General features: G+C 32.9%; 10 protein-coding genes across 17 annotated transcripts; 4 read left to right on the plus strand and 6 right to left on the minus strand.

The window, feature by feature from the left end:
• Positions 1–1,801: 1,801 nt before the first annotated feature.
• On the minus strand, positions 1,802–8,393 carry HisRS (histidine--tRNA ligase). 4 transcript variants are annotated; one of them, XM_088184746.1, is made up of 8 exons: positions 8,229–8,393; positions 4,844–5,149; positions 4,200–4,415; positions 3,679–3,900; positions 3,402–3,608; positions 3,030–3,333; positions 2,683–2,963; positions 1,802–2,611 (listed from the first exon to the last, which is right to left on the minus strand). In XM_088184746.1, the coding sequence occupies exons 1-8, from the start codon at positions 8,310–8,312 to the stop codon at positions 2,384–2,386; spliced, it is 1,848 nt and encodes a 615-aa protein (XP_088040872.1). In that variant the 5' UTR covers positions 8,313–8,393; the 3' UTR covers positions 1,802–2,383. The 4 variants fall into 4 exon arrangements, with proteins under 4 accessions (XP_088040872.1, XP_088040873.1, XP_088040874.1 ...); XM_088184747.1 differs by having other exon boundaries at positions 4,611–5,149; XM_088184748.1 differs by having other exon boundaries at positions 4,611–6,864; positions 7,483–8,393.
• A 1,887-nt stretch (positions 8,394–10,280) lies between these two features.
• On the plus strand, positions 10,281–11,253 carry LOC148235995 (vacuolar ATPase assembly integral membrane protein VMA21 homolog). The gene is made up of 2 exons (XM_088184052.1): positions 10,281–10,422; positions 10,573–11,253. The coding sequence occupies exons 1-2, from the start codon at positions 10,402–10,404 to the stop codon at positions 10,828–10,830; spliced, it is 279 nt and encodes a 92-aa protein (XP_088040178.1). The 5' UTR covers positions 10,281–10,401; the 3' UTR covers positions 10,831–11,253.
• Positions 11,254–15,915: 4,662 nt separating this feature from the next.
• Vps36 (vacuolar protein sorting 36) lies at positions 15,916–17,676 on the minus strand. Its single transcript, XM_088184081.1, has 7 exons — positions 17,501–17,676; positions 17,239–17,434; positions 16,839–17,173; positions 16,610–16,774; positions 16,444–16,544; positions 16,267–16,381; positions 15,916–16,205 (listed from the first exon to the last, which is right to left on the minus strand). Exons 1-7 carry the CDS (start codon positions 17,672–17,674, stop codon positions 16,032–16,034), a joined length of 1,260 nt encoding a protein of 419 aa, XP_088040207.1. The 5' UTR covers positions 17,675–17,676; the 3' UTR covers positions 15,916–16,031.
• A 1,458-nt stretch (positions 17,677–19,134) lies between these two features.
• Positions 19,135–20,451, minus strand: EMC10 (ER membrane protein complex subunit 10). The gene is made up of 5 exons (XM_088184082.1): positions 20,199–20,451; positions 19,945–20,115; positions 19,596–19,867; positions 19,429–19,525; positions 19,135–19,356 (listed from the first exon to the last, which is right to left on the minus strand). The coding sequence occupies exons 1-5, from the start codon at positions 20,247–20,249 to the stop codon at positions 19,279–19,281; spliced, it is 669 nt and encodes a 222-aa protein (XP_088040208.1). The 5' UTR covers positions 20,250–20,451; the 3' UTR covers positions 19,135–19,278.
• A 4,492-nt stretch (positions 20,452–24,943) lies between these two features.
• On the plus strand, positions 24,944–26,420 carry LOC148235998 (uncharacterized). The gene is made up of 2 exons (XM_088184080.1): positions 24,944–26,021; positions 26,088–26,420. Exons 1-2 carry the CDS (start codon positions 24,984–24,986, stop codon positions 26,358–26,360), a joined length of 1,311 nt encoding a protein of 436 aa, XP_088040206.1. The 5' UTR covers positions 24,944–24,983; the 3' UTR covers positions 26,361–26,420.
• A 2,525-nt stretch (positions 26,421–28,945) lies between these two features.
• On the minus strand, positions 28,946–31,490 carry LOC148235999 (coiled-coil domain-containing protein 22). The gene is made up of 7 exons (XM_088184091.1): positions 31,341–31,490; positions 31,099–31,264; positions 30,690–31,026; positions 30,206–30,621; positions 30,018–30,136; positions 29,787–29,952; positions 28,946–29,723 (listed from the first exon to the last, which is right to left on the minus strand). Exons 1-7 carry the CDS (start codon positions 31,397–31,399, stop codon positions 29,511–29,513), a joined length of 1,476 nt encoding a protein of 491 aa, XP_088040217.1. The 5' UTR covers positions 31,400–31,490; the 3' UTR covers positions 28,946–29,510.
• A 986-nt stretch (positions 31,491–32,476) lies between these two features.
• Dbp80 (putative ATP-dependent RNA helicase Dbp80) lies at positions 32,477–34,213 on the plus strand. The gene is made up of 2 exons (XM_088184270.1): positions 32,477–32,536; positions 32,734–34,213. The coding sequence occupies exon 2, from the start codon at positions 32,738–32,740 to the stop codon at positions 34,145–34,147; it is 1,410 nt and encodes a 469-aa protein (XP_088040396.1). The 5' UTR covers positions 32,477–32,536; positions 32,734–32,737; the 3' UTR covers positions 34,148–34,213.
• Positions 34,214–37,441: 3,228 nt separating this feature from the next.
• On the minus strand, positions 37,442–38,331 carry mRpL22 (mitochondrial ribosomal protein L22). The gene is made up of 3 exons (XM_088184271.1): positions 38,079–38,331; positions 37,798–38,011; positions 37,442–37,728 (listed from the first exon to the last, which is right to left on the minus strand). Exons 1-3 carry the CDS (start codon positions 38,253–38,255, stop codon positions 37,508–37,510), a joined length of 612 nt encoding a protein of 203 aa, XP_088040397.1. The 5' UTR covers positions 38,256–38,331; the 3' UTR covers positions 37,442–37,507.
• A 1,289-nt stretch (positions 38,332–39,620) lies between these two features.
• Positions 39,621–51,311, plus strand: Hsp110 (heat shock protein 70Cb). Of its 4 annotated transcripts, none has more exons than XM_088184095.1 (13): positions 39,621–39,883; positions 44,568–44,950; positions 45,018–45,309; positions 45,378–45,580; positions 45,688–45,806; positions 45,880–46,026; positions 46,370–46,487; positions 46,562–46,881; positions 48,051–48,173; positions 48,245–48,454; positions 48,526–48,668; positions 48,977–49,145; positions 49,652–51,311. In XM_088184095.1, the coding sequence occupies exons 1-13, from the start codon at positions 39,768–39,770 to the stop codon at positions 49,817–49,819; spliced, it is 2,511 nt and encodes an 836-aa protein (XP_088040221.1). In that variant the 5' UTR covers positions 39,621–39,767; the 3' UTR covers positions 49,820–51,311. The 4 variants fall into 4 exon arrangements, with proteins under 4 accessions (XP_088040221.1, XP_088040222.1, XP_088040223.1 ...); XM_088184096.1 differs by having other exon boundaries at positions 48,069–48,173; XM_088184097.1 differs by having other exon boundaries at positions 46,562–46,812.
• A 2,429-nt stretch (positions 51,312–53,740) lies between these two features.
• UQCR-Q (Ubiquinol-cytochrome c reductase ubiquinone-binding protein) lies at positions 53,741–54,411 on the minus strand. 2 transcript variants are annotated; one of them, XM_088184821.1, is made up of 3 exons: positions 54,366–54,411; positions 54,000–54,176; positions 53,741–53,930 (listed from the first exon to the last, which is right to left on the minus strand). In XM_088184821.1, exons 2-3 carry the CDS (start codon positions 54,151–54,153, stop codon positions 53,836–53,838), a joined length of 249 nt encoding a protein of 82 aa, XP_088040947.1. In that variant the 5' UTR covers positions 54,154–54,176; positions 54,366–54,411; the 3' UTR covers positions 53,741–53,835. The 2 variants fall into 2 exon arrangements, with proteins under 2 accessions (XP_088040947.1, XP_088040948.1); XM_088184822.1 differs by having other exon boundaries at positions 54,266–54,411.
• Positions 54,412–70,263: the final 15,852 nt, after the last annotated feature.

The raw sequence follows: 70,263 nt of genomic DNA on the forward strand, positions 1-70,263 counted from the left end.
ACACAATAAAAAGGATATGCCGGTGGATACGTCAACGGTTGAGTCTGTGAATCAACTGATGACTCATCTATGGCGGCACTATACGATGCGTATCAATTAAACGTAGTTGACACATGTTGTATTGTGTTTCAATAAGGAAAACCCCCACTGATCGTACTTATTTTTTCTTTTTCAATTTATTGAAAAATTAATATTGACCAATTAATTAAAATATGTATTTTTAAACCATACATTATAATTATTTGACAGAAATAAAAATAGGAATAGACAGTAGAATATACAACATATAACATATAGTAATATGAAAGGTTTTTTAATCTTCAATATGGAATCAATTAATTAGAATATGTATAGAGACGATCTAACCTTTTGAATATTTAGGGCCTATCCCCCAACAAATATTTTATCAATGGCAGCTTATAGAATTTAATATTTATTTATGCCTACAATGAACCCCATATTAGCAACAAAAAAATAACTTTGGCTTTTGGAAGTAACATTTTAATATGAATACATAGTTATAATTTTACTATTTGCTTAAAATGTGAACAAAATTGCTCATAAACATATTTTACTTTAGGCATATCCAACTTATAAAAGTCGAAAAAATACACTAAAATAAATATTTCTATTAAGTTACCTATCTGATTTAACATATTAAATAAAACTTATGAAGTTTTATTAAATACATATTTAAGTCCATAAAACATTTAAGCATTTTACCATGATGTAACATACCACCTAGCTGCAGTTCAAATTCGCAATGTCTCCACAGCTAGTTTTCAAAGTATTCAGAAACTCTTGAAAATTTGATCTTATGAAATGTATTGTATTAATGACAACGTCCATAATATTGCATAAGCCATTGCACACAACGTTCATAATAATACACAAATCATTACACACAATTTTTTGTTTGATTAGTAATATCAATATTTTTTTCATCGTAATCTACTAGTTGATAATTCATTTCTTCTTTCTGAACAACAGCCAGTCGTATCCTTCATTAGAACTAGGAAATCCAGTTATTCATTAATATAAACTCTTCAGTTACCGAAGCTTTTAAAATCACTATCTAAACACAGTGTATATTACATAATAATAAAAAAACACTTCTTCGAAAAAAATTATATATATATGGCCATACCATATGTCAAATACCATGCAGCCTATTAAAAATAATTTTCTTAATTGCTGATTCGAATTCAACAATTCTTGCCAAAGTAACAAAAGCCACTATATCAGATTTCGTCACCCAGAGGTTTAATTCGTTGTCAATATCTTGAATAACTATGGAAAATCGAGCCATATCCATAGAAAGTAGTTTTATCCATAGCTATGAAATAAAACTTAAAAGTATACTGAGATTCCAAAATTTTTCAATGAATAACAATTGTTTGATGTGTTAACTCATAAATATGCCTATTATGTTTACAATACATTCTCTAACTAGTTCACTCTCAGTACTCGGATTTGATTTTTAGTAATTAAATCGGCTAATGCATAACTCACCTTGATATTTTTTGCAAGTTTTTTTCAGATCTAATGTTTTTTGACTACAATTTGAACATATCTAAAATATAGACATTGATTATGAGTACCACTTTTTTACATATCAATCATAGTACTTAATTATTACCTTAACAAAATATGTAGTTGTTGGTTCGTTTTTCATGGAACATTTTCCTTTCGCCCAGTTTTTTTTTATTTTACCAATTTTATCTTGCTATGATAGAAGCCACGGAAACACTATTTATTTTATCATTTTAACAATAAAAAGGCAAGTAATAAAAAAAATTAATTCACTCAATATCATTTATTGCAAAATAAAAATTACAGAAACATACCATCCACCGTAAAAAAATAAAAAGCAATAAAATTTAAATAAATCATTTAATTCTAATAAATTAAGTATTAGGAATCGTGGATTTGAATAAGATCAATAGTAAATTCCAAACATAGTATTGCTAGAATGATATATCATATGTTAAGAATACAGAATGTATTTTACACAACGATGTTTCTCAACAAATTGATGCAAATCAAGTTTCTTTGATATAACTACTATAAATAAAGAATGAAACATAAATAATGACATCCATGAAACTATCTACTCTTACAAATGCATTTAAATACAAGACAATCTAAATTGTTTCATAAAGAAAAAACATATTAAAGAAATCACAACCTTTTTCATACTAAATGCATTGCAAAATTACTAATTTTGGTAGATACAATGAAATGACAGTTCAGACAATGATAATTTTAATAACTGTACAATTAATTATCTAATTGTGTATAAAAATGTAAGGCATTATACAAATACAAATGAATATAAATATAGGATTTTTAGATTCTTATGAAAGGAATAGTTTTCGTATATTTATTGTCCATTGGGCATTGTTGCTTTCTCCTTCATTCGTTGTTTAATTGTGTCGACCATATCAGCTACGAGCACTTCTGTTTCTTGTCTTGATGTAACATCCCGCAATTTAACCGAGTTTCTTTGAAGTTCAGACTCTCCCAAAATTATGGCAAAAGGTATACCATTGTCTTCACAGTGCTGCAATTGGTTTAACATTTTTGGATTTTTCTTATACGATATTTCCGCCTTATGAAAATAAAAACATGATTAAAATTTTATAAAATGCAACTAAAAATATATAACAATAAAAAACATACCTTTATACCAGCACTCCATAACATCTTACAAATTCGCATTCTGTGTTCAAGGAAATTCTTTTGAGCTGAAGCTACGAAAACTTCTACTTCAGCAGTTCTTACGACAGTTTCTTTAGCAGCTAACTTTGCTTCAAGAACCGAGAATATTCTTTCAACTCCAATACTAACTCCAACACATGGAACTTGTTTATTCTTTGAATCAAACATACCAACAAGATTATCATAACGACCACCTCCAGCTACTGAACCTACAGATAGTTCTTCATTTTTTATCGTTAAATCTAAAATAAATACAGTATTAATAAAAAATACATATCTTTAAATTATTGTTATTAACTGAGATTTACCTTTTAATATTCCTTCAAATATGACACCAGTATAATAATCTAATCCTCTCGCCAAGCTCAAATCGAATAGTATATTATCAAGCAAGCCATAAATTTCGCAATAATTCAATAATAACTTCAACGATTCTAAGCCTTCTAATGCAGATTTAGATTTTCGTAATTTTTCAAACTTCTCATCGGTCAGTAATTTTTCTACAAGATCTATTTTACCGTTTAGCCTTACAAATTCACCGATTGCATCGGTCGCTTCTTCAGATAAACCTTTTTCTTCAATCATTTCTTTTCGTACGTCTTCCCAAGGACTCTAAAATAGTACACAATTGATTAAGCATCTATAGATTATGAAGAAAAGCGTAACGAAATTTAATTTACCTTATCAAGTTTATCGATTGACGCACAAGCTGTTCTAAAATTACTTTGTGGCACACCACAAACTTCAAAAATACCATCTAATAACTTTCTATGGTTCAATTTTATAACAAATTGGCCGATATCCAGTGTTTCCAAGATTTCAAAAACAATGCAAACGCATTCAGCATCAGGTATCATCGGATCGTAAGCTCCAGCAATATCAAAATCCTAATTACAATTATAAATTAATATTATTAATGTGTTAATTTTTTAAACATAATTAAAATTAATGCCTTACACATTGATAAAACTCTCTATAACGTCCTCTGGCGATTGACGGATTATCCCTCCTATAAACCTTTCCAATATGGTATCTCTTAATTGTGCTAACTTTGTTCATGGCCAAGTATCTTGCTAACGGAACTGTCAAGTCGTAACGTAAAGATAAAATTTCGCCTCCTTGATCTTTTAGATCGTAGATGAGCTTCGAATCTTCACCATACTTTCCAGTCAATACTTCCTGAAGCATAAAAAATGAATCAATAGTTACTTAACATAATATTTATTTATTTAATTTGTTTATATTTAAACATATTGCGAATTGCGTCAATAATGACCTTCTAAAAACAGATGTACGATAGATCAAATGTAACATATACAAAAATGAAATGAATGATGAAATATCTATAAGAAATGTATCAATAAGTTTGGAAAGTTCTCGGAATCAAATGTAAATTGGCACAAATTTTATATAGTTTTAGATGTGAGACAATTGAAACCGGCAATTGCTATGAATTGCCATCAAATATTGTTTCATACCTTTAACTCAAAAATTGGCGTATCAATTGTTTCTGCGCCGTGTTTTTTGAAAACAGCTATAATTTTATCTAAAACATTCATCCGTAAGGCCATTTGTTGAGGTCCAAAATCTCTGGTGCCTTTTGGCGTTTTAAGAGTAAACTTTTGAGGTCCAGCATCTTCTGCACTTCCTAATGCTGCTTTCAACTCGAGCAGTTTAGCAACTTCAGTGTTAATCTGAAAAAAATAAACATATATTATATTTCAAATATTTTTTGAATTAATAATACAAAGACTATGTGTATTCAATCGATAAAATATGTGTATTAACATAATAGTCAATCAATGCAGTATTATTATTCCAAATTCACATCACATTACACTACTAAACTACATCTAAATATAATACAAATAAGTAAAAACATAATTAACCTGCTTGTAGACAGCCGCAGTGGATATTTTACATCTATATAAACTATTAACGCTACACCCCAACCTCACCAACGGTATGCGATTCAATATGTGAGTCATTTTTGCACAATACAATGCGAGTGCCGATTGCGTTACAAGCAGGAAAATCCCGTTTCACATCCAAGTATTACTAGTTACCGAGAAAGATACGAAAAAATACAGTTAAGCTAATCAAACTCTCTAGAGTGCCTCACCTGTTTATCGAGCTCAGCTACAGTTTGCGTAGAGGGAGCGAAACATTCAAGATCCGACAACTGTTTGTCACATTTGGGAAAGTTACGTCTTTCATTGCTCGGAAAACTATCAATGTGATTGAACCACCTACGAATGTTGATGTACTCTCTGATAAAACTTTTGTCGGAATCGTTTAAAATTAAGAATAATTCGTTGTCGAGCAATGTCGGGAAATGAGCAAACAAGTAACTCCTAGTCCCTACATACTCGTCCAGCTTTTCATATCGTTCTTTGGTTAATTCTATGTTTGTATCTGAATTCTTCACCTACAAATACAATTAAATGGGACCAGTTATTACAAATGTATATAAAATAAATAAATTTTCGTGCATTTCTCCAATTAATAACATCTTAAAAATGAGTGCAAAGTGAAAAGTGCAAAACATTTTTAATCGCAACCCACAAAGTAGTTACCTTAAAAGTAGTTTTAACGTAAGTGGTGTTTTTGTTATAATTTGAACAAAAATATATACACGAGTGCTAATACATGGATGATCCAATTCGAATTTCCCATGTTGGCAGTGCTGTAAATCAGACAGCTGGCAATAATCATGCGTGTTCAAAGTGTCAAATGTTAGTTTGCAACAACACATTTACGAAATGGGTCGCTTAACTACAGCTCACCGCGGTAAAATTGTTCAATTGTTCTACAGAAATAACAATTCTAAACGTACTGTGTATCAAAATTTACGGCAAGATTATGGTAAATTTCATCATCCTACTGAGCGAATAATTCTCAACGTAGTGAAAAAATTTGAAGAGTCTCAAGTGTTGGAGTTAGACCTGTGCATCTTTACTGCGCTTTTTCAACCGAGAATATTGCTCCTGTAAGTAAAAGTGTGACCGAAGGCCCGGAATTGGCATTTCGTTGGCGTTCGCAGCTTTTGGGATTTTCTTATGGCTAAATATTCTATGTTAACACTTTCGTGGCCGGTGATGCATATGTGGCATCATCATGGGTTGAACCATTGGCGGCCGCATGATGCGAATATGCATCATGTTTGTGCCGACCGTTCTTGGCCGGGGATCAGCATATACATCATGTTTTCGTTAAGTTAATGAATTAAATTCCACAAAAAAATTAAATATAAAAGTTTTTTGTTAAATGTTGCAAAATCTTGGATTTGCAGTGAATATCAAGCGTCTCAAATTCCCCAACTGGACCTTCTCGCACTACAACCGGATGCACTCCATAAATCTCAAAATTTATTTTTAAAAAAACATTTTTCATAAAAAAAAATCCTGAACATTCAAGGTTGAAAACATCTGTTCAATATATAAGTCATGTTTATTGGTTCATTTTAAGCACAATGCAAAAAAATCTTTATTATAGAACGATTACTTCAAAAGTTATAGCGATTTTTCAAAAAAATAAAATAAATACGATATTGTAAAAATTGCCAGCCATTAGCGTAAGTTTGTAGCGATTTTATCCAGCCTGCATAGTGTTAAGGCACATTTGCACCCTGGGTATGTTAATAAGCAAAATTTCCGTATATAGGTTGAGTAAAATTTTCATGTGATTTACGAAACCATTATATACCCAAAAAGTGACAGTTTGGTGCGCATTGTATTCAGACAGCGTCATTGGGCCTCACTTTTTTGAAAACGCTGAAAGTCGGACTGTATAGTAAAAGTCACGTAAAAGTGCCGTTTGCGTTAGTGCGAGTCACAGTGTGATTGGAGAAGGGTTTAACGAGGTCAACCTCCCCTAGGGCTACGCCCCCTAAAGTTATGATAATCTCCTGTGTGATTTGTAAATTAAAAGGGACTTCGGTACAAATCCTGCGTCACCACCGGCGTGTACTATTATGAATCTAGAGGCTTTTGATACAGGCTTCCGATTACCAGTACTCAACGAATCGCTCCAAGCCATGAATGAATTCATCCTCGTTTTTTTCAGAGAACCTAAAGCCACACGTGTTTTTGAATTCCCGAACGATTGATTGTATCTTTCATTTACAGTTAGGGCCCATACGCACTGTCGGCTAGCCGCCGGCGACTGTACTTTATATGGTTTTAAATGGGTGCATACGCACGCAGGCGCCGAGTCGCCGAAGCGTCAGGCGCGATCCTGCGCAGAGGTGATGCACAGGCGACTTGCCTGTCGCGGCAACCTATAAAAGCATGGGTTTAGATGAGTGCATTCGCACGAGGAGTGACTTTCGAGGCGACTTATACATCATTCACAAAAAATGGCTTCGACACAGAAACGCTCATCGTAGAAATTGAATCCCGAATCGTTTACAATAATTTTATATGAATATTGATAACGAAAAAAAAATATTGTGAAATAATATGCATAATTATTTTATATTATTTCTTGCTTCTCAATTTAAATTAATTTTATTAACATAATACAGGTACATTTATAATTGCATTTGGGAAACAAAAAGCGTTTCATACAGGGAAATTCAATATTATATTGAAAATAAAATAATATTTTTTTCTCTTTAAAATTAATATTGCAATTTCTTCGCGAATGTACTACCCGACCTCGAGTCGCTCGGCTTAGCCGCCTAGCCTAGCTACCTGCGTTTTTGAGCCGGCGGTACCTAGTCGCCGGCGGCTAGCCGACAGTGCGTATGGGCCCTTACACACCTTTTAAAATGACATAGACTAGATGAAAATCGACTAAAATTCAAAAGGCAATAAAATGGCAGACTCAACATGAAATGTTTGTTGTCCCATACTCACACAAACAATTATAATAACTTCCATTTAATAAATTGGTATACTATACTCAGAAAAAAAACTTGAAAATATAAATGTGTAAGACCATTGTACAATTCCCCCGATCTAACAGCCTATATATTTTTCTCTGGGGCTACCTGTAAGCTAATTAATGAATTGAAATCTACTACTCGCCAAAAAATAAATACCTAGTTACTATTTATATAAAATTTATTTATTTTGGGTTTACTCAACTAGTATTACAAGTATATGATATTGCTGATGCAATATTATTATAGCACACGTGTGAACGTTATAAAATGAAATAAATGTGCAATTATTGCACAACCTGCAAGGTCATGTGTCACACCCGATAACAAGATCGATACAAACTTCTACTTGTGTCTGAATAATTATTGATGAATTAAACATTAAAGCATACAACCGTTCAATGATGAAATCCGCTTCGGACAATAAGATTGCGAATTGAGAACAAAACTAGCGCAGATAATTACATGTACACCACAGAGCGAAAGTAAATTGCTCTAGTCGTGCGTCACTTTGCCTTGAGAGTTGGCGAAAAACATAGTGCAAATTAGACATCCGTAAGTAGAGCGGAATTTGAGATGAACGAAAGTGAACGCGTTTCATGGTCACGGGAATAGCTCTCACCAGTTGCTTGTTGGCCTTCTCGGCCTTGAGGCGGCGCACGAGATCGGCCTGGACCTGGAGCAGGACGCGAGCCTCTTCCGACATTGTTTCGCGCCTTCGAATTATCAACTGTCAGTCAAGTTTTACGCAGACACGTCAACACCACGCGGCTACTGTCACTTCTCTAACCAAAGCACGGCGGGGACCAATTGGCCTTAGCGCCGAGAAAGTCGAGTAGGTTTTTATTCATTCATTGAAAATAATTCGACCGTGATGTAATAATTACGATTAAAATTGTGCGCCCGCATTCCAGGAAAATTGCTTATATAACAGTTTTTGTATTTTCTGTATTATTAATACTAAAATATATGTTTTTAATCTATGTTAATATAAAGTAATACCTAGTATTATTTATCATTTAAAAGTATTTTCTATATCTATGCTAATATTATATTTATTTTTATTTCTATATCTATGCTAATATTATATATCTAAACTCTAAAACGCGTTAATTAAAAAAACTATAAAAGATAATAATGTACTAAGGGAGAGAACTATTCGTTGCTTAATATGTAAAACGTCTAATAATACCACTCCCCTCCCCTCCCCTCCTTCCTCACTAATAAAAGAAAAATTTTATTTCTTTTCGTTAAAACAATATTATGACTTACTTCGCAGTGAAAACGCTCGGTACCGAGCGTTTTCTCCTATTGAACAAGTTTCTTAGTTATAAGTCATAATATTGTTATAAAAAGACTTAATATGAACGTTAGATAACCGGGCGTTTTCACTCCGACAGTGACTATTTTATTGCTTTTGACTCTGATGGGGCCTATTTATATTTATATAAAAACTTTAAACAATTACCTATAATTAGCTACTATTGCGACTGCAAATTCACATAACGCTTCGGTTAGAGCGCCTTGGTGACGTCACGCGGAATGACGTCTCACGTTTCTTTTTAGCATTCACTCGTCTTTTTCTAACAAAATTTATATATGTATAAAAATGTATTAATAATTTTCTATTAATTGTACGGTATTTTAAAAAACAACAAAGTATTAAAACAAAATTAATAAGGTTCTTACTCACTCGAAAACGAGACATCGGTTAGTATAGCGGATTTAATCACAACGGTTTTAAAATTAAATTATGGAATTAAAAAACCTTAATTCAAATATAATTAGAATTGGGTGTAATTGTCACATACTACACAATACTGTTAAAAAAGCTACCCAAACTTTAACTTTTGATATAGAGTTAATCGTTGTAAAAAATTATGACGCAAATAATATTTTTGGGAGAACAATACAATACCTACAAAAATGGTTCGACTTCAAAAGTAACAAATTTCATGTGGTGCTATGCTTTAAACGTAAAAACATAGCGCCGCAAGGGTAAACGTAATTTTTATACTATAGATATTAACAAAAATCGCATTTTGTAAATATCTAAATTCACAACATTATTTTCATAATTTGCTACTTGCCAATTTTATCAGCGACACGCTCAAAAACCATATTATTATTAACATTTGTTCTGACTTTTATGCTTTCACCTCTAACGTCTACGAAAGTGGCCAACAACGTTTCGCTACATAAATACTGAGGGGGAGGGGCATTTATATATATTTATATTTTGCTTTTATTATGGCCAAGACTTGGCGACACTATGCTAACACTTACATGATGGACACATTCTTTTGGCGAATTTTGGCGGGTTCGTAACGCAGGTACGGTCCACTCATTATTATATAAACAACATGTAAACGTAACTATATTAAAAAAAATACTACTGCAGCGGCTCAATCTGTATATAATTACTACCCGTTGTCAAAATACGTTTTAAAAATTGAAACTTAGTTTTTTATCACCGTGCGCGTGTTTATTCCCAAGACTTCGGTTAAAAATGGTAAATAACCATTTATTAGTGTCGTCGTGTGTTATTCAGTATTATCGACAAGTTTTTCTACTTCTACTCATAAGTTTTTCTACTTCTTTCACCTCCACATCCTAAATTAACATTACTTAGAAACATTATTTTTGTAAAATGTGCAGATTAAAATCATTTTCAACTGGCAACATTTCAAGCTTACTCACGTGCCCGCTAGGTGTCCGATTGTCATCGCGGCACCGCTGATTGTGGATTGCTATTTTTGCATAATTTAATCGGTTTATTAAATAAAACTACAAAAATGATGCAAGGAAAAGCCAATGTAAGGCAATCATACAAATAACCGTTATTTTTCTAATAAATCATTAACGAAAAACAACTTATTATTTTTGACGTTTGAAGCACATCATTAATATATTCTATTTACATGATAATTTTGCATGCTTACATTATTGACTGATTCTTGTTTCAGGAACTCCCGGACATACAAGTTTTCAACACAGTATTTTTTTACTGTATTGTCATAATAGCTTTACCGGTTATTACATTCTTCGCGACCAAGTTGCTCATCTTTGACGCTCTTCTCCAGCTGGATACCATACCCAGTAATGTCTATTCAGCGATATGTTCCATCGTAGTTCTTCATATTGCATTGGGAGCTTACATCGTTCGAGCGTATTCAGAATCGGACAAAGAAAAAGTCAAACCCAAACCGAGCAAATTAGATTAGACGTATTATTTACACTTGAATCAAACAATAACAACGATGGGCTCATTTGTAACCATGGGTTTGGCTTCCAAACAGCCCTATTGTAATTGGAAATTTGGTGGTAAATTGTGTATTATATAGTTCATTGTTGAAGTTTATATTGATTATTTTATAGATCGGTCTATGTATGTATAAGGTCAACCAACAAATCTTATCACGTTTAAATAAATAACTTTTCCTTTAATGCATCAATATTGCAATTTTACTCGTATTTAATCTGAATATTCCATAATTAGATTTTGCATTCAATGAAAGATTTATATATAATACATTAAATAAGTTCTAATTGTAGTTTTTTATATCATTTACATGTGTATGTAAATGTGAATTTTTTTTGTATTTATCAAATATGTATGATTTTTAACAATAAAATAATTTAAATCATTTTTGCATTTTACATTTGAAGAAATTTAATCTTATGTTTTACCATTGTAAGTTCATATTATATTATAGTCTTTTAACAAGACATTCCCAACATATGAAAATTCAATATCAGTATTTGGAGTTTTACGGAAAATGGTGTTGAAAGCGGAAAACAAAAAAAAAATATATGTAAGCAACATAAAATATTAAAACTATCTAAAAAGTCGTTATTTTGCTAATAAAGATTCATAACAGTCTTATACTTGTACACATACTATGGGACTGCCCAATGATGGACGAGGAGAGAGCAGTCCTACACTCCAAGCTCGAAATTGAGGGCGATGGCCCTCCACAGCACAGACATCTCGTGGCCACGAAGGGAAATCTTCTGGCGTTCGAGAGATACTGCGCCGCATATGGCGCTCGCACAGACGTCCGTCCTCAATAGGACCACTTTATTAGCCCCTTAAGGGCCACCCGCGAGCTCTCTCCTCTCATCGGAGAGAGCTATGCCGCAGAAATAAATAAAAAAAAATAAAACAAGCATAAAGGATGAGTTGATGAAATAAATATTTTTCTTTCCAGGATGCATAAAATCATTTCTCTCCCGTAGAGACCCCAGGTACGCGGAGCGCAACTGCCCGCATACCATCCCTCCCCCCACTTCCCCTATCCAACCTCCGTCTCCAAAAAGGATAGTGATGCCGGAGACCATCAGTAGCTAAATCGCGACGGTCTACCCGTCTAGGTCGTTCTCGTGACGACCTAGGAAGGAGGCCTAGTCTAGCGCCTGTATGCGCAGTATGCAGGCGCGAAAGCCAGGCTAGGTACATCCGGTCGCTCATGGGCCGAAACTCCTGAGCCTGATGCGACCGTGGAAGGAGGGCGTGGGCCCAAGGACCTTCCAGTCTTATACTTGTTATGGTTCTAGGCTCGAGGGAAGAATAGTTTTTAATCATTTATACACTGCTTTTAAATTAGAAACACTGATCCTCTTTTCCTCAATAATAAATACCATAATTTTTGATATTTTTTAGAATATGTGGCATCCATAGTATTCGAAAACACAAATAATTCAATAACATTTAAAAATGATACACAAAAGACAAGAACGTATGTCATAAATAAGCAGTCAATCAGAATAGACCTTTGAATGCAAGGAATGTGCTTTTCTGAGAAGAGCAAATGAAATTTGAATTCAAAAAAAGATAACATCATTTTCCACAAGTATAGAGACCGTCTATAAAGAAATGCACTTAAAATAGTGGATTTTAGAAACACTTATGGCTTAAAAAAACTGCTCAAAAGTAAAAGTATTTTGTGTAGTATTTACTGTTCATGACATGCAGACAAACAATATTAAACCTGCCATTGATCGCGCGAGTATTTCTAAAGCCGTTGGTTGCGCCTGAGCGAATAGCCGCCTCTCAGTTCTATATGTTTTTAAGTTGAAATATCGAATATTTATTTATTTTTGGTTTATTTTAGTGTTGTATAAATAAAATAAATAAATTCTTCAAAACTTTTATTTACATAACGAAAGAAGAAAAATAAAATAATAAATATTTTAAAAGTAAAATATAATTTTTTACATATATGGTTAAAACTTTAAAAATAACATTAAAAAATATACGTTATTTTTGAATTTGATTACTTGAATACTTAGTTATGCAATCCGGACATAATGCCGATGAATGTTTTTTGCATATTGGCATTTGATGGTGATATTGCGATTTTTTTCCTAGGGCAAAAATTACATTTTGTACGATTCTATTCACTTGGTTCTGGATCATGAATTATCGCAGTATCAGGTTTCTCTCCTAAATACTCCTATATTTTTTTTGCAAAATTTGCGATAAATTTGTTTAAATTATCTAAGGCATGGTTTCCCAAACTATGTTCCGCGGAACACTGGTGTTCCGCGGATCCAAAATAGGTGTTCCGCGGAGCCTAAATAGATATTTCACAAAAATTTAGAGTAGATTAAAAAAATTGTTAGTCTTGCTAATACATAAAAATTGTTCATAAATCTGATAAAAAGGCTTGAAAATATGTGTTAAATATTCAACATTAATGTGTATAAAATCTGGAGGGAAAAGTTTCATAAGTCGGTGTTGTTTTTTTTAACTTTAAAATTTGATCGTATTTAAACAATATTTTTTTTGTTAATTAATCCCACGATATTAGTGCTTGTTATACGAATTTTATTTATGTGACTAGATATGCTACTAGCAGTCACTGTATTTTGCATAGGCATGCACTGTTAACAAAAAAATTCCACAAATTTAAAAAATGTTATGAAGTAGCCGTGAAAATGATAAACTATGTAAAATCTAGACCACTTCAATCCAGATTATTTAAAATTTTGTGCGATGAAATGGGTAGTGAACATGAAGCACTTTTATTACATACTGAAGTGAGATGGCTATCCAGAGGAAAAGTACTATTAAGACTTTATGAATTTCGAAATGAAATATTAGTCTTCTTGAAAGCACAAAATAATTTGCAACATCATTTTATAAAATTTTTAACAAATCCTTCCTGGTTGATACATCTGCATATCTGGCGGATATTTTTACAAAGTGAAATGATGTTAACTTATAATTACAAGAAAAAAGTATTACAATTTTTAATATGAGAGATAAAATTGAATCTTTTGATAAAAAATTACAATTTCAGATTTTATCGGTTGAATCTAATAATTCTGATTGTTTTCCTGTCTTGGATATGAATGTTTAAATGAATTGAATTTTCAAGTAGATAAAAAAGTTTCACAAGTATTTTTAGAACACCTATATCACTTGAAAATAACTCTTTCGGAATATTTTCCGAAAACTAATAAGGACGATTCCTGGGTTCGGAATCCATTTTCCGTGACAGTAAAACCAGTGGGCTTAAGGGATTATGAGAATTTAGTTAATGACTCTGATTTGAAACAAAAATATCAGCAATTAAATAATTTCTGGGCGAGTCTGACTAAAGAGTTCCCCAAGGTGTCAAAACAAGCTCTGGTTTGTTTACTTCCGTTTTCCACGACGTATTTATGCGAAGTGGGATTTTTTAAGTATATTGCAACAAAAACAAAATACAGAAATAGACTCCACGCCACGGCAGATATGAAAATACAACTAACCAAAATTGTGCCTGTTATAAAAAAATTGTTATTTAAGAACTCAAAATCATCAGTCATTAGGAGTTTTATTTATTTGTATTTTTATGTTTATTAAATAAATTTAATAACATTTCTTTAATTACATGTTTTATTTTAATATGAATTACCCAGCCTAAAAAATAAGCTAAGTGTTCCGCCAAAATTTTCGGATTTGCCAAGTGTTCCGTCGCTGAAAAAGTTTGGGAAACCCTGATCTAAGGGATCGAAAAAAAATTTCAAAATAGTATTTTTATACTATGTATCAAAAGAGTTAAATAAAATATATTTATGAAATAAATTAAAAACATAATAATTACAAAAAAAAAAAGTAAATAATAATAAAAAGAAATTACCGAAAAATAAAAATTCTAGCACGAATCTAACCCGCATAAATAACGTTCTCTCTCGATCCTTGGTATAACACAACTACTAGGCAAAGCCAAATGTATATCAAATTAGTAAACACGTGTTTGAGCCTGCAATATTGAAAAAACATAATTCTTGAAAAGTAGAGGGACCCGCAAGTTAATATGTTTCATACAAAAAAAACGGCATCAAAAAAACCGATAGGGTGAGCGCTGCGCCGCCGTGCGATCAACGGCGGGTTAACAGGGTTGAAATTGCAAATGGATGCACTCTCCTTGAGTTATATAAAACAATGTATAATGAACCAGTATCTTTATTTGTTGATGTAAAATTATAAATGAATTCCAGTTAGATATATGTACAGACTTTCTTTCTAATGATGGCTGGAAATTTCCATCTATTTACCAAAGTGGTACCAATCATTTACATTCTTTAACTTTCAATGCAATATCATAGTCTAAATTCGCATATAAGTGAGCAATACAAAAATGTTGAATGCTATATAAGATTGTTCGAAATAGTATAACTTAAATTTATAAAATACTTATTTGCTTGTTATATGATATAAATAATTAAATATAATCACCGCGTGCAAATAACAGTGTCCAGATTTCTTTGATGAATTATATATTATATTTATTTCTCCATAAATCATACAATAGTTAAAAAATCCAATGAGCTCAATTAAATTACGTTGTTGGCATGGTTAATTTCTACACAATAATCCATCACATTACATAAGAATTAGAGCGATCTTTTCTTTACTTTCATTTTACATACGTGCGTGAGAACAATTTGTATAAAAACTAAATTGTTACAATTTAAAAAATAGTTGCTAAAGTTCTGCTCAGAAATTATCATTATTTAACAAAGTAGTACAAGTAATTATACATTCTTAAAATTATTAAGAAAAGACGCAAGAAACAAATGTGCAATAGATGACTGCTATAAATCTTTTCTTTGATTAAATTCGTTTGTGTTTGTAAATACTTTTAATACATTGATAATTTGTAAGAAAATTTATTATCTAACGATCTGATTTTGTAACTAACGATTATACCCAAGATGTAATATATCAAAAAGTGGAAAATTTATGTATTAAAACCATAAAAATTGATGGAAAAACCATAGGAGACATATAAAAATGAATAATAAAATAAACAACATTTTTAATGACAAAATAAGCAATATATTAAATATATGTATTATATGTAATAATTATATCATAGCATTATTAAAAATCATATTTAAAAACAGTCATATTAAATTTATTTATAAATAATTATGAATCATTCTCTAGAAATAAATTCGTATAGAATTTTAATCCTTCATCTGAATCATCTCTACATACATAACCCGCAACTTCCGTAGTAAGCAGTCGTTCTCTTGCAAGAAGTACCGATATACCTATTTTTTGAGAAAGAATCTCCGCAGTTATCGGACCTTCATCTTTAACCTAAAACATAAATTAAAAGGTGAGCAATAATAATAATAAAACATAAACTTACCGCTTTTACCATTTTTGAGGTAGATTCAATAATAACGTTATCATCATGAGTATTCAACTGAATAACACAAGCTCCACTAGGAAATTTCCTTAACGACATTGGAGCTCCAATAGTTTCTAATAATCTAAAATAAACATTACTTAGTACGGATACGTTAATAAACACGATCAAGTAGAATATATTTACGCGCATGCGTTTAATAAATCTTCGGGTGAAATCAATTCTAAGCCTCTGGCACGATTAATTCTGCACCAAGCGTCAGTTAAAGCTATCATTCCGCCATTATTCTTAAAAAGAAATGTTGAATGAGATACATATAATCATTATAAATTTTTAAATCATTAACACTTACAACGAGCGTTTCAACTAATATGTCAGACACTTGTTGCGAGAGTTGCTTATAATATTCTGATTCAGATTTATAAGCATCTCTTGTTACGGGATCGTCGATACCGAGACTCATAAGATAAGATTTAAATCTTATCGTATCATCTTCAGTTATATCACCATGTTTTTCCTAAAATTATTTTTTAAATATTAATATTAATTAATAATGTTAAGTTATATATTAAATAAATTACTCTTATTTTAGTCGATATAGTCTTGGATAGTGAAACCATATCTTTTGCCATGATCATTAATTTATTGAGATCTTGAAAAGCTTCTGTGATGCTGTCGTCAGTAGCTTTTTGTTTTTCTTGTAAACCTCTCTCTATGCCGACTATTCCGAAACGAGTTTTGATAGTGATTTGTTTCTCGGATTCCAAAGCGTTCGATATGACCGATACTGCCAACTCCCAAGCTTTTTGTTCGACAGTATCATGTAAAGCTTTTAAAAACATAGCATCAAAACCTTCTTTGAACGATAATTTGATATGATGATATGTGCTGTGTATAATCGGACCAGGATTCTTATCTTAAATAATTGATCATGAATTAATACATATGTATATAAAATATAAATTTAATTAAAATTCACACTTGGTATAGGCTCTTTAAGATGAAGGACAATTTTTTTGCTTCTTCCGAAACCAAAAGGACCTCCACTTTCTTCCTCGATACAAAAAACGTAGTGCAAAAGTAGCGCTAGACATCTTTGGCCGCGAGTTATATCTCCAGGTTGGCCCCAAAGGATTCTATGACTTGTTAGGAAGACTTCCCCATTAGCGAACTGCGTCTGAGATTATAGGTTAGAAATGTTACAGAGTTGATGAGCATATTTACATCTCAACTGAAATATTACCTTATCGTCTCCATCATACAAACGTACTCTGTTTTCTTTTTTTACATATCCTTCACTTTCAATCAAACGCGCTTCGGCATATTCGAATCGGTTCATTTTCAGACCGATTAGTAATGTCAAACTTATATGACATTTAAACGAACGACAAGATACCATGGCCTTAGAACAATTCATTGCGACCATGCTATTACAATATGCTTTATTTAAAAATAAATATGCTAATATTTTAAGACAGAAATCATTTTCTTTATAATTTTTAAAATAATATAAATATTCGCGATAAAAAATTACATTAAATACTATTTTATTTACTAAAGAAATTGATAATTCTAATTAGGCTTACCATACTTCCGGTTTCATGCAATGTTCCCGGTCGGTGTGGCATTTTGTTTCCAGAGACGAAAAATCGTCACGCCAGTGCTACTCAAGTGCCGCCAAGTTTTGGTCTTAATGAACATTAATGAAAATATATAAATAAATATAAATAGGTGTATAGGTGTAAGACCATTTAGAAAACTGATTCAAGTATATGAGATTTTCATGATAGCCCTAAAAAAGCTTCCATAAATAAGGTCATATGTTTTCGTTAATTTATTACCCCCCCTCCCTTAACCTGTGACATAATTTATGGAAGCTGCCTAACTACCATTATAGTATGTATAACATTTTTTTTGTGACTTCCGAAAAGGATTTTGTTAATCAATTTAAGAACCACCAGTTAAAGGTGATTTAAAGCTATAATGCAATAGTTGCTCTGATTGTTACAATAATAGTTACAGCTTTTGCAATTTAAAATTTAATAATTTACAATTAATAAAATAGGTCTAATCGATTTCTAGATCAGTTTGTCTAGTATATCACAATACTTAATTGTAGGCTAAAAACATCCAGCAATGGCAATTCAATATGATAATGCATGTCTGTCACTGCAGCAAATGTACCGGTAGGCTAAAATCGTCCTAAATTCCTTCTAAAACTTGAGTTTTGTAACGGACTTCTCAACCAGGGCAAATTCAACAAATGGTAATATCTGACTATTGCAGTAGTTAGTCAAAGTGAAGAAAAATTAAAACTAATAGTGAAATGAATTAGCATATCTTCTGGAGATGAATCATAGATCAGCACACCACATCATCCATGTTGTTTTGCAGTTCTACAAAGACTAGAAGTTGGATAAAAAGTTTTACAAAGACTCTAGAAGGACGGAAGGTGGGAAAATAACTGAAATGGGAACTAATAAATGCTTGGTGTATTTCGGGCCTATCTAACTTAAAATAATTATTTATATTTTTAGTTTAAGCTAGGCAGCAATAATTACAATTCATTGAATATAGAGATTAATTAATACAATTATTTTTAATATATGATTTCAGAACTATATAGTGTCAAGTAGGGCTTGACGTTTCTGATGTGTGAGTTATGACATGCCTACTCTTTTATACATTTCCTTGGACAATTAAAGGAATGACCGTACTGCTAAAACTTGGCACTGTACAATCCATCTAATGAAAGTGTAAAATCTTATAGGTGGCCATTTGGATGGCGGCCATCCGATGATGACAAGAAGATTCGTTTAAAAATATATTTGGTGTACAAGATGTTTGACTTGAAGATCATAAATAAATAAACGTATATTTTAGTTTTTGTGTTTTGTGAAAAAATGTTCTTAATGATCACATTACTATTACACATAAAATAAAATAGTAACACATGACTAGTAATACATATATTTGAAAAATTCAGATAAATAATTAACTATATTGCAATTTGTGTATTTGTTAGCGGCCCCCACCTTGGTCTGGATTTGCAGCTCCGGATATTAATAAAAATATGGCAACTGGAATGATGTACATCCACTGTAATATAATTAATGCATTATTAACAATTATATCCCTAAAAATAATTTGAATATTTCTCATATTGCTTACGTATTTAGCCAAGAATGAACGGTTGTCTTTAAAGTCTCCCTTCTCCCGTGCTTCTCTCTCTCGTTCCAATTTTTGAATATAACCAGCAGTGTCAGGTCTGTAACAAAATAAATTTCAAAATACATTTGTGTTATAAATAATCGTTATACATAGATAATTAGACTTACACTGGAGCTTGTTCTATATAGTGAATAAAGACTTCCGTTGAAAATTTAGATGGAATAGAATAAGGTACTTCTTCAGGCTCTTCTACTACATGAGGCGAAATTCCAACTGCAGATATTGCTCCATTATTTAGCACCCAAACTCTGATTACATCATTTAAGTTATGACTTAACAATGTTTCAGATTTGATGGACGATAGATAAACATTTTCAACACCGTCATTCTCTCGTACAATAGATTTCAGCTTATAGAAACCGTCAGCTTTTGCCAATTCCTTTTGAAATAGAACAATAATTAATTAAGAACCACACATTTTACCAAAATATATGAGAGGTAAATAAATAGAAATACTTTTAGAGCTGTCAAATCGCTGGGTTTGAGGGGTGTTTGATCTAGAATGGAATTTCCTGATCGTACACTTTGTATCGTAACTGTGATATTTCCTCTTTCTGTATAAACATCGTCCCCGGTTAACGAATGCTGTAGCCGGACGTGGAGCCATCCGTCATATTCAACATTGCACTAAAAGTTATAAGATTTACATTTATTAATTTAGATACAGTATCAATGGTATTAAGATATTATTTTATTGGTTTTTTACTAACCATAGATTGTGCAATGCAAGAGAGAACCAGCAAAAATGATATTCTATACATCTCGGTTGATTCGTTGAAGTATAATTATTTTATAAGCAAAAATTTAATATAAATTACTTGTGTTATTAATAGTTAGTAATTTTAATTAAACTCAGTAGATATTGAGCGTTTTCTGCCATAAACGTGAGCTGTACTCCAGCAACCAATGACATATAGCTAAGCACTTAGCTGCACATTTCTTGGCCATGAACTTCTTATAAAGAAAAAATAAATAAAAAGGTGTACAATTTCCTTATTTAACATATTATTTTTCCAGCTGTGCTATTGATATTATATTTAACTTTAGTGTCTGGTATAAACTATTTCTTTAATTAAATAAGTCTACAATTAGCTATAGGTATGTTTTTGAGTACACTATCCGTATTTAAGTGGAAAAAGTTGCCAAAAAACCTCCTATTGACAATGTTATCATTTTTTAGAAACTTATTTGCTTACTACAACTAGAATAAAGCGCTACTCATTTATTCAAAGCATCATTAGAGAGATAGTATATTCTTCTTTACATTTAATCAAATTTTACTATAATTGTCCGAAGTAATGATTTACAGATAATTATATTTTTAAAATAATTGTTTTATTTCTGGCAAATGTTATTTACTAATAATTCTTTAAAATATTGATTGTCTCGATATTTTTTTGTTAGAAAAGGTTTTAAATTATTAGTAAAAATACTGCTAATTGCATAGCTCGCAGTAGGGGCAGCTGTCGTTTCATTTATAACTTTTATAAATAAGGTTTGCTGTTTTAATAAATTAATTTTATTCTTAATTGACCCATAAATTTGTAATTTTTCAACATGTTTGTTGCGTGTAGGGATACGCGTGCTGGTTAGTTCTTAGGTCAATCCAAAAACACGTGTGCTTGTGTAACAGTTTTATTGAGCTCGGCGTGGTCCGACCGCTTTGTAACGACGATCGGAGCCGACTAACGTCAAAATTGGGTGCTTTCCCGAACGCCGTATGACGGCGTTCGCGAACGCGTACAAACGGCGAAACGGGCGTCAACATACCCCCCACCATGAAACATTAGTTTCATAATGACGGGCACATCAGCGGGCCTTACAAGTGTTTGTCCTCACATTACAAACTCTGTGAGGACGCGATGTTTGAAATAATACTAACACAGAATTACAATAAACATGACAATAAATAAAATTACAATAAGCATGAAGAAAGAAAAGGAATGTTAGTAGTACTGTATAAGGTTGTAAAGCTTAATGTTAGTAACACATGCACATCATATACATTTTGCTTGTTTGTACTATATTATTACCAAATACAAACTACAAGCCTTCGTTCATTTTTTGACAATTATTTAAATGTAAATTAAAACGGACATGAAATATTATAAATAGTTAAAGGTTTGATACATGGCTAAATTTGCAAATAATTACACAAAAATGAAACGTTTGATACTTAGCTAAATTTTAATTATTTTGGTTTGCTACATGGCTAAATTATAAGCCATGCAAGAAACACGAAACACATTCTTAAATTATCAATAAAAAGACATAAAATATAAAATAGCTTGCACTGCACACACACCTTTGCCACTATTTGTTTTTGCCACTACACGAATTGGTTCCATCGGAACTTGGATGAATCATCTCGACGATACTGATCACCCGTAGCAAGGATACAGGTAATCTTCCTTGACGACGCTTTCAGCAGCTTTGTGAATCCGACTGCAGCCGTACTCTCCATCCTTGTAGCTTTGACGGGTGCTCAGTAGACCACCAGGTCCAGAATTCCTGCACCAGATCTTGCATTTGCTGGTACATCTGCGTCCCCCTGTAGGCCGAAGCGTCCTGCTGTGGAAGAACTGTTGAGGTGTGCCGATCAGGAGGGGGCCAAGGATCAGGTTTTCGGGAAACCGTTTGTTTGTGAGCAAGGAAACAATCTTCTTCGATTGTCGGCACATGATTTGTAACACTATTGGTCTGCCTGTGCGTTACCGATACCAACTTGAATGAATGCGATAATGCATGGGGGCTCGAATGATGTATTTGAGGTTTTGCTTCCTCAAGCTGGCGGACATTTTTGTGCGAAAGGAAACAATCTTCTTCGATTGTTTGCACATGACTTGTCACAGTATCAGTCTGCCTGTGCGGTGCCGACTTGAATGAATGCAACGACGCAGAGGGGTGCGAATGAAGTACTTGAGGCCTTGTTTTCTCAAGCTGACTGACATCTTTGTGCACAAGGAAACAATCTTCTTCGATTGTCTGCACATGACTTGTCACAGTATCAGTCTGCCTGTGCGGTGCCGACTTGAATGAATGCAACGACGCAGAGGGGTGCGAATGAAGTACTTGAGGCCTTGTTTTCTCAAGCTGACTGACATCTTTGTGCACAAGGAAACAATCTTCTTCGATTGTATGCGCATGATTTGTAACAGTATCGGTCTGCCTGTGCGGTGCCGGTACCGACTTGACTGAATGCGACGATGCAGGAGGGCTCGATTGTAAGGATTGAGCTCGTAGAGTGAGGAACTCCACGAGCTGTCTGAGCGTAGGCAGAAGGGATTCTGTTCGCCGACTCTCCCATGCCTTTTTGGACAGATTATCGAGACGTCGAACCACCATAGACGCCACAGTGGTATCCTCGATGTCTTGCCCTAACTTTTTTAGAGCAGCGATGTTCGTCAGGACTGTTTCCACCAATTCAAATAGGGACTGCGATGAAGCTGTCTGAATTGGTTTCAGGTCCTGAAGAGCAGCCAGATGTTTAAGAACAGTTTGTCTAAAATCATAACGGCCTAGAAGTCTTTCCCATGCGGAATTGTAGTTCTCGGGACTAAACTGAAAGAGTTCTATGACCCTAGCTGCGCTACCTACAAGTGCATTTTTTAGGTAACAAAATTTGTGAATTTCACTTAGTGCCGGGTTGTTGTGTACTAAGTGAGAAAAAGTGTCGCGGAATGCCACCCACTTAGTCCGGGAGCCATTGAAAGTTGGAATGACAACTGCTGGCTGCGTTAACCTGAACTGGTTAAGAATTGGTTTCCGCTGCGCTTCCGACTGATCTTTCAGCGCTAGTTTTGCTAGGTTGAGAATATTATAATAGTTATCCTCGAAAGCATCGACTTCTTCATCGTAACCCTCGGCATCTAGCAACCTGATTTGTTGCTGGACAGCAAGGAATCTGTCCAGCAGTGTATCAAAACTCTGATGTTTATCCCTTATCCTTTGGATATTGATGGGATCCGCGGTTAACAGTTTGCCAAACCTCGTTAACTCGCTTTTGAGGCACACCCTGTGGTTGATCAACAACTCCATGTTGTTGTTGACGGAAATTGATACAAATTATTTTAATGAATAAAAGTAAACGAATTGTTTTTTGGAGAGGAAGTTGGGTTAGGATGATCGACCCTAACCTTTCTCTCCTGCTGGATGCGACTGCTTCCCGGGACTCTGCGTCCTGGTGAGGCTTCACGTGGTGTGACGGCAGCTTTCTAGGGCTAGGCGTCCTGGTGAGGCTCCACGTGATTTGACGGCAGCTTCCTGGGGCGCGCATTTACCGGCGCTCCACTGCGTCAGTTTCGGGGACCAGCTGGTGGACCCGCTGGCTCGTGCTACGAGCGACTTGACGCTCCCAAATTGCGATTCTGCGAACTCCCAAAATGGCGGTCATTTTTGATTTGAAAAAATACCGTTACGGCAAACGGCGTGTTTTCCCAGGAGTGTCTCGACTGGGGCACCCGACTGGCGTATTGTCGTAACTTGACAGCTTGAGCGCTACTCGGCTCCGAGTCTCAAAGTTCGTCCACGTGGTGGACGTCTTTGGGGTTACGACGTTGTGGCGCTGAGCTTCGGGGGACCAGATCCTGGACCCGCTAGCTCTTTCCACGAGCGACTCTGCGTCACTTCGGGGACCAACTCCTGGACCCGCTGACTCGTCGATGTGCTGTCCTAACCTGACGGCTGGGTAGCGCTGCTCGGCTCCGCGTCTGTGAGTTCGTCCACGTGGTGGACGACCTCGAGGTTAAGACGATGTTTTCGGATTCAGACCTTCGCGACGTGTAGGCGTCGTCTCACGTATCCGGTTCGAAGGACCAAAATGTTGCGTGTAGGGATACGCGTGCTGGTTAGTTCTTAGGTCAATCCAAAAACACGTGTGCTTGTGTAACAGTTTTATTGAGCTCGGCGTGGTCCGACCGCTTTGTAACGACGATCGGAGCCGACTAACGTCAAAATTGGGTGCTTTCCCGAACGCCGTATGACGGCGTTCGCGAACGCGTACAAACGGCGAAACGGGCGTCAACAATGTTTTTGTATGTAGTGCTATATTTTTGAGCATTCTTATTCATGAAAAATAAAAAAATCGAATTACTCCTCATCTATATGTATTTTACTATTACTAATGCCATTTTTAATTAGCAGTATTACTTTAAATTTTAAAAAATCAACTTAAAAAATATATTAGATTTTTTTTAATCTATTAATATTTATTAAATTGTAAACATTTAAAATTAAAATTTATCTTTAAAAATGAATTTGTGAGGCATTGGTTATCATTCACGACAAGCGTGCTTAAGTTAGACTTATTTAGAATGGTAAAAAGGTCAAATGGTTAGAATTTTTTAAAATTTTATTTGATTATTATGAAATAATTTAATCCGCAGTGTAAATTTTTAGTTGTTATAACTATTTTAATTTTTATAATTGGTAATACGATTGAAATATATAAGCTGGTAACACTAATACGTCAAACTGGGGTAAGGTTAAGCGGCGAGATGCTCGCTCGAAGACTGTTAGGTTGGAGTCGGATTCGTGGAGTTCGCAACTTTTTATCCTCGGCTTACGAATGTAACGATAGCTGGACAGCTGCCAAGCAATCACACCTGGTTTCAAAAGTCAATCCTGATGAAGTATTTGCTCACATTGAAAAAAGTGTGCAAAAGGGCAAGCCGCCTTCTGCCATAGACATCGACTTGTTGGCTTTAGTCGCGGCCAAAGAGGGCTCCCATTTGTCTGAATTGAGAGATGCCTTATACAAATTACGTATGTCAGGTCGAGCTGGAGACCTTTTAGACTCCACTCAATATACCACCATCAGATCCCACGTCGAACACAACTTATTATCAGATTTACTCGAAATCTTGGACGATAGACTACACTATGGCATATTCTTATGCGATTTCACTGCTAGTATGCTACTCAATCGATTTCTATTAGCGGGAGACATTCCTTCCGCTGCACGAATCGCCTCGATGCTAATGCTTCAAGAAGACTTTATGGGCCCTCTGCCAGAATCGCTAGCTTCGTACGCTGCTTATGAATACGTTAAACTTGTAGATATCCCCGAAGAGATTCCACCGCCTCCCCCGCCCAAGAAAAAACCCGAGGTTATCAAAGTCAGAGTACAGTTTCTGAGAAATCCATTCTTCGACGACCATTTTGATCTCAAAGATATGAATCACTTGGCTGGAAAAACCTTGTGTCTGGCGTACGCAAACAGTGATGATCTACTCGATCTAAATTGCAAATTGCTAGGCTGGACCTTTTATAAAAAGTACGATAAAGCCAAGACAATCGCAGAAAAAATAGCCAATAAAAAAGGCTTATATAATGGCACATTGTCAATTATCGAAAAATTAGCAAATACTTACGAACAAAAAAATAAAAAAGAAGACGCCGAAGCTACCAATTCGTTAATAACATATTTGAAAACTATTCCTATGCAAGAAATCAATATTGAAGAAAAAATGAAGAAAAGAATAAACGACGCTGTACTAACCTCTGAAGAAAGCTATGTTAAAAAACACGATGAAGTAAGTTGATAACAGATTTTGTTTGTTCCAATTGTTGTATAAATTCATTATTTATTTATATTTTAGGCGTTAAACACTTGGGAATCGATACGCAAATTTAAACTAAAGGAACAGATTGAAAAAATAGAAAACATGAGACGAGAAACAGCATTGTTCGAAAGAGAAGAGAAGTTGAAGAATATCGAAGAACAAATTTCGTTCTTTGACAATGAAGAAAAGGTGGAATTACAAATTCTGAACAACAGAATTTATTATCCGAAGCGTTGGTTCAAAAGGAAGAAGTTGACCAAGATTGCCGAAGCGGAATATATTCCTCCTCAAGTTGAAAAATATAAATAAATTAGTAGAAGTATTATAATAACTTTGTATAGATTTTTTAATAAGATGTATTTGAATTTTTGAGCTCGTTTTAATTTTTAATTTTAACTAAAATTACTAATATTTTGCCATACACCGTCTGTCTCAAATCTGCGAGGATTAGTTATATTAGTCACATGTGTTTTGTAGGTCTAGGTTCTGACATTCACTGCTGCGAAGTCTTTGCCAATAAAGGCATCATTGTGCTCAGCCACCCTCCATTTTCTCATGATTTAGCTCCCTGTGACTTTTGTCTATTCCAGAAATTAAGTTGGCGTTGAAGGGAGAACGTTTTGACACCATTGATAACGTCCAAAAGGGTTCGACAGAGGCCTTAAGGCACTTTCGAAAAAATGCTCATTGTGAGTTTCAGTTTCAGTAAGGAGATCAGTTTTTTTGGTACACTAATGTGTACTCTTTAGATTTCACGCGTTAAAAATTCGACGAAAAAAAAACTACAAATTCTTAAACACCCACAATCGCAAAAAAGAGTATCATGTAAAATATAATATTAGATTACTTTAATTTGAATTACATTTTTGAGCTCATGTAATGAGTTGTTTAAGCGAGTGCACAAAAACAAATACACGAAGTATTCCCATCCCCCTGGAAAAAGCTGAAATGACGTCCTCAATTCTAAACCAGAAATTCTTGGTAAACCCACTAAGAAAATCTAATTTCTTTTTTTTATATATTTGTCATTTCAGTGAAATCATATTGAAATACATTTTATTCGGTAGATATATATTTTTACCAGTGAAATTTTAATTTATCTGGCATGTGCTAGTAAAAGTACATAATTTAAATTTTTCCATACGTAGTAATATATATGTATATACATTTGCATGCGATGTATAAATGTTACAGTGAATGTGTATTTTTCGGTGAAATTATATTTTTACTAGTGAAGTCCAAATACATTTTCACTAGTAAATATATACTTCTACTAGCGAAAATACAATTTAACTGATAGGTGCTAGTGAAATTATATACTGCTCTAAAACGTCGATGAAACTCAATTGGACAGTTGCGGTACGTCCATTTTCTGTTTAAACCCAAACCTAGCCTACACAAATTGACCAAACCCAACTTGACCTAATGAAAGTTCTAAAATTAGTTATAAAACTAATTTTAGTTGCACTTCGATATTACACTATGTTTTAAAAATATGATAGCTATCCTTACTGATATTACTACGGACTTCTGATATGAGAGTATTGGTCAATGTGTATTCAAACCAAATTTTGATGAACAAGAGAGTGCAAAAACAATTATCACTTCTCAAAAATCTAAATCAAAAGCAATAAAATCGTGTCAGCGCTGTTACAGTGGAAACACTCAGTACCGAACGTGCATTCAGCACTGCAACGGTAACGACATGATTTTTTTGCTTTTGACGTGGATTTTTGACTTCCGAAAAGGGAAAATTGTTATTCGCACACTTCTATTGGTCAAAATTTGGTTTAGATATGCTTCATTCGATTCTCACTTACTGTAAGTTGTAAAATTATTAACACTTAACCGACGGGCCAGGTAGTATCTACCGGCTTCCTTCTCTGATGTTAGGCGAAGGGAGGGGTAGTGACTACCTTTTATGATTTCTGACTTTTAACGACGGGTCCAGTAGTATCTACTGGCAAAAACTAAAGTGTTTCGTGCTGCCATCTATGAATGAATGTTTATACTGTAAGAAAAAAAATATATCAATGCATAATTATTTTATTGCCCTGGCTGACTTCCCATATGAGGGACAATCAAAGAGCTCTTTGTATAAACAAGAGATGATAATAAAACTTGATCGTAAATTATTTTTAAAGCTGACAGCTATAAGCATAAAATTTTTAACACACGAGAAAGACTGAAATATAATTTAAATATGATAATTGACATAGTTCATTTTATTCACATAATTAATTATTAACTATTTTTTAAACTAGAGATGTAATAAAGTAGAATAAAGCACATTTTATGATATTAATTATTTTATGCAACCCACAGATTGAAAACCACTGATAAAATAATTTTAACATACGAACCAATACAATGCAGAACATTTGATAAATTTTTGTTTTTTAATTCCATTTAATTCAAAAGTTATCATATCTATTTGTTATAAATCTTTGTTGCTCAAAGTTCTCGCGAAACAGCCCGTTTTTGCAGATCATGCGGGAAAAAAACGACCCGTCGGCCAAGAGTTAATATGAATACTAGATAATCGAGATTCCACTGCAATGGTGATGGCACGATTTTATTGCTTTTGATGTGGATTTTAAACAGGGATGTCATTGGGGCAGAGGGGTCAAATTGAATTTGTCCAGAAAAATGCATGTCATTAATGAAATACCATGGATTTTAATGAAATAGAAATATTTAAAAAACAACCACTGACTGGCCCACTTTTGCCCCTCACCCTTGTAAAAAGCCGAAATGACATCCCTGATGAACAATTTCCGAAACGAGCAATTTTTAGACCTCACAGGATCCCTAAATGTACAAAAATTGTCCTCCTTATTTTTTTATAACTACATCATTGATTATAATAGTTTTGTAAATAAAGCACCATTTATAATAGATTAAAAATAAATAAAATATATTTCAAAAATTTGTTAAATGCATTTGACCGACTATTATACATTTTATAATAATTGGTATTTATTTTAATACTATTTTTATAAAAATATAGAAGGTAAGATTATAATACATATGTATTTATATCAGAGCTGTGGAGTCGGAGTCGGAGCATTGTAAGCAGAGTTGTAAAATATCGACCGACTCCGACTCCTTTTTAACCCTTTCCACCCCGATCAATAATTTTTTAATTGTTCACTATGCGTTTTAAGTTGAACCACAGATTTTCCAATATTTTATTGATAAAATTAAGCATGTTAGTAGTCAAAAAATAATTATAATAATATTTCTTATAATTATTTTTTGTTCTTTCTTCTTTGTTGTTATTTACATGAAAATAAATAAATATAATAATTAAAAATAAATTTATTATTTTAAAATTATCTTATCGAAATTTTTAAATTCGGCGTCGGAGTTTGAGTCGGGAAAGATTTCCAAAGACTCCACAGCTCTGATTTATATAGACAAAATAATATGGAACGTTTCTTATAATTACTACTAATATTATTTGACTAAATTTCTCAAGTCGTCCATTGCTCTTTCAAGATTTTCTTTGGTGTTTTTCTTTTGAGCCGTTTCAACATTTTTCTCTATAGCAACAGTGTCTCTGGTGAAAATTCCAATTTCTTCGACCATATTACACAGTTCGTTGCATTCTGTATGAACATTAGCGACTAACTTATAAGTTTTTCGGGCGAAATCATCTTTCTTCGCATCCTATCAAGCAAAATATTAAAAATATGATTATATAATAAAACCGCATAATTTAATTGAACTCACTTTAAAAATTAAATCATCGGCAACCACGAAAGATCTATCCAATATTCCGTTTATCCTGTTGATGTCCTTTTGTGTGGTGTTGATGTTAGATATGATCTTACTCATTTCAATTTGCAATTTTTGTAGATGCTCTATAGTTTCTATAACATCATTTGCATGAATCAATCTGAAAGTATAAATATAGTATGATTATATAAAAAAAAATATTTTTTATAAAGATGAAAAGGATACCTGTCTTTATCCGGTGATATTGAAAGTTGAATAGTGTTCCGTTGAGCTTTCTTTAACTTCGCTGCCTTTTTCTTTGTTTGTTTTTCTAAGATTGTATATTCATCATCTTCGACGATTTCCTAAATTAAACAAATACGTTACAAATCATCCAAACATAGATATAGTACATTAGAATTTAAAAAATATACTTCTTTTTCAATGATTTTTTCATTTTCTACTTTCGCATTATAATATTGAATGCTTCCTTTTAAATCGTTTATACTGGATGTTAGTTTGGATTCAAGTAATTTAATATTTTCTTCATTTCCATCGCCGAGAAAAAGAGTCTTCAATATAGTCTGCTTATTATTAAGGAGCGTTTCAATATCTAAATTCTCAATGTCAATTTTACAATCATTGCTCTCATTCGTATCTTCTATTTTTTTATCTTCGACAGTATCATTCTGTTTTGTTTTAGATGCAAATATTTCAATATTGAAATTGCATTTAGTCCTTAGTTCATTTAAAATCTCATCTGCTTGTGCTATATCTTTGGACGTTGAAAAACTTTCATTTGTACTATCTTCATTACATGGCACAATGTTATTCCAATATTCCGTAAAAGCTAAAAATGTAAATATTTTATTATAATTATGTCATATTAAGATACAAAGCTCAAAATATTAATAATACCTTGTGTTACATTTTTAACGTCTCTTCTTATTGCAAACGGAGTAGTGTGGAATGGTTCTATGTAACAACACCCATCCCTTGACCAAGTTCCATCCGATGAAACTTGATAACCTTTGGGAATGCAATATGGCGGAAACCACGGCCTAGCAAGTTCATCGTTAAACTTTATCGATATCTTTTTCATTAATAATGATATATTGTCATTGGCGTCGATATATTGATTTTTTTTATTATCGTCAGATATTTTACTCAACAAGAATGTTAAAACGCTTCGTAAATCCTGTTCATTTGGATAAATGAATAAGTCGTAACCTAACTCCCCTTCGTAACCTAAGTCCTAAAATATATTAATTTATTATATAAAGCGTATATGTATGATAGTAAGTAAAATTAAATATAAATTATATACTATGCAAATGGCTGCGATTCTCGACGCCAATAAGACTTGATCTCCCTTGTTTTTTGGTATTGGTGTGCTAGATTCGCCCGAAATTATGTCTATGCATTTCTGAGCTATTGCTAAGACATAATTGTGGGGTACTTCTTTCAAAGTTGAGGCTCCGCTCGGAAATTGACTAAGAATAGAAAGATAAATCAATTTAATGTAACAATTAGATAACACATTTAAAAAATAAGGTATGCTTTAATCACCAGCCGCACGAAGATAATTTTTTCATCAGCTCTATGTCTTCGTTTTCCATGTTTGACATGTTTGAAAACGAGCAACTTCGCAAACGTCACAGCTATTTGATGTTTTAATTTGTTTGGCCATAAAATAAAATATTAACACCATAACACTTAACACATGTTTTATAAAATATATACATAAAATAAATGATTTTGCCGATAAATTTTAAGTTATTTTAATATTTGCACAAATAATCATTATTTTATATTCTTAATTACATAATTTTTAAACAAAAATATGTACAACCATAGTTAGCATAGTGGGGAACTTGTTAATTTTAATTTTCCAAGAGTACTATATATATTTCTCAGCAATAATGTTATAGCTTACGACAAGAATATAGTTAGGTAACATGAACTTTTCATTAGCATGTTTTGATTGCCTTGTTTGTTGTTTTAAATCGTTTATTACAGTCATATTTACAGTTGTTAAATCAATAAAATATAAAATATAACACATGTTACTGGTTATCTTTTAACCATTATCATGTTTACAACAAGAGAAATAAATACAATATATGAAGAATATTAGAAATAATAAACATTGAATAATTATACAGATTAGGTTAAAATACTAAAACCTTTATACAATTTAATTTTTGATTGCCTTGAACATTTATCTTTTCTATAAAAATGGAATAAATTGTTTAATCATGTTTCGACAAATCACAATAGGCGATAAATATTATTTTTGTCCGACGTGGAATTTTTAATGATTTTGTTTGGCAAAATTATGTAACTGTTTTATTAAATGTAATAAAAATTATATGATATGATATAAATTTACTCCGGGCAGTTAGATACAAATATGTAAAAATAATTGTTTTTTTTGAAATATAATAATTGTATTAGCTTACAATAAATATGTACTCACTTAAATACTATAATTAGCGATACACACGTTTAAAAAACAAATAGGATACATGTATAATATATTAAAACTGATTAGAGTAGTAAATTAAAAATATTTTATTTTTACTATTACCGTATATTTATAGGTTTCTAAATTTTACTAATAAACGATTAAAGCGAAATTGTTTTAGTGAGTTACAATTTTACGGTCGTAAAAATATGTATTTGGACCAAAAACTATAAAAGGCATTCCATCTGCAACGTTTGCCGGGCTCGCGTGTCGTCTGTCAAACGTTTGTTCTAAAAAGGTATATAACTTTTTAAAGTCATGTATTAACAACGAAAATGTAATCTTATTACTAATGCTTTAACTTGTCAGTTAAATTTATTGTTAGCGGCTGTATTATTACAGTTTGAGTAATCAAAGTAAAGGTTTACGTTTTTTATAGATAGACTTGTTACATTTAATCATGATATCACATATTGAATTTTGCTTACTATTTAGTACAATGGCCACATCCAAGTTGGAATGGAAGAAACCTCCAGATGAGTCGGATATTCTTAAAAAAGTAACCAGCCTCGATCTTAACTCCGACATCCCTTCGAAAGACAATGGTGCGGAAGAAGGCGTGGACGCAGCGAGTCCGGCAGACACATCTTTACTACAAAAAATTATTAGAAAAGGATTAGTCGAACCTCAAAGAGATATCGAAATTCAAAGAAAAGATCCCAATTCACCGTTGTATTCCGTAAAAACATTTGAAGCTCTTCATCTTAAGCCTAATTTACTGAAAGGAGTATACGCAATGGGTTTCAATGCGCCTTCTAAAATTCAAGAAACTGCATTACCCACATTATTGGCAGACCCTCCTCAAAATATGATCGCACAATCGCAATCTGGTACTGGTAAAACGGCCGCTTTCACATTAGCAATGTTAAGTCGAGTCGATCCTACGAAGCCTTATCCTCAAGTAATATGCATGAGTCCTACTTACGAGTTGGCCCTGCAAACGGGAGAAGTTGCCGCAAAAATGGCCAAGTTTTGCCCCGAAATAAGACTCAAATATGCAGTCCGAGGCGAAGAGTTGCCGAGGGGAACAAAAATAAGTGACCACATAATTATTGGAACGCCGGGTAAAATTCTCGATTGGGCCATCAAGTTTAAGATGTTCGATTTGGACAAAATCACAGTATTCGTATTGGACGAAGCGGACGTTATGATCGCCCGACAGGGACATCAAGATCAATGCATCCGAATTCATAAACAGTTGCCCAACACCTGTCAAATGATGTTCTTCTCTGCCACTTACGACACTAATGTGATGGAGTTTGCCGAAATTATTGTGCCTAATCCTATAATCATACGCTTGATGCGAGAAGAAGAATCGCTCGATAATATTAAACAGTATTATGTAAAATGTAAAAACCAAGAAGAAAAATATGCAGCCATATGTAACATATACGGCGTAGTAACGATTGGACAAGCGATTATTTTTTGTCACACTCGTAAAACAGCCAGTTGGCTCGCCGAAAAGATGACCAAGGAAGGTCATTCAGTTGCCGTCTTGTCCAGCGATTTGTCCGTGGAGGATAGAATCCGTTGTTTAGACCGTTTCAGATCTGGGTTGGAAAAAGTACTTATCACAACTAATGTACTATCGAGGGGAATAGACGTTGAGCAAGTTACGTTAGTCGTTAACTTCGATATGCCCATGAGTTATGAGCAGAAGGCAGACTGTGAGACGTATCTTCATAGAATCGGCAGAACTGGAAGATTCGGCAAGTCGGGTATTGCGATAAATCTCGTCGATTCGTCGCTGGCGATGCAAATATGTCAAACCATCGAGAAACACTTTGGAAGAAAAATTAGCTTGCTCGATACTGAAGATGCAGAAGAAATAGAGAAAATTGGAGCATGATAATGCTTTAATTTTTATTTTCGAAATGTAATTGCTTGAAATATATAAAATAAAATATTGATTTAATAATATGCTACTTTTATTTACATAGTGACAACCCCAACTTCCTTTTCTAATGTATTTTATTTCTGACGCTTCGCTCAATAAGAGGGTTTCCTCTGCTTGTTCTTAAAAGTGATTCCGAGATCTATAGTGGAAGTTTCTCTAGTCAAAATGTTCCCACTGAGATCATAGGAATAAACTGAATCACGCTGGAGCACAAGAACAAAAGCTGTCACAGCTTCTAGGACTGGACTAAGGTTCTCAATCGAATATTCGAATTAGTCGCCTGATTTTTCAGCTGTATGAATATTCGAATAATTAATCGAACTTTCGTTTATACTATCTCGAATGAAATTTGAAAAAAAATCCTAGAATGAAACAGCTTATATACGTGAGAAAAACAGATTTCAGTTTTTTCACTTATATAAACTGTTTTCTCTCTCAATATATCCGAGTGATTAGTGCGGCTCCAAAATCTTTATGCGCCTTTATTTTGTATCGAAATGCGAGACAGTGACACGCTTTTTCTCAACCAAAAAAGGTTTTTACACCTTTAAAAATCATTTGTGAATATAATGTTTATCGGCCGTATCTAATATGACTGAAATTCTTAAAATTTGTTAATTGGACGAAATAAAACGTTAGAAAGGCCCACCCTTTATTATAGTTTTACGCTTATCTCAAAAACCGGTGGGTGTCGCAATTTTTTTTGTATTTGTTGTTTCAAGACGCAAAGATTTTATTTCAATTAGTTCAATAATTCGATCACGGTTAATTTATTAATAGTTATTTAGTTTATATACAAACTTCAAAAATTTGTTCCAAATCATTATTAGCTATTTGTGTACACAATAAATTCGATAAAATCATGTATTAAAATGTTCGATAAATTTTGCTGAATTAACATAGGTCAATCGCAGCTGATATTAATTCTCTGTAAGTGAAGTTTTACCGAAAACTCATTTGGATCTTCTTATTTTTATTGTGCCGTAGCTTACAAATCTTATTTCGCTGTAGATTCGAAAACAACTCTAGCTAACAGTATATTCATTTTTTCTTTAAAAAGATATAATTTTTGTAAATTATTATTTTTAGTGTATTTGTTTACTGGGGTTTTGCTATTTTATATGTTATTTATTTTGGTGTAATTTTTAAATGTATATTTATGTGCAACATTTCTTAAATCTGCTTTAAGACTTCCCAGTAGTTTTGGATAACATTTGGTAAATTATATTTGATATATTATAGCTCAATATGTTTGTTCTTTATTTTTTCTATCTATAATTTTCCTTAATATAAATATTGTATTTACTGCTTTAGTTTTTAACAATATATTCGATTTTTGCTGTTGTTAAAATTTATGTCAATAACATTTGAGATTTTTTTACATAATAGACGTATGCAAAAATTGGGGAAATAAATATGGGGGAGGGGGCGTCAAATAACATTTTCGCCCCCAGGCGCATACTACTCTAGCTACAGCACTGTTCTTGATGAAGGTGTGGCGACCACACATATAGAAGGGCGATTGTCTCATTGTTAGTGACCGTGACCAAAAATGTTCATTCATTAACAATGAGACAAACATCATGGCACAAGAGGGATTTCTTTTGACCACACAACACGGATCGTTAAGAGAATCCCTTTTGTGGCAAAACGGTACGGACGCAATCAATCACCACAATGCAAACCCTTTCCTTAGAATTCGAAAGTCTGGAGACAAGCAAAAAACTCGCTTTCGAAATACATATCCGATTTCTCGAATTCTAAGAAGCCACTGCAGTGATTGGTTAGGAGATCGATGCACAATCGTGATTGGCCAGCTAGCGTGCATCCCCCTAAAGGATATAAGACCGGACTCCGACGAGGAGAGACCAGACGGCCCACGGAAACGGCTGAGACACAAGACAAGAGACGTCACCAGCAGGGCCAGTGACGCAGACGACCAGAGAGCCAAGATCTACCAGCAGCCATCTGGAGGAACTGAAGATCACACCTGACACTCGCCGCACACAGCCACAGAGCCCTGAGACACCATCACCTGCACACCTTCATCGTGAGAAACCTCACGCCGTCCATAGTCAAAATTGTAATTATAACTTAATAAACAATCTAATAGGATTCACCAAGGAGTCTCAATGGCCACGAGGTCAACCACCCCTAGGGCTACGCCCCCTAAAAAGGTATACATTTTTATTTAGTAACGATCTACTAGCCCGAAAATTGCATAGCTCTATGTGAAGACATGATTAATTTCTCGAGTCTACGAGGTCTCTCAATTCATAATTGAAGAAAACTCATTGTTAATTTCCAGGATCTTTAAATTGATAATAAAGATCTCTCAAAAAATATAACATTAGTTGAACCATTTATCAGAGCTTTGATGTGACAAGTCTGCTCAAGTGTGAAAAAGTCCAAGTAAACTTATCATTGAATCTATTTGTCAGATAATCAAGGCTGCTTTGCACATTTATATCTCGCTTTACGGCCTAGAAGGAATTCTAGAAATTTTCCACTAAGTCAAGCAGCATAATTATTTTTTTATATAAATTTATGATATTCTCTGTAAGCATAATTGAGCTCTTTAATAAAGAAATTGTGATACCATATAAATGAATCATTTATTATAATATAAGTCCATACAAACACTATAAGAATGTTTTTTAAACCCTTGGATTTTTAGAAAAATACACCAAAAGGTTTCTAAATGTAAAATTTCTATCAGCTTTAGAATTGGGAAGTAGGTATTCTTTTTTAGACGCCTTATGTCCAGATATAGATTTTACGTTCCTCAAAATGTGTGTCTCGTCTTAATTGAAAACTTGTTTAGAAGGTATCTACCTCTATTAATATAGAGTTGCTATACTATTGAGATTGAACCATGGCACTAGCTGGTTCAATTTTCATCATAATGCTGTTAAAATAATAGCAATTTATACATTTTTTTAATCACTCTTAGCTTGCTAGGAAAGTTTCATTAGTATTTTTTACGTTTAAGGCAGTGCAACAAACGGTCTTAACTCTGCCAGGCCGATAGGGCAATTAAGAGATTACAAATTTTACTCAAAAAAAATCATTTAATATAAACTTGATATGTTTAATACGTTTTGTATTTTCAAAAGTTTTGGTATTTGACCAAAGCGCTTGACTTTGATACACTTTGTTAGATCTAATGTTATACGTATTTGAAAGTGCTATTTTAGCAAATAAAGCTAACAAAGTATTACAAAATTAAAAATAAAAACAATCAAAATCAATACAAACTTTTATTAAAGATTTCTAATTTTAAAGTAACATAATTCTAAATACAATTAATGTTTATAATGATTCTTTAATCTTCCTCTGCCTCATCTGTTGCAACCAATCGTCAAGTTGCTGTTGTGGCGATCTCGGATTTAATAAATAGTAGTCTGCTGGCGGTGTGCCTTCTTCCAATCTTACAAAATAGTGAGTAAACATGTAACGTACTTCGCCCCTTCGACCTTTCGCATGACGCCTGATGCCTTTGATTACGGTTCCCTTTGTGGAAAAAGATTCAGCTAAACAGTACAAAACGATAATGTAAAAAATGAATAGAAATATATAAAAACACAACAATCGATACCGACCGACCCATAAACTGGTTTTGAATTCTACATTATGCTCCTTTACGGCCAAATCTAGCGCGTCTAATATTGTTTTTTTTATATAGTAAGCGCCCTTCATTCTCATAAATGATAATTGTTTCAAAGCTTCGTCGACTGTCATTCCGCGAATCATACATGCTATATACCACATTTTTTTTGGACTGTATTTTATATTGCTATTTTGGTGACAGATGAACTGAAAAAATATTACCCATGTAGTATGAGAATAAGATTTATATTGATATAGTATTGTTTATATTTACAGCTGGTCTAGGTTCTTCACCAGGTTGTTGAGGTGGATACACAACTTTATTGTAATTCAAAAAGTGACTAGGGGTATGATCGCGCCCCCAAGCTGTGTTTACGGCTGAGGTATGAAATAAAGAGACATTTTCGCTAAACCGAGAAACGGCGCCGGCTATACGGCGAAAAACCTGCATCTTCACAGTTAGGTTAGTTACCCAAATAAATGTCGATTAAAGTGTTGCCACAATAAAAAAACAAACTGTCAGACTAGCTATTTTAACTAAAAATAGAAAAGTAATTTATAATAAATTCATTAACTTTAGCAAAACGACACATTTTTTATGTCATATGTTTCAAAATGTTATCATTCCATGGTTTTTCATATTTAAAAATAATAAATTAACTTTAATTAATAAATAATTTGTTTTGTTTTATCTTATATAACTAAAATTTAATAGAGTAAAATTTTCATATTTATATAGCAAGATATTTTTATTAATCTATATTTTGTATTAAATACGTTAATATATCATTATGTTATATTTATTAATATTATATTAATCCGTAATTTCGATTTTATAAATACGATAGAAATTTTAGATACGATAAAAGCTTCTAAATCGGGGCAGCTCAGAAAAAAGGTCATCTCGAAAATTTTGTGAAACCGAGACGTATGGTAAGCCTATTTTTAATGTAACAGTAAAATACTTATTTTGCTGGTCTCTTTTCACTCTCCCTAAGCAATTTATTATTGTGAGAGTTATCTAGAAGAGAGGCGGATATGTTAGCAATACGTTCTAATGGAACTGTTGAAGTCGTTCCGGTCATATGTTTAGAGAATCAGTGCAATTTTTTTGACTGAATTTATTGATTGTGCCGATCGCATCGGGCGTCACCACTCGATTTGATGTTGCTAGTGTTTTTTTCAGGTAGTTAGGAGAAAATTTTGAACAATATGATTAAAAAGGAGAATTTTGTAAATTTATAATTTATATTCACTTTGCTCCAGTACGGTAGTGTGCTGGCATGCCAGTAAAACAAAAATATTTGTTCTGTTGGAGCTGTCAGATGCTGGCGTGTCAGTGGCGCATTGACTTTTCCAGTGACTGGCGTTAAGCGTTTGGCGCTAGTCGCTGGCAAACAACGACTGGCACGCCGACTGGCATCGTGCAAATCAGCGTTCACCCTCCAGTCAACTTTCAGCTGGCATCCCAGCCAGCTGTAAATCAGCCATTAGTGTCCAACACAACAATTTTGACAATATTGTCACTATGCGAGTTAGTTTTTAAAAATGTATCAATCTGTTTCTTATATTTTTTTTAATCACCAAATTTTCCATCGCCGTTTATTCCAAAGCAAAAGACTCGGGTTGTAAACCAAGTTTTTTCCGCCGGCACATCTCTAGTTACAGGTAGGCCAACTGTATTTTAATTCAAAAAATATAGTAGCGTTGTTTTTTTTAAATTTTTTTTAAATATTAGTTTTCTATTATTTTGCAATGATATAAAAAAATATTTGATTTTGCGGCACATATGCGGCGCGTTGTCTATGGGTCACCCGTTCTAGAAAATTCTCGCGTGTGCGCCGGTCGGACTGGAAACTTCCTTACAAGGGCCGCCATTCGCCGGTGAGACGGCGTGCCGTGTGTTCGTGTTTCGCGCTAGTCGCTCGACCCGTCAACTGTCACGCGCGCCCGGAAGGACGGAATGGCTGCCATGTCCGTAATCGGCATCGACTTCGGTACCGACTCGTGCTACGTGGCCGTGGCGAAGGCCGGCGGCATCGAGACTATCGCCAACGACTACAGCCTGCGCGCCACCCCGTGAGTACCCAGGGCACAGCCCTTCCTTTCATGTTTTTTTTCAAAATGGCGCCCGAGCCCGCAACCTCGCTTGTTGACCTTTGAGGTTATGTGTCGGCGCCGGTGACAAGGCCGCGCTGCGCCGCTTTTTTTCCAGACGAGCGCAATGCGGCGGTGACTTGCAGCTGTCACATACGGAGAGGTTAACGAATTGTGCAATTTCGGCTAAGAAGATTTTTCATATGCGCAATTAGAATGGCGTAAAACAAGAACCTTTCTATTTTTTCAATTGATTAATTATCTTTTACGCTTGGCCACAACCGTAAAATTTTTGTCCATAATTTTATTTTATCAGTTCTTCGATTTGGCCACTAGAATCGCGTGAATATCAATACTTTTATTTTTTATCATTGGCCATAAAAAAAATAAAATGTTGATTACGCGCCTGTAGATAGATTTAGGCCGCGTATTACATGTGTTAATATGTTTCAATACCAATGAGTTGGACTCATTTATTTTCTTATAAGATTTGTCTCGTGCATCTTAGCTAGGTTTACCATGAATACTTTTTTTTAGCTCTCACTAGCATTCCAAAATGTCTGAGATGTCCTTTTCTTTTAGCTGTCCCGGTTTAGAGTTTTATAAATATGGTAAGTCTAATATTACACATATTAAATCATGGAATGATAAAAAATAACTCTTGCCCATAATGGTTTTGTCAGGATTCAAAAATAAAAAATATAGATTATATCGACCACAAACTACTAAACAATCATTTCTTCATTATTGTCGCAAAAGATCTACTTTTCGTCACACCTTACAATATGATCAAGAAATGGATAGTTTCTGTTTAGCGATTATTCGTCAATATTTTTTCATTTTCCTAGCTACTTCAAGAGACCCAGAATTGTTGGATTACTAACACCTAACTTTTATTCAAGCTTTAAAATTGTCCGTGGTTCTGATTCGGCTACGGTTCGGTTGTTATCAACTTAATAAGAATGCACATAACCTTTTTAATCTTTGACGCTCGTGCATTGTAAAAGGTACCCATATCAAAAGCATTGTTTAGTTTACGAACAGTTGCTTCTTTTTCACCTTTATATAAATAGGCAATTTAAAGCAAAATTAATAATAAAACTGAATTCAATATTACCAAATAAAGACTAATGAAAAATAATGCACTTTAAAACACGACGAAATGACATTTTCATTTAAAAAAATGAAATGCAACAATATATACTTTTTCATTTTTGTTTATAATCACTTGCATTTCATGCACAAATCATTGGGATAAACAGTCGATCTGATATTTTTTCTACGAATTTAAACAAGGTTGTAACGCTACAAAAGTCGCTCTTAGTATCAGATAAGGTCATGCTGACCGCATGCTCTTATCTCTCAACCACTATCGTCACTTAACACGTGAGCGATCAAGAGGGAAAGTATTTCACCGCCCGCGCCTGATATATACATATATATATATATACATGGGAATTCATATGATCACAGACTACAATGCTTAATCGTCTAAATTTAATGATAATAGTCCTGAAAGTATGAATCTCTCATAAGCTGCCAAAACAACAGCACCCAAGCTGGTTATTGCATGCGCCTCTTGCTTGTTCGATAACGTCTCGTGCTCCTTCAGCATCGACCATTTCTTACTTTAATCGTTGCAGATTAAAACGAAACAACAAAAATGTTGGGTAAAAAATATACACATATTAACACATTGTTGTCGGGTGATTTCGCGCATTGTCTTAAGCCTGGCGCGGGCCATTTTTTAGCAGCCGTGGAAGCGAAGAATTTCCGCGTTTTTTTTCGGAAACTCGCCATAACTTTTATACTATACAATATAAAATTATGAAATTTTAAACACAGACTTACCATAAACAGTACTATCAAATAAAGATGAAACATGGAGGTTGACACTTTTATATTCACTGGAAACTTGCGTTTATTTTGCACATAAAAGTACTATAAAAATGTATGTAATAAAAAATCGAATTAAACACTAAATAAAACTAAAATATGTCACAATTTGTTTTTATGAATAGTTTTTCAACGTATGATATCTCTAAAAACACGTACCTCTGTGTAGAGGTATGTCAAAAGATACATAGCTACACTTTTGGCCCAATTACCAATAATCAGATAAAAAATTCATCGTCAGATTTATTTTTATCGGGTGAAAACATTTCGGGGTGTAAAACTATTTTTTAGACAACCGAACGACCGAACATTTACGCGTAACTGTAATGATGTATTTTTTTTATAACAAGTCACAGATGTCGCAATGACCATTGCTTGTTATCTACCCCATGTCAAGTTTCATTGGAATTTGTTTTGTTTTCTCACTCCCGACCATCCCTTCTTTTACATCAGGTAGAAAGTAATTCCTCGAAGCATCTTGAATAGAATTGAACATAATAGAAGATATTTGGGATAACAGGAATTTTTTATAGTTCGTTATTTAACTTGTTGTACGGTATAAAAATTCAATATCAAAATTAGTACAATACATTTGGTGGAACTGTAATAAATGCGACGACGAATAAAATAATGTCTTTATTAAATATCAAAGCAGTGATATCTAGCTGCTGACAACAAAAAAAAAATGCAGTTCAAATTACACGGATAAACACGTGAGCCGACTTCTAGCAACAGACTACAAAAAACGGATTTTTACGGGTCCCGCAATCCAGCAGCAGTTCCGCAAAAACGGAAAAATCCGTGTCCCGACAACAATGTGTTAAACGAGATTTGTACAATTGTTAAATGCCATTCTATCACTTATTACCTTTTGCACTGAAAACGTTATGGAATGATATATTTTCTTGACAAAAATAAAAAAAAAGATTTATTAAAAAAGCAAATTCATACATTCATTTATCTATCTGTTTATTTAACATTGCAATTTTTATCACACCCATAAAAAAATGTATGTTTATTTATTAATTATAAAAATACAAATCAATTTGCAAATATCTAAATATCAGTTCCTGCCTAGAAATATGTCTTGAAATATTATATCCATCACTTTTCAAATGAATATAGAATCCATTAAAAATAAAATACATATAAAGTGGTCAAAGTGGTTTTAGTAAATCACACATATTTTTGTCCTTCCTGTAAAATTGCCAATTACGAAGATAGCTAATTTACAATTAAAGCCATTGATGTGCTTTTCAAATACAGTTTTCACTGATTCTTGGAAATATTTTAAGTAAAAATGCAAATACTAGCATTTATTTAAACCTTGTACATAGTTTTTTATACATACATCTTATCTAGAGATAATATACTGTAGGTATTCTTGGTTTAGTGATGTATTCAGTCAATAGGAAGACTAGAGAAATTTCTAAAAATTAATCGTTCTTACAGTTTTATCATAGTTTATGTCAGCGATCATCATGCTCTAAAATAAGAGGTAATTTTCCAACAAAAATTAGTATTTAGTCTTTGACCTAATATATTTCCACATGTTATATATGTTTTACATCATTTAAAAGAATATATTGTATATATCTTCACGGTTGAACGAAGTTCAACTATTATCGATTTTTTAATTCATTTTTAGTTGACCTAAGGAATTCTTACTTTTATTTTTAATTCAAATTAGATATATAATTGCTTCAATCTGGCAATTATATTGGCATATCTCATAATTATTGAATCAAACAAAAACTATTGTTATACAGAGTTTTTATGTTATTTTCAACATGGATTATTTAGTATTCTGGACTGATTATATTAAAAATGATGGTTCGCTAGATAATTTATCAGTAAAATTATTTTGTTATGGTATTAAGGAATATAGTATATTGTTGGTTTTTCAATAGTTAAAACAAAATATTTTGTGTTTATTTCTCAACACATTCAATACAAAGATCATGGGTCTGTGTCCATTTATCACTTATATGTTATTGTCATGTTAAATGTGAATTGCTGCACACCTTATGACTCACAAACTCTGAACACAGCAGGAATATTTATTTATCCTTGCATTATATATTATTTATTATTATTAATACTGTTATGGTTAATGATAAACGATTAGGTATGAAAATAATAACTCGAATATACATAATTGTTTTCAGAAGAAGTGCAATAATTAATCTCTGAATTACGAAAAATTACAAATAAGAATGCAGTGGAATCTTGACTTAAGAGTTTTTCAAGATACAACCAATTTTTTTTAAATTTGACTCGACATATGAGCGGTTTCAACATAGCATAAAAAAGTATGCTTAACTTAAAAATAAATTTTATCATTAATTTAGTACATATTTACAATTTCAATTTTCCGATTAATGGCATTTCAATCGGAAAAATTTGCATTACAATTTGATAGTTTATAAAATAATATGTCGATCGATCAATCTATAGAGTAATTAAATTATCGTGTTAAAATCGTCAAATAGGCAATAGTGAATGCAAATCATGTAATTGACACATTGGTAAGCATTCTTTAAAATGTTAAATTTCGCTCTCAGGTTTATGCTGAGTCATATATGAAGAATTTTGATAAGTTGGAAAACTGCTTTATACTGTACTTGCAGTTTTCTCAGTCAAGGTTTACTTTATGTTAGTGTTATACAGTAATATCTTATTTCAAACTCGTTTTGTTTCTTACTTATTGTCTAAAAAGAGTGAATTTCGATATAGCTTCAGGATGTTTATATTTAATTTAATTTTTTAGATCATGCGTCGCCTTTTGTTCTTCGAATCGAATTCTCGGCGTTGCGGCTTACAATCAGATGGTTACGAATATGAAAAACACCATCACATCGTTCAAAAGACTGTTGGGTAGGAAATTTAATGATCCGCAAGTGCAGAGAGAAATGCGCCTTTTGCCGTATCGCGTAGAAGATATGGGAAACGGTCGAGTTGGCGTGCGGCTCAAGTATCTCAACGAGGATTGCATTTTCAGTCCCGAACAGTTGATAGCTATGTTATTTACCAAATTGAAGGAAACATCCTCAGCCGCCTTGCAAACGCAAGTTTATGATTGTGTCATTACTGTTCCTTCGTATTTCACCAACACCGAAAGAAAGGCCCTCTTGGATGCCGCCACCATCGGTGGTGAGTATTATTATTAACTTTCATGCCTCTAATATTTTCTTCTGTTTATGTGTTATTTATTCTTCAGGTTTGAACGTATTACGTCTCATGAACGAAACCACTGCCACTGCTTTAGCTTACGGTATCTATAAGCAGGACCTACCGCCGTCAAACGAGAAACCTAGGAATGTCGTGTTTGTCGATATGGGACACGCTGCTCTCCAGGTTTCTGTGTGTGCGTTTAATCATGGTGCATTGCAAGTGCTAGCAACGCATAGCGATCCCAATCTAGGCGGACGAGATATCAACTATATTCTTGCCGAGCATTTCTGCAATGATTTCCAAAATCGTTACAAGATGGACACTAGGAGCAATTCAAAGTATGAAGTATAAAAATTAAAAATAACAATAAAATAATTTAATAACATATAATCTAATATTTTCGCAGGGCGTACTTACGACTGCTGCAAGAGGTCGAAAAGTTGAAGAAGCAAATGTCAGCTAATAGTACCAAGCTCCCGCTCAACATTGAGTGCTTCATTGACGAAAAAGACGTCACTGGTGAGATGCAGCGCACTTTGATGGAGATGCTCTGCCAAGATTTATTCCTAAAGGTGGAGAGGACTCTCAGGACTTGCTTACAGCAATCCAGTAAATATTTTTGCAATTTTAATTATATTCCAATTATAATATTTTATAATTGGATATTTTAATATATTCCAATTGGCAACATGTTTCTCATATTGTATATTTTATAGAGTTGCGCAATGATGATATTCATTCTGTTGAGATTGTCGGTGGTTCATCTCGCGTACCGGCTGTAAAAGCGGTTATTGAAAAAGTATTCGGAAAGTCGCCTTCGACAACATTGAATCAGGTTTAAATCCTTATATTTTAATAATGTTGTTTTTGTTAGCTTATAGAATTTTAATGTTGTTCTTCTTCCAAAGGATGAGGCTGTTGCACGTGGAGCTGCTTTGCAGTGTGCAATTCTGTCACCGGCTGTCAGAGTTCGCGATTTTTCGGTTACTGATGTCCAGCCGTATGCTATTAATTTGTGCTGGGAAGACGATATGGGAGAAGAAGGAAATATGGAGGTATATTTAGTATACACAGTAATAAAATGTTGCTTGATAAACTAACGAGCTTACGAATATTTCAAAATATTCATCCTTTATAAAGTAGGATCCACAGTAGAATGCCTAGTTTTGGGATGTGAAGGATTGCGATTAAAACGTTTTATGTTCTATTCAATAATATCTATATTATGAGCGATGTTGCTCGTCCTCTTCCTAACGCTTTCATCCCTTACATACATTAATCTTTCAATCTAATTAATCCTAATTGAAGTGTTCATTGATAAATTAATATAAATGGAGAACAATCTAAGGTATCGAAGAGATAATTATTTTTGTAAAAACTAAACGTTCCCTTATTTAGGTATTCCCTGTGAATCATGCGGCTCCGTTCTCCAAGTTGTTGACTTTCTTCCGAAAGAATCCATTCAGATTGACTGCATTCTATGCCAACCAAATGCCATATCCGGAACAATTGATAGGTTAGCTAATTTTTTTTATGAAATTGTTTTCTTAAATCGAAATATGATTTCATTTTTGCTTGCATTTTTTTCAGGAAAGTGGTTGATTAAAGATGTGAAGCCAAATTCGCTGGGCGAATCGCAGAAGATCAAGGTCAAAGTACGTGTCAACATTCACGGCATTGTCACCGTGTCCAGCGCGACGATCGTTACCGAAAAGAAGACTGCCGACGACGAGCAGGACTGCCAGGAGCCAAACGAAAGTATGAACGTTGAGAACACTCAGGATCAGCCGATGGACAATTCGGGCGAACAGCAAAATGGCATGGAAGATCAGAGTAATGAGGTGAGCAATCCGGCTACACCAGAACAACAACAATCGTGGACTCAGAGAGTTGGCCAATGGTTCTCATCGGTACGTCCCTTTGTCGCCTGTTAGTGTCTGCTATGCCCCCAAACATACACGCATAAAATTACGTATTGATTCACGTATTTCGATAATGTGTTGTTGCTATACCTTTTTTGTTATTATTAATAACAAAATAGCATGCTTTTTTTATCGCCAACGGTATATTTTGTATTCCTTTATTGTTTTTATTTTTATTTTAATAACGATAGATGTGATTTGTGCAAAATATTATGTTTCAATGTAGAGATTAATACTTTGATGGTCTTAATCCGGCGTTATTTTCGGGACTAAGACTGGAATTTGGATTATTTGTGATGTTTATATCAATTGAAACAGCAGAATGTATCTCTTTTTAACGCTTATGAAAATTTGTGTATATATGATGCATACAGCTTATGGATTTTAAAATTTATTCAGTACTGCAGTACTATATTCAAGAACACAAACACAATAATTCTGGTCAATATAGTGATCTTTTCATCACTTCCTTCCCCCTTAAAGTAATATTTCTTTAAAATAATGCAATTTCGCTTCCCCCAAGTGATAACGCTGAGTTAAAACAAAAATATTTTTGTTAATGTTTTTATAAAACTACCGAAGAAAGAAATCTTTTTTAATAACTACTTAAAACTTATTACTATTGATATCTATGTATTGACTATTGGAACATAATATTTTTATATCTAAAATTATTATTGTGTATAATAAATTGTATAAAAATGCTAATATTTATCATCTATGAGAGAATTCATATTCAATTATCTCCGTGTATTTATAATAATATTTTATGGTAAACCAAAATATAAAATGTTTATTATAAAGGACCTTCTTCATACTTTTTTTTATAAAAGGTCCATTTACATAGTGATCACCATTTAAGGAAAAAACCATGAAAGGAAGAAAAATCTATCTGCTGTACATACATTTATACAATACATATTTTGTAGATAATTGTATTGTACATGTAAGAATAACGTGTGTGGTTTATTTATGAATTATTTATACACATTGATGTATCAAAATTACACAATTGATATATTATGTTTATAGTATTTATAAAAGATGTGTTGACTTTTTTGTATCAATTGGCATGTTGTGCAAAGCTATGTGTGTATGTTTAGGGGCCTAGCGGCACACTCGCCGATGAAGATTTGAAGTTGTTTGCATGTTTTTAGGAACCTGCCGACAAAAAGGATAAGGGAAAGGGCAAAAAGCAATGCGTCAAGGTGGAGCTGCCGATTGAAGTCAGTCCTATCGGATATACACACAAGGAGCTGGAAGAGCTCATAGAGAGAGAGGTATTTTATAGGCGTTTTTAAACAATTATCTGAGGTTGTGGACATTGTACTAATTATTTTTTCAATTTCAGCTGTCGATGCAGTCAACCGATAAGAAAGAGAAGGAACGTGCCGACGCTCGTAATGCATTAGAGGAATACGTTTACGAGTTCCGCAGCGCCATCTCTGATGAAGGTCATTTGAAAATATTCGCTTCGCAAAGTGAAAAGGCTACTTTCCTCCGCTTGCTCGATGATACTGAGAATTGGCTGTACGAAGAAGGCGAAAATTGTAACAAGCAAGTTAGTATATTTACATGGACTTTGGTTTGATTTTGTGATTATGGGTTTTATTAAGATGTGTTTCTTTTTAGATCTATATTGAAAAATTAACTGAATTGAAATCATTGGGTGATCCCATCAAGCTACGTAGCGTGGAATACGAATTAGAACCAGAGTCTAAAGAAGACTTCAATAGGGCAATTTTGACTGCAAAAGCTGTAATTGGTCTTTGCCGGTAATTAAAAATACAATTAAAAGTTAATACGAAACATGTGTTTAACAGATACTAAATTAGACATGTGTTATATCAATTTGGTATTATACTAAATAGACCATTTACAATACCTCTTGCATACGAGTATTAACAGGTAATTTGCAAATATTTTAATAAATTAAACCTGGCATTTTAATTTTAAATGCTACACAAACAAGAGGTAGTGTCAGTGGTGTAAGATTGTTCTTATCAATTACGTTTTATGTACAAATCCAAAGTGTACGTGAGGTAATTAGAAAATAGAAATTATATATATTTTTTTTCTTTAGAAACAATGATCCCAAGTATTCCCATTTGAGCGATGCTGATGTAAATAAAGTAGCCGACGCATTGGAAAATGCCGAGAAGTGGCTCACGCATGTTATTGAGAAGAATTCTGAAACTCCCTCCCATCAGACTCGCCCATTCACAGTTATGCAGATTAGACAAGAGAGACAGGTAAATCATTGCTTCCCCTCCATAAATAATAAGATTTTTTGCATTGAGTCTTAGCTAAAAGTTATTTCTAAGTATTATTTATCATATTTTTCGTACAATGGAAACTTTAATATTATTTTTTATTCTTCTGGTAAAAAAGGTGAGTATCTTCTGTTCTCAACTGTCGTAGGACTTTAATAAATCTTTAACTATTTTATAATATTGTTTTGAAAATGGGCATAAAATTTAATCTCAGGTTTGCAATTTTTTGAGTGTATTTCACAAACAAAATAAAAATAATGCAATGTTAATATGATAAAAATGCTTTTAACACCTTATGGGTTACTAATGTGGTAATAAAACGTGTGGGTTTTTATTTAGCTTAGTTTTCCACATTTCTAGGGTAAATAAGAAAAAATTACAATCAGAAATAAATTTGTCATGTTTGTAAAAAAAATTCGTATCTTGGGTGTTAAGAAGTGTTAACATTTTCTAGAAATAATAAATCTTTTTGTGTATATTTGCAGAGCTTCTCAAACACAGTAAATCCAATAATCAATAAGCCGAAGCCTAAAGAGAAAACTCCGCCACCAGCTTCAAACAGCAACGCAGAGCAAGCGGAATCACAGCAGCCAAATGCAGAACAGCAGCAACAGTCTGATTCACAGCCATCCGATCAAATGGACGTAGAATAGATAAATTTAGGGCAAATTTAATAATTGAATTGCTTTCTCACGATATACACGTATTGCTTTATTAAAAACATATGTATGTTCCTTTGTTATACAAAGAGCATTCTCATTGACTCATGTGATATAATATATATATCTTCCGTGGAATAATTTGAATACTTAGCGTTATAACAGCTCTAATCACGATTTACAAATAGCAACAGAAAACATGAAATCATTTCACTTTTATAACATATTTTGTACAAATTAATGTTAGTTTTATGTTTGTGTATGCATTCTATTATGAATCGAGATGGTTTGCTTTTCAGTTGTATTTATAACCGTAAATTGTTGAATTACATGAGAAATTCATATTCTTCTCTTATACAATAGTAAGATTTTGGTATTCATTGGTTATGCTTTCGATTCTTTCGATATATTTACCATTTACCATAGAACTTGGCTTCGCATCTAGTTTTTAATTTATTTTGCAATAGTATTAATAGTTTTTTTAAATGTGAATTAATTTTCTTTGAGTATGTTTGTCAGTCATTTGAAATATTCTCGATTCTGTACTGGTTACAGAGATATCTATTTTTTTTAATGCAATTATTATCATGATATGTGAGTTGTGTTTTAAGAAGTTGTTGATGTAATCTTTTAACTGTCTTACAATATAAAGCATGTTTTACGTTTGTGACATGAAACATTCTTGATGCTATATAATCTCATATTTGTTTTCGTACTTAAAATACATGTAAATGTGAGACTTGTATAGTGTTTAATAATCGGAATCGCAATGGTGAAAAAGCATTGCAAGTTTTTGGGCTTGGAATGTTCATATAACTTGTATAAATTATAAGTAGATGAAGTGGCATAAATGCTGACAGTCAATATAACTATAACTACTGGGTGTTTTTAAAATATTTGTGTATAGTATATATATCATCTATAATATTATAATAATAAATTTTTGTTTTTTATTTGCCGATTTGATTAGGTTTCAGCGAGTAAATTTAGCTATGGGAACAAATGTATCATACGTTTTAGGAAACGCTTTCTACTTACTTTGCATTTACAAATATTTTTGGAATACCAGTGCGTTATACATTTTTCTTAGTTTGTGTCGCTTGTATTTGATTTTCTCATTGTGCTTTGTTTAGTGATAGGGAATTTCTATAGAACATAATATTCATATTTTTTTTTAATTGACAGACAATGCTTTTTCATTGCAGTTGCGCTTATCATTCCTTTTTTTGTGTATTCGTTTGGTATAATTAATGTACATACATACGAATATCATAATAATATGTAGCACTTTACACATATTCAGGTTAATGGATTGTATTACAATGAATAATATTACACTATGTTTTGGTTTAGTAAAAGGGCATTCAAATAGTGCACAAGTGTACACTATAAATTATTACAAATTTGTGATTTAGGTGAAGATTGTAATATATTTATTCGAACCATGTTTATGTTCAATAAACAATAAAACTAACAAACACTTGAATATTTTTTTTAATGTTTCCTTTATTGAAATGTTTACATACATTAGTCAATAAAAAAGTCAGTAGAGCACAACTTGTTTATACACCATATTGGAAGTCGTAGTAAGTGCTTTGCATTTATCATCAAATAATAAATTACATATATTAAGGCCGGTTTCACACGTGCCGGATGGATTCACCCGGCACCGGGCCGGCGCCGTGTAGTGGGGATGGTGTTGTATGGGCTAGTACCTACCATTTCAGATGTGCCGGACGAATCCATTCGGCGCCGGCCCGACGCTGCCCATACAACACCACCCCCACTACATTTTTATTTTTAGTGTCTTCCTTTGATATTTTCAAAATATGTTTATTTTATATAAAGGTAGGCTTACCATATGTCCCAGTTGGACCAAGATTGTTCCGGTTTTATACCATCGATCCTGGTTTAACAAATTTTCTGAGATGACCTTTTTTTATAACTGTCCTAGTTTAGAGCTTCATAAGCCCAGGGCCGGCCCGAGGGGCAGGCAGTACAGGCGACCACCTGGGGCGCTAGATCTCGTGGAGCGCCGTGATACCAAATAAAGGCGTAACATTCACTTAAAATTATCAAACAATATTGTTGAAAAATATAATCTGATATTATTTGCCGCGCTGATTTGCTGACCTTGCTGTGATGCAATAAAAACACGCATATATTATTTCCATTTAATGCGAATTCAAGAGGGTAGAAGCCGCGAAGTCGGGCTGTTGAAAGATTAACAGTATGAGGAGAACACCGACGGCGAATAAAGTTCGCAATTAAACGACAAACTTAATATATACCGGTCATTGATTGGCTAGGTACACTGTTCCATATTTTTTTAACTTTGTATAAGTCGAGCATCATCAACCGTTCGTCGGTTAGGTTAGGTTCGCTATACCATTTTTTTAATTTCATATAAACAGAACATTCACCGGTTACAATAATATATTTCTTCCAACTCTGATGAAGGTGAAGACACTATCTTCTTGGAAGAGGTTGTAGAGCTCCCGATTGTATCGTATACTCCACTCGTTGCTCTCGTATATATCGCCATGTATCCTGCGGAACACTTCTCTCGAATATGTCAAGCAGCCTTTCGTCAGTCCTGGTAAGTGTCCAGCTCTCCAAACCGTATGTCAGAACTGGTCTGTTCAGCGGTCATATCCAGTTTCGCATCTCGGATTACTTTTTATAGGGTAATGTTGAACAGATTGCATGCTAGAGCGTCGCCCTGTCGTAGGCTGTTCGCAAAGGTTTCGATAGATTATTTTGTACTCTCACTTGGCATTTCTGATTGTGAATTTCACCAAGGAGATTAGTTTTTTTGGTACATCCTACTGGGTACTCTTTAGATTCTTTTACGCGTAAAAAATCGCGACGAAAAAATAACTACAAATTCTTAAATACCCACAATCGCAAAAAATACTATCGTGTCAAATATAATATTAGATTACTTTAAATTTAATTATATTTTTGAGCTGATGTAATGAGTTAATAAAGTATTAATGGGGGGGGGGGGGGAGCGCAAATTTAGTTTTTGCCTGGGACGCCAAATAACCTAGGGCCGGCCCTGCATAAATCTATATAAAAGTATTTCTTATTAAACCTATTTCGCATAAGAGAGAGTATTTGGTTACTCAGGGATTCCAAATTATATATCTTGGATTTAAGAATGTTGCAAATAAAAGTATCAATAGGACAGGAATAACTGACAGATTGTCAGTTATTCAAGTGAAACACGTTCCTCATAACAAAGCCGATCATCTTGGAAAGATTTTAGCATATATCGTTTACGTTCAGAGAACCATCATTTGCTTTCAGAAGTGATTTCGAGATCTTTAGTGAAAATTTCCCTGGTCAGAATATTTCCACTGAGATCGTAGGAATATTCTGATTGTGAACGAGATTGAAAAAAAGGGCAGATAGTTGACAAAAGCCCATCTCCATAGAGAATCTAGCAAATGCATCTGAACTGTTTTAAATCATCGCCATAAAGTAGAGAACTGGAATTTGTAATGGTCGTATTTACGTGATGAATAACAAGAGCAGAGTTGGACCCTTGAGGAACTCCCAAATGGGCGATATATATTCTTTCGACAATTAGCTGTCATAGTTTACAAACTGTCAGCGATTGCTTAAATAACTCGGACTCTGATATATTGTGTAAGCAATACAAAGTCCATCCTTCCATTATATGATGTGTATTATTTTAGTGCAACATAGAAATGCACTTATTAGGCCTGGCTTTTATACAATAATCTTTCAGAATGAAATTCTGTGCATAAATGTGTAATATAAAAAAATATTATCTTTTTCGCCAAGTCAAAGAAGCCGCAAAGTGTATTATTAGTTTATTCAATTTACTCGATGAGTTAAGGGTTATGTGTTTATTAAGTGATATTATCTATGGAAATAAAACGAAAGTTTTCTGATAACTTTTATTAATTTAACTTTCTACAATAAAAGAATGCGTATTATGCCATTACAATAATATTTGATTACGTTTATAAAGCTACATCTTAGACATCATTTTCATAATCCTTTGGATTCTTGCGTTTTGATCTACGGTTTTCCGTGATACCATAATCGTAAACGGCATATGCTAATATAAATGCTGTAACAAAAATAATAACTGATAAATTGCCCATCATTGATCTATGAATTTATAGTGTATTATACTCACGCGGTACAACATAAAACATTTGGCTGCGAATCCTTTTAAGCATGTTCATCGGAGAGTGTGTAAGAAGGCCAGCGAAAGGGTTCAGCTCATAAGGAGACACCTTGTAGGTGACGAGTCCTCTGAGGTGGACTATTTCGCCCCATTCGTGACCCATCTTGAAAAGTGGCGAGAGAGTACCTGTAATGAGAACGATTAGTTACAATTTACACCATGGAACATGGATCAATATAGGTTATGGACATTATGTAATATTTTTGATCGATTACGTCAATATTTAGATTTGCATGAGTTACCGCATTAAAATTGTACTAGCAATACAATAGAATTTGTGAAGATATTAATAAAAAGCGATATAGAACACCAAACCTGTCCGATATTATACGTCAGCCCGAAACCCTGAAATAATGACAGTGTTGCCAATGCGCAAAAATGAATGCATGGACAACTCGTTTTTTCATTTTAAAAATATGTTTCCAAATGATTTTTAAATACTTAATTACTAAACACTATAAACTTATTAGCATACGCAAGTAAAAAACGCGGTTTCAGAAAAATTACTTTACATTAAATGTTTTTAAATTTTTAAATTTTATAATATTGACCAATATATTAGAACATAATTTATTTTGAAGTATTTTGAGAGTCTTTTAACATTTAAAAAAATTAGTCATGCTCAGTATTTTTAATAAACGTCTCCGAAGGGCTGATCGCGAAGGCTAAATACATTTAAATTGTTTGTTGCTCATTGTAGCTTTCACAAGTCTATGCGTCGAGCCTGTCGTACTAAAATGTACTTTTTTAAATATTAAAGTTTAACTTTCATCCCTTTTTTATGATTTAAATATATGTTCCCTTTTGTAACTTTCAAATGAGTTGTTCTGTTGTTCACAAGGATTGGCCTTTGGACCCAAAGCTGCCAAGAAAAAAACATGCCATGGTGTTAATTGTTGCTGCGGGCCCCCCTCACAATAAAATAAATCGAATTAAAGATAGATTTTTTAAAAATAAACAAACATTTTTTTTACGATTACATGTGTTTATAATTATTATTATTATTCTCAAACGTCTCCCAAAATCTCGGCTATCTTGCATTAAAATAAACCGAATTTGAGATAGATATTTTAAAAATAAACGCGAGAGTGGGGACGGGATGTTTCACCTATAATTTATGGTGTACTCAGCGTTTGATTGGTTACGGGACTTTTAGTAGACGATCTGGATTGGCCATGTGCAGGGCCGTCTCTAGGTCATTTGGCGCCCCAGGCAAAATTAAATTTGCGCCCCCCCCTATTATTACTTTAATAACTCATTACATGAGCTCAAAAATATAATTGAAATTAAAGTAATCTAATATTATATTTAACACAATACTCTTTTTTGCTATTGTGGGTATTTAAGAATTTGTAGTATTTTCGTCGCGATTTTTTACGTATGAAATAATTTAAAGAGTACACAGTAGGGTGTACCAAAAGAACTAATCTTCTTGGTGAAACTCGCAATGAGAAATGACAAATGCCAAGTGAGAGTACAAAATGCGAACACTCTACAGCCTTCGACAAGGCGATGCTCTAGCGTGCAATCTGTTCAACATTGCTCTAGAAAAAGTAATACAATATGCTAAACTGAATATAATCGGCAGCGTGTATAATAAATCGATACAAATCTTCGCCTGCAACCTACGAAAATGCATTTAAAATTTAAGAAAATATTAGTAATTATTACTTTTAATATTATAATATTTCAACAACAAAAGTGTTGACCACTGTTTTAGTTATATTTGTTCGTTGGTCTCAATAAATATGAATTATGCTTAAACGGTTAAACATGTTTAAAAGTGTCAGTAAAGTCCGCGTAGTAAAATTTTCCACAAACCTCATATGTTGCGATATGCGTGGCATGCCAAATATTCTAGGCTTTCCGCGGACGCATTCCTAGGATGAGTTGGACTCAAGTATTCGTTTGACCATAGCGTTATTGTAATATCTACATACATACGTACATAGCGGTGGTAGGATTCAAAATGATCCGCATTGTTGTGATTTTAGATTAAAACGAGTTTATTTCACGGGAAAACTAACCCAGCGTCAAACCGCAAACATGTCGGGAGTTTTGGTCGAGTTGAAATAATTTTGTTTGAAATTTAATTTCGCACACTGCACTGACCAGAGTTAGTTTAATTTTAATCGAATTATCTTGTTGTGCACAATACTTGAAGGTAATAATTAAACGGCGTGTTACGCTGAAATTGTTTCGTGGTAATTATTTTGTTTAGAAACTTAAATAATATTATATTTTCCGATTGCATTTTATTACTGTAAATATACAGTGAGAGAGAGCAAGTCCAAGCGTGAGATATTTCTGGATTAAGAAGGCATTCTATTAATACATTTTTAAGATAGGTAATATTTTCGCTCAAAATACACGCGGGACCGGTGTCAGGTAACTTCTTTGTAATCTATTGATTGCACAATTTTAACACTTAAGAGTAGATTATTGAAATACGCAATTCGATCCCTAAATGGGGCGGTATTTAAAAAGTTATTTTAATACAACATTAAAATAACGAAAGTTGAGTTAATTAAGGGGGCAAACGCCTATGTAAGCGATACTCTGTGCTGTCTGATTCCAGTGAATTTTCAGCCTGTAGCCTTTTCTTCTCGTGCGTATAAAATTTCTTCCTGGGTAATTTGGCACTTTGGCAGGGAGAGAGAGAGATGAAAAAAAAGCAATTCAAAAGTTGAAGTTGTATGGGCGTTGCGGCGGGACTTCACCCCTTTATAAAAACTTGGCGCTGGGAAAACGCTTAAATTAAAACAATAATTCAATCTCATCTCTTTGCCGCGCGGCGTTTTTCTCCGTCGTTATATAATTAAAAATATTAATCCTAAAAAAAACTAATACAAAAAAGGTGCATCTATATAGCTAGTACTACGCAGTTAAGAGCATAACGCAATTAACTACAAATAAAAAAATATTATTAAATTAAACTAATTTTCAATGTTTTCATTAATAAATAATTTATACTGTTTGATACATCATAATAAAACCAATATAGTATACACAAGCTATGGATATTCGGAAAATATAGATGCAGGGCTAGTAAAAATAGAAACGAAATTGATTTAGTAGATTAGCAACATTGTCGTTTCTGCGATTACCAGGTCTCAAGGCCGTGTCAATCCCTTATCCCGTCAAAAGTGAGCTTTGTTCAGGGTTACGTTTATTCCGTGCGAAAGAATAAGCTACTGTTAAAATTTATCACTAACTTTTCCATAATAAAAAAAAAAGTGAAAGGCCATCCTTTGTGACTGATTCATCCATTGAAAAATAGATTAAAAGAGTCATTTTTATATGCGTTTATTACCATTCAAAGAAGCGTCCAGAACTGTTTTTTTTTATGAAACAATTATCTAAAGATGAAGCTATAGAAAACACAAACTGGGTGCCGAAATAGAGAGCTAGGTGACAGATTTCCATTAAATTGTGATAAAATGGGATCTCAGGTTCAACTAATACAGTAAAGTAAATTGTTACTTTGCTAAGAAATAAATGGAATTTTTCAGAAATATTATCTGTACATACTTTCTGAATGTCTCTTTTGGATTTCTAGTTTTTCATTTGTTCATTCCTTTAATGGTTCTATTTTACAAAAACTACATTTCATTCCTCTAGATTTTAGACCATGTTGAGCTTAGTATATAAGGAAAAGTAATTTATTTGATCTGATTGAGCTATCGCTTGGAGATCGTTCTCTTGCTCTTTGCCCCTCTCAATACTCTCAATGCAACCAGTCATAATTAATTTACATTACTCTTGTAGCGTGACAAAAGTATTATTTTAGGACATATTTTTGAGTCTTTCTTTGATAGCTTAAAATAAATATTAGTAGTAGTGGGATAGCAATTTGCGGGGTCACTCAAAAAGAAAATGATATTTTACGAAGGTGTATTGGGGAGGATTAAAGAACCCCTCAATGTATATCGCAATTCAAACCTTTTTATTAATGCTTATTATAACAGCAATAATTATATATTAGTATGATTCTTGGTTAATTACATACGGTTTACATTTGTTACTAACAGTTAAAAACTTTTTTATTCCAGGTTTGGGTGTCTCCGAAGTCTTAGGTCTTGGGGCCAGCTTAGTGACTGCGTTGGATCTCTGGGGGGCGCAGGCTCTCTGAGTGGCAAAGTTACTTTATGTTGGCAGAGCCACGGCAGCGGCACCTAACTGTGGTGAAGGTTGATATTCTAATGTAAGTGATGACGAATATAATATTTTCAGTTACTAGATCTCTCTTCCATTGTGTTGTAAATATACTGTGTGTGGCCCCTACTTTAGAGGCGGATTGATCTCTCTTTTTATTTTTTAGAATGGTCGTTAGAGTGACCTCTAAATTATAACAAATTGTGCAGGTTGTTGAAACCCCTACAGTGCCAAATTTTACTATAACAGCGCTTTTTAATAAATAATTAAAAACCATATTCTATGGTAAATAAGGATTTTACGGTGAAATTTCACAAACAATATTCCATAATCATTTTTTTTAAATATAGTCAGCAGTCTCTAAAAACCGAATTCCTTTAGTATTTGCTTTCAACATATGTCAGGTAAAAAACTATCCATTTTAAAAAAGTTTTTCCTTAGAATAGTTTTCTGGTGGTGAGCTTAAAAGGCGTTATTTTACACATTAAAATAATCATTAGGTTTTCTGGTGAGCTTATTTCTTGTCATGATTTCATTTCTTGTCAAATCATGATTTATAGCATGACAGTTCGAGCAGGTCGCCACAGAATATGTTTACCAGGTATATTCTTGGTAAAATTGTTATAGAACACCTTTAAATCTTCATTTTTCGACTTGCCTGGATAGATATATTAATTCACTTCAACGAATTCTTATGGGCATTGGTGCTATTAAAATATATTTTGCTAAATGAAAGTTATTATATTAATATCAATTATTATAAATTCTCCATATATATTTAATAGATAATGTCTAAAACTATTTCGAAAAAAGGTTATACTCTTAAATGTTAAGATTTTTAATTGTGATTTTTAGAACTTACATATAAGTCATATTCATAACAAATAGTAATGTATAAAGTCATTCTAAAAATGATGATTTTTGGGATTATTATAGTAATAAATGTAATTTAATGAGCACTATGTCTATAAAAATTGTTTTTCCAAGCCGCATTGATTGGAATCTATAGTTACTGTGGCGCCGTGCAGACGTCGGGTATTTAATTGTTTTCTGATATTTATTAAAGGGGAAAGACATAATTTTATACTATTTTTGTTCGTAAATTTGACGCTTCGACTTACAAAAAAAAATAATCTCCCGATTACGACAGAGCATTGAGACATTTATTTATTTTCACTATATAAAAAGTATTAGTTTCTGAACAAAAGGAAAGATCGATGAATAACGATAGTTTATTTTTGCCTTGGAATTATAACATAGATTTTGTATATAATTTTGTTTAAATATTAAAAATGTGATTTCGTTCGGCTTAGATAAAAATAACTTTATGTAAAAGAAGTTCCATATTAAAAAAATCAGCGTGTGCGCTTTCGTGTTATTGTATTTTCTATTTCAATATGAATATTTCCTTAGAAATTTGAGCGCTTTCCATGAATAAAAATAATTTCGTATGAATGTGAGAAGCGACAGCAGGTTGTGACTCGACGTGGAAGCTCTTCAACTATCTAATAAACTTCGAGATTCGTATATATTGCATATTTTAATATTATCTGCCTACACATGGAATATATACAAAGACGTACATATATGATATGAAGCCCGAGGCAAGGTTAACATAGAAAATATCATTTTTATTAATATTAACAAATTCAGAAGTTAAGACCTTCTAAGCTATAGTTAACGTCGCTAATAACTTCCGTAAAATCAGAACTCAACGTAATGAACAACTATGCTTAACAAAGTATGCAATCATTTAAAAATTGCGAATTTTATCGACGGGCTTAAGATCTCCTAAGTCATAGCTTAATATATGTATACGTTTATTGCACATTAAAGCCAAATGTGTTATATAAATAAGTAGATGTATATACAGATTTTGAAAAGGTTTTTGACAACGTTTGTCATGGTTTATTAATAAAAAAAATATTCGATATCGATTGTTCGGTTGATATAACTTGGTTATTCTTGAATTACTTGTGCGATCCTAGACAGTTTGTAAACTATGGCAGTCGATTATCAGAAAAGTATTTCACCCCTTCGGGGATTCCTCAAGAATCTAACCTGGGCCTTCTGCTCTTCACGCTATTTATTAATGATGGCAATTATAAAGGCAATTTTTTTTATGTATGTTGATGATTTTAAATTGTTTATATACATTTGAACTATTTCGAACTCCTTTTTTATACAGAGTTATTAATATTCTTTATGGATACGGGCTTTTGTCAACCATCTGATCTTTAATGTTGGAAAGTGCCATACTGTATATTATTTTTAATCTCGTTTGTAATAATTTTATTCCTAAAAACTCGTTGGAAAATTTTTGGCTAGAGAAACTTCAACTCAATCTCAGCGACTTTCTTTTAAAGTGTACGCAAAAAGTTGTACGTCGTAAGCTTTTCCTCAAACAACCGCAATGAGTTTTCACTGTATATATGTATATATCACTCCGATTCATAAAAAGGGTCCCAAATCTCAGATTGACAATTACAGGCCAATAGCTTTGATCTCATCACCTGCAAAATTATTTGAAATTGTTTTGCATAAATACATTTTTAATCATTGCAGGTGTATGCTTCTCGACCAACAACATGGTTTCCGTAAATCTCGATCCACTGTCACTAATCTAATGGTTTTGTCTAACTATGTTTCAAAATCATTGGACTCTGGTGTACAAGTGGACGTCATATACACAGACTTTGAAAAAGCATTTGATAAAGTTAACCATGCTTTACTTGTAAAAAAGTTATCTAATTTTGGGTTTTCTGAAGATCTCATAAATCTATTCTCAAATTACTTGACCAATAGATATCAATTCGTCAAGTATAATAACTCTTTTTCAGAACGATATAAGACCCCTACTGGAGTACCTCAAGGATCCAATTTGGGTCCATTGTTGTTTTTATTGTTCATTAATGACATAGAAACAGCAATAGAGCATTCAGATTTTTTATTATATGCAGATGACTTGAAAATTTACAAGAAAATGCATTCGATTTCTGATTCCCTCGACCTACAGGAGGATCTCAACTCTATATGGAAATGGGCTTGCTATAACCAATTGCCTTTCAGTGTAAAGAAATGTCACACAATTTCATTTTCAAGGTCGTTAACGCCGGCAAAATATTCATACCATCTAGGTGGATATTTTCTGGAAAGGTTTTCTTCAACTAAGGATTTAGAAGTGACTTTCGAAGAACGTTGGAAATTTAGCCAGCACATTGCAGAGACTCATAGCAAATCCTTAAAAATGCTCGGTTTTATCTTGAGAAATGCGCGTTACTTTAGGAATACTTTAGTATTGCGCACTCTTTATGATACTCTAGTCCGCAGCATACTAGAAACTAGCTCCATCATTTGGATCCCAGGCGTAATGAGTCAATGTAATGAATTGAAGCTGGAAAAAGTACAACGTAAATTTCTTCGATATTTATACTTGAAGGAATACGGGTATTATCCGTTCTTGTTTCCCAGTGCTTTTATTTTGGGAGCCCTGGGATACGTTTCTTTGTCGACTCGCAGAAGTGTTTATGTAATTAAACACTTCTGGAAATTGCTCAAGGGCATCGTAGACAATCCTTCAGTGCTCGAGCAGCTTCAAATGTGGGCTCCTGAAGGTGGATATAGTTCTCGGTCGCGTCCACTATTCTTGCCTGTTAAGTGTAGAACTGGAGCACTTGCCAACTCTTCTCTGGCCAAGGCCATTTATCTGCTCAATTCTGTCCATAGTAATATTGACATTTTCTCTTGCACTTATGGAGTTTTGGTTCAATTCGTAAGGGACAATGCACACCTGTTGAGGTGATTTGTGTCTGTTGTTTTATCTTGTTTATATTTGTATGTATTATGATGTATTAGTACTTTTGACTATCGTGACGCATTAGGTTTGCCTGTCAGGTCACGATGGTTATAATTTTAATAAATAAATAAATAAATATATTTTATCAATAATTCTTCAGTGGTATTTTATAGTTATTAAAGTATTTAAGTATAATTAAAAATATAGTCTATTTTTAAAGTAACTATCTAATTCTCAACTCAAATTAAAAAGTAAAGACAACTGCAACATTTTCCCATTAAATCAGCCAAAAACAAAATTGATAATCATATTCATTGTCACGTTTTCAACGTCCAATTCCTTTCCAAAGCCCATTCATTTTAATATATTTCACATAATATGTAATGGTAATAAAATTACAATATAACCATGCATCACGTCCATTTACCATAGTCTCGCGATAATCACATGGGCGTACCTATGCAGTGTATATATTTATATGCACACATACGATAATGAAAGACCGTGAATAATTTATTTTATCTATTTTCATAACTTATTGCACTGGCTCGATGTTTTTTGTTCATAAATCAGTTGATCCAACCCCAACTCTAGGGGTTGGGGTACGTGCTTGAACGGATGTAAATTATGATAAACTCCTAACGCCTCGCGGTGTATTTTATTTATAATAGACGATGTCTAAAATCAACCCCTAATCATCACCTGTCCGACACATTCGTTAATATAATACAACCACCTAGAATAGATGAGTGTACTATGTAGCGTGTATTTTCATTATTTTTAAGGGATGAATTGATCAAAGTGCAGGAACATAGTTTAATAATTTACTATTATCAGTAGATTATAATTATAAATAGTGTAATACTTTTTCATTATTTTCCAGATTATATATATATCTCTCTTATAAATATCCTAAATAATATTAATTAAAAAAAAAATCAACGCACAAATTTGCTATTATTATTTTTATGGTCGCGTACATACGATATTAATTTATCCCTGATATATAAATTTTATATTAATACTTAAAACCTTCAGTATGACCCATGAATTTAAATGAGTAAACAATATTAATTTTGCTAACATAAATAAACAAATAGAACGCCGTCAGAAGATGTCTATCAAATTATCAGATTTGTATTGTACGAAAATTCACTGGACTATTGTACAATACATCACCAAAAGCGAAAGCGTATCCACTATATCCCAGTGACTGCTCATTTTTTGCTGCTACTACTGTTTTTTTTCACCCCGTGCATACACAAGTTTGTATGATTTGTGTTGATTGCGCGTTTACCGTCAGGATTTATTGGAAGGGTGTTCGTCCGGCTTGGCCGGAAAAATCGGGGCTGATTCATGGATCCCCGCTGACAGATTAATGCCGCTACAATTATGCATTCATAAATAATCCGACATAAATCTCGTCGAATAAAAATAAAACTGTTATTCATAACGACGGACGGACATCCCTTCATTACTACTACTTCTATTTCATTTCCATTTCATTAGACACTTATCGGCATTTTAACACCGCTTACAACGCCACTCCGAGCACGCAAGCTATTCGCAGATATATCAAATATATCGGGGTATCAACATTCCATTAGTACGATTGTCGCTTTCGTAGGGCGGTTAAAACTTCGATGTTTCAATCAAAGTAGTTTGTAGATTTTATTGATTTAATACCTACTTAGGATATAAGTTAAAATGTGAGACTAAATTTTTGTGTTTTATCATTTTAGCAACATGATAGACTAAAAGTACACGCCAGTGATTTGTTTCGAATCCCATATGGACCCTCGTGTTTTTTAATTTCGATCGTGTCTGTGTAGTCGAATTAGTAACTATTTTATAATTTGTACCAATCTAACTAATCTATGGATCATCATAGATTATTTTTTCGTAGATTTTCCTAATCTCACGAATATATATCGTGATTATTAAATCAAGCTAACTCGTGCACAGTGACATCTATTGATTGTAAGCTGTAATAATTTATATGTTATATGTTTGTAATATGTTTGTTTTAAAAAGAGTTTGTTTTAAAAAATCAGGTTGGTTTTCAAATTAACTTGTACAAGCTTGTTTTGTTACCCCTGTTGGATTAACTGTCATGAAAAATGGATACTTAACCCTACTAGTGTTATTGATAAAGAAATGTTGCTCTAAAAATACTTTTTCATGTAAGGCGGGAAAACAATCAAAATTATTCTGGTCAACTGTAGAAATCCAAAATAGTAATTTTCTCTCAAAAGATGCAATTTTATCTCCTGTATTAAAAACTGTAATCCTCTTTCCTTGTAGTGGTAAGATCATTTTATTGCACTTTGTATAAATATATGTCAGATACATGAGATTTATCAACCATTAAGGATTTGTTTAAAATTCAATAAAATTTTGTCCTGAATTAAGACCAATAATGAAGTTCATATAGCCTCATAAGTGCATTTACTCTGAATAGCCATCTCACTACAATATGAGATAAAAGTGTTATGTTCACTACCCATTTCATCGCACAGAATTTTAAATTGTACTCGTTTGTATTGGTCGAGAATAACATAGTTTATCATTTTTACTGCTTCATCTATATCATTTTTTTAATTTATAATAAAAATTGTCACTTGTAAATATAAAATACAATGGCTGTTGATCTCTCTTGTAGCTACTTATAGAATATGTTAAACAACTCCCTTCATATCTTCTACCATTGCTCGAGTAACATCTGTACAAATATCAATATACTTCTCCCAACTTATCTTAATGTTATAATCATTAATACAATTGAATATATTTTCTTCCGTGTTTATCTTAAAAAATGTATATAATTTCATTTGTGATCAGCGTGTATCGTTTCGAAGTGGCTACGAAATTTAGCAGGAGCCAAATATCTGTTTTTTATTTTTTTTTAAATTACAACCAGAAACGTTTGTCTTAAATTCTTATTTTTCAATAAATAAAGCTAATAAATATTTGCGAGCATGAAAATGGTTATAAACCAGTAATATGTGAAATATATATATATAATTAGTATGTTTGTAAAATTATTTATTTTATGGAAATAAACGTATTTAAAAAGCATGTACATTTAACTAATATTTTGAGTTTAGTCGCTTACTATTGATTAAAAAGAATCTCTGATTAATTGCTTAGTCCAGACACGATAGAGACTCTTTCAGTTACTATAAAAATTTGAAAGGTCTTTTAAGTATTAGTCAAGAACTTTAATATTATCTATCGTGTTATTCATCAAATTTAACATGTTTTATTTACGAATGGAATTTTCGTAAATAATATTTAAGGCCTAGTTAGCCTAGGAAGCAAAATATTTATCATTATTTATTATTATAAGAAGCATAATTTTACAAGAAAATAATAGTGCGTATTATATCATAGAATAATAAACAACACATTGTTAAATTTACTTTATGGTAGTCTGTCTATAAGGAAATATTTATAACTTGAAAGAATTGCGCTCGTTCATAGGGTTCGGCCCTTCTAATGACGTTACGTGAAGAGAGTAAATTGAGCACGCACGTCTTTTGAATGAAATTGTTACATTATTCAAGAGCTTGTCGGCCCTTCGATGATTGGAAGGGGGTTGTTAGCTTTGTGCCCATATTTATAATTGCTCCGTACCACTTCCGTGCCGACGGATTAGAGATAAACGAATGGTTATGGATTATGTTTTGTCAATATTTTTGCATCTGTTTATCTTGTATATATATAGGTATTTAAATCCATTATGTACGCAAATTAACGCGAGCTCGATGTAATCGATTAGATGTGTATATTAAATAATAATAAAGTGAGGTTATAGACACACCAGAGCCGACATAAATTCACCAGTAAGCTCAAACTATAAACCATCAGGTCAGTTTGATCGTCTTATCATGATTGTGATTCGTTTTGTCTATGCACTTTTATATATTTGTAAAATAGGATCAAATACTAGTAAACTAATCAAATAAAGTAGAAAATATAAGATTTGTATTATAAATTATTAATAAATATATAATAATCTTAAATACTATACAATTTATGTAATTACTTATGGATATGAAATGCGGTCGTAGTCCTGTTTGAGTCTCGAGGAATTCAGTGGCCTTCGAAAATTGGTCTGAATCAGGGTTGACGTGAAGGGGGAAGCGGCTGCTGAGCTGCTCCCTTGCTATTTTTAGTTTCGGTCGATGCTTGGCGTGTGTTATAAAACGAAAGTATTTGATCTATGTTGTATATGTGCTTATATACTTCTATGCTTCTATTTCTCTATCTACCCTTGCCGTCTAGACGATATTGCGACAATTTGGGGGTGGAATTAGATGTCAAAAGCTTAAGATTTGGCAGCACAGTAATGCATCAATTGTCATCCCAGTAAACGCATTCAACGGGCTGTCGGAATTTTTAAATACAATAACATTTCTAAAGGCACCTAACGGCCTTTGTTTATGGTGAATCTAGGAATGTATTTAACTAATTAGTCCTAAACTCTGATCATCACAAGCTTAGTGTAACGAAAATGTACTTGTGCTGCAAGTTGTATTGAGTAATAACTATCTGATTTATCACACTTTTAACACATATTTGCGACAAGTGTTTTCTGACATTTGGGTGGGCCTGACAAAATAGATATTCATAAATTTATTTAGCTATTAACAAATTGTTAAATTCAATGATACCTAATAAAAACACACATACAAAATACCAGAAAATAAACAAAAACTGGTTCTTATAGTTTAAAAGTCTTTCTCTATTTTCCTCATAAATCCCGTTAAATATTACTAGGGTTACTAAGTACTTTATAAAACTATATATCAGTACAATATTCTCTTAGTCATACGAATTAAATTTACAGAGTATTAAAAATTCAAAATTTCTAGTATTACATTTATCTGTATGTTTTCTATTTATTATGGAATATTTTATTAAATAATCAGTTATAAATATGATAAAAGAGCATTCATTTTTATAATTTGACGATTGGTAAAAATATTCATCTTCAATAATAATAATTAATAAGGGGTGTGACTTTTCAGCGGGATGTTTTCAAATCAAGTGCATTACTTCTTGAACACATCTTCAAATATGTTTACCCATCAAATGAAAACATATTTTCTATTGTTGACGCTCTTTTTAGTGGTAACGATATCTCCTTTTCATTATGTAATGTGTAGTCTAAACTTTCATAACGGGATTATATTAATGTAGTGTGAGAGATTTCTCTTTTCGTTGATCAAGTAATTGTTATGGTGACTTCTAAATAATGACTAATAGTGCAGATTTATTTTTTATTTTTTGAAGAATAATGGTAATCGATTAGTGAAGATTTTCGCACAGATATTTCCTACTTAAATTTAAAGTTCAATGCAATAAATTTTATGGAATACTTTTAAGATAAATATAAATATGTTATATGCCGATAGAATTTCTAATTAGTTTTGAATAAAAAAATTAATTGAGCCAATAAATATTTTGAGAAAATTATTACATATTTAATTTATTAAATGTAATAAACATAAATGTATGCCTTTATATCGGATTATGTAATATGCGACTTTAAATTAATTTTACATACATATATTTATTTAATCGGCTCATTCCCATTGTAATCGGGTTCGTGTTACACCAATAATAACGACGGAAATTGAACGTATTCATTATATATTATTCATGTGTTATATTAGAATGGCATGTGAGTGTATTTGCGAATGTGTTTAAATATGCAAATGTTAATATTCGGAAAAGCGGAAATTGTACCGATGGAAAATCCGTTCCGTTCGAAAAATCTTAATTTATGTTCTATGTATTGACACTGAGTGTATTTTTAGCGAAGTTAGGTTAAAACAATTGTAATTCTCGTAAAGGTTATATTTCGTATTATTAAAAGTATGTATTTATGTATATACCTACATACATCCATATATAGTATATATACAATGGAAATGTCACAAATGAGCGCGGACAAATAAGCGTGCGTCATAAGAGCGTTTACCAAAGTAGCGCTGTAACAAAATAGCGTATGTCAAATGCGCAGACAGTCATAAGAGCGCTTGTCAAAAAAGAGCGCGTCATAAGAGCACAAAAATACTTAAAGAAAATCAAGTAATGAATATTTTAGGAATTGGGTATAAAAAATATTATATAAGTAAATTGTGAGAAATTTACAAAGAATTAAAATTCACGAGATATAGGCGGTAAAATTAGTATTTTATGTGACAGAGCGTAATGACGTGAGTATTTAATTTAATAAAATTAATTTTCGCCATACCGGCGACAAGTACTTCTGTAAAAAGATCATTTTCGACAATGAAAAGAATTTAAACACTCAATAGAAATTGTCAAAGTGAGAATAGATTGTCAGCTCTTGCATTATTATCAATAAAAATTTTTTTTCGACCTATTAAAGAAAGACAATATATTATATGATGCGGTTATTGTTGACTTTTGTAAGAAGGAGCGTCGAATAAAATTATTTTTTAAAAAATAAATACATAATATGTTTATAAAATAAAGAAAATAAATTTAAAAATATAGTTTTGTCCCCCCCCCCCTAACCCCATGACCTGTTTCAAAGTCACCGCACGCATATTATCAATATGTAATAAAAATATTTTTTTTCAATATTTTCAACGGAATAATGTCATTTGAAAATGTCCTAAATTTGGCACATATAAATTAGATTTAAATAATATTTTTCATATAAATAAACTTGAAATCATCGACATTGTACTTTTAGAAGGTCAACAACAACAACACCAAAGGTGACCTTCGTGTCACTCTCGCATTAAAATAAATCGAATGAGAGATAGATATTTTAAAAATAAACAAACAACTCGCATTAAATAATTCGAATTAGAGATAAATATTTTAAAAATAGACAAATTGTCGACCTTTGATAAAAAATATTTTTTTTTAATCTGAGATGCACGACATTTTAATCCTTATGGTTTATATGAACATAACATGAACAATAACCTTGAACTCGTTTGAGCTTGTTTCTGCATCTCGAAATATTTAAAAAAAATTCAATAGCTATATGACAATGGTCATTAACGGTCGTGTTACATTTTTGTCGAATAAGTGTTTTTATAATAATATCCCTTTCGATGTTTTTAATTATAAAGTGATAGTGTAATTTAGTGTATGTGTTAGAATTAAGCAGTGTATACAAAAAAATAGTGTTTATAATGGTGTCAAGTTACATCGGCGCGGCGCAGCGCGGCGCTGGCGTCCTTACCGAAGCCGCGCCGATGCGCCCCGCCCCCACTACCCTACCCGTCACGCCGAAGGACAAGGTAATGTCTTTGGAATTTTCTGTGTCTTTCGAATATAGTTAACCCTTTGTGCTCGTAAGTGATCGTATTCCAAGCGTTGCACTCTTACGTCGACAAAACTTGAAATGCATTTATTGGCTTTGTGTTCGGGCAAATTTTGCCAATTTATATTTATTAATGGTAAAAAAACTTCTGGTAAACACATTTTAGTAATATCGACTTTTCAACGTATGCAAATAACTCAATAATCTTCAATTTACGAGTGTAAGTTTATTGTAAAATTTTTCATCGGGACATGGACGAACAGCGAGCTGTTAGGACTGAATAGCGCGATACTTGACAGTTATTGGTCTTAAACTGATTTTTTCCTTCAAAGGGTATCTATATTTTTATGATATGGGATGAAACGGGATCATATGCTCTAATTGTGCATACTTGTTACTTAATATTGTGTGTCTGTTATGAAATAAAACGATTAGAAAATTTAGTAAGACGGAAAAAAAGAGCTAGCTATTTCGCTATTTCGTATCGGCATTTTTAGCGTTAGCATTAAAACTCAAATAATAATGTTAGTCTACATCAGGGCTCGCAACCTTTTTTGGCTGCGGGTCAAAATAATTAAAATGTGACTTTCGGGTGAGTGAATATTTTTGGTCCTAACAAGCGTATATGCGGTCTAGTCGTAGCACGTATTTATAAAATCGAAATTCTATTTGATAACTCAATCTACACATTTGATGTATTTTCAAGCTAGTAAATTACTAAATTATGTAAAACAGAATTAGTAATCTGTGTTTTAATTATTTATAAATACATATATTGATTTTATAATTAATTAGACATATAGCTGTCACCGATTTCTCGGCATTTAGTCTGGGGGTTAATATTTATTTGAAAATATTGTTTATGTCTCATTGACTTTATCCTCTGTAACGCATTAGGCATACGCCTGTCGGGTAAAGATACAAGAAAATAAATCAAAATTCGTACA

This window comes from Plectrocnemia conspersa, unplaced genomic scaffold (genome assembly GCF_051122295.1).
Source record: "Plectrocnemia conspersa isolate PC_06_02 unplaced genomic scaffold, ASM5112229v1 ptg000004l, whole genome shotgun sequence".
In the NCBI taxonomy this organism is placed as follows: Eukaryota; Metazoa; Arthropoda; class Insecta; order Trichoptera; family Polycentropodidae; genus Plectrocnemia; species Plectrocnemia conspersa.

Coding starts and splice junctions, on each gene's coding strand:
- HisRS (XM_088184746.1), bottom strand. CDS start 8,312: ATGTCGGAAGAGGCTCGCGTCCTGCTCCAGGTCCAGGCCGATCTCGTG. Junction 4,416..4,843: donor TAGCTGAGCTCGATAAACAG/GTGAGGCACTCT, acceptor TATTTTTTTCAG/ATTAACACTGAAGTTGCTAA. Junction 2,612..2,682: donor TATGGAGTGCTGGTATAAAG/GTATGTTTTTTA, acceptor TATTTTCATAAG/GCGGAAATATCGTATAAGAA.
- LOC148235995 (XM_088184052.1), top strand. CDS start 10,402: ATGATGCAAGGAAAAGCCAAT. Junction 10,423..10,572: donor TGATGCAAGGAAAAGCCAAT/GTAAGGCAATCA, acceptor TTCTTGTTTCAG/GAACTCCCGGACATACAAGT.
- Vps36 (XM_088184081.1), bottom strand. CDS start 17,674: ATGAATTGTTCTAAGGCCATGGTATCTTGTCGTTCGTTTAAATGTCAT. Junction 17,435..17,500: donor TGTATGATGGAGACGATAAG/GTAATATTTCAG, acceptor CTATAATCTCAG/ACGCAGTTCGCTAATGGGGA. Junction 16,382..16,443: donor GATTTATTAAACGCATGCGC/GTAAATATATTC, acceptor TGTTTATTTTAG/ATTATTAGAAACTATTGGAG.
- EMC10 (XM_088184082.1), bottom strand. CDS start 20,249: ATGTATAGAATATCATTTTTGCTGGTTCTCTCTTGCATTGCACAATCT. Junction 20,116..20,198: donor CTTGCATTGCACAATCTATG/GTTAGTAAAAAA, acceptor TATAACTTTTAG/TGCAATGTTGAATATGACGG. Junction 19,526..19,595: donor TATATAGAACAAGCTCCAGT/GTAAGTCTAATT, acceptor ATTTTGTTACAG/ACCTGACACTGCTGGTTATA.
- LOC148235998 (XM_088184080.1), top strand. CDS start 24,984: ATGCTCGCTCGAAGACTGTTAGGTTGGAGTCGGATTCGTGGAGTTCGC. Junction 26,022..26,087: donor ATGTTAAAAAACACGATGAA/GTAAGTTGATAA, acceptor TTTATATTTTAG/GCGTTAAACACTTGGGAATC.
- LOC148235999 (XM_088184091.1), bottom strand. CDS start 31,399: ATGTCAAACATGGAAAACGAAGACATAGAGCTGATGAAAAAATTATCT. Junction 30,137..30,205: donor AAAAAATCATTGAAAAAGAA/GTATATTTTTTA, acceptor TGTTTAATTTAG/GAAATCGTCGAAGATGATGA. Junction 29,724..29,786: donor CCGATGATTTAATTTTTAAA/GTGAGTTCAATT, acceptor TTTGCTTGATAG/GATGCGAAGAAAGATGATTT.
- Dbp80 (XM_088184270.1), top strand. CDS start 32,738: ATGGCCACATCCAAGTTGGAATGGAAGAAACCTCCAGATGAGTCGGAT.
- mRpL22 (XM_088184271.1), bottom strand. CDS start 38,255: ATGCAGGTTTTTCGCCGTATAGCCGGCGCCGTTTCTCGGTTTAGCGAA. Junction 38,012..38,078: donor GTGAAGAACCTAGACCAGCT/GTAAATATAAAC, acceptor ATATTTTTTCAG/TTCATCTGTCACCAAAATAG. Junction 37,729..37,797: donor CAAAACCAGTTTATGGGTCG/GTCGGTATCGAT, acceptor TGTACTGTTTAG/CTGAATCTTTTTCCACAAAG.
- Hsp110 (XM_088184095.1), top strand. CDS start 39,768: ATGGCTGCCATGTCCGTAATCGGCATCGACTTCGGTACCGACTCGTGC. Junction 46,027..46,369: donor GAGAAGAAGGAAATATGGAG/GTATATTTAGTA, acceptor TCCCTTATTTAG/GTATTCCCTGTGAATCATGC. Junction 49,146..49,651: donor AGATTAGACAAGAGAGACAG/GTAAATCATTGC, acceptor GTATATTTGCAG/AGCTTCTCAAACACAGTAAA.
- UQCR-Q (XM_088184821.1), bottom strand. CDS start 54,153: ATGGGTCACGAATGGGGCGAAATAGTCCACCTCAGAGGACTCGTCACC. Junction 53,931..53,999: donor AATGTTTTATGTTGTACCGC/GTGAGTATAATA, acceptor TTTTTGTTACAG/CATTTATATTAGCATATGCC.